This window comes from Strongylocentrotus purpuratus, unplaced genomic scaffold (genome assembly GCF_000002235.5).
Source record: "Strongylocentrotus purpuratus isolate Spur 01 unplaced genomic scaffold, Spur_5.0 spur5_scaffold_21, whole genome shotgun sequence".
Classification (NCBI taxonomy): domain Eukaryota; kingdom Metazoa; phylum Echinodermata; class Echinoidea; order Camarodonta; family Strongylocentrotidae; genus Strongylocentrotus; species Strongylocentrotus purpuratus.
Window position 1 is genome coordinate 3,425,226 of NW_022145607.1, and position 72,089 is coordinate 3,497,314.

General features: G+C 38.1%; 3 protein-coding genes across 7 annotated transcripts; 1 reads left to right on the plus strand and 2 right to left on the minus strand.

Moving 5' to 3' along the window:
- The first annotated feature begins 6,328 nt into the window (after positions 1-6,328).
- Positions 6,329-24,162, plus strand: LOC100892375 (tRNA wybutosine-synthesizing protein 5). Of its 5 annotated transcripts, none has more exons than XM_030995435.1 (12): positions 6,329-6,412; positions 10,172-10,370; positions 10,752-11,025; positions 11,425-11,488; positions 12,862-12,987; positions 13,905-14,047; positions 15,138-15,329; positions 16,311-16,389; positions 16,790-16,849; positions 19,728-19,799; positions 22,240-22,323; positions 23,025-24,162. In XM_030995435.1, the coding sequence occupies exons 1-12, from the start codon at positions 6,344-6,346 to the stop codon at positions 23,304-23,306; spliced, it is 1,644 nt and encodes a 547-aa protein (XP_030851295.1). In that variant the 5' UTR covers positions 6,329-6,343; the 3' UTR covers positions 23,307-24,162. The 5 variants fall into 5 exon arrangements, with proteins under 5 accessions (XP_030851295.1, XP_011681319.2, XP_030851296.1 ...); XM_011683017.2 differs by lacking the exon at positions 6,329-6,412 and adding an exon at positions 6,525-6,758; XM_030995436.1 differs by lacking the exon at positions 6,329-6,412 and adding an exon at positions 6,525-6,699.
- A 2,629-nt stretch (positions 24,163-26,791) lies between these two features.
- Positions 26,792-48,723, minus strand: LOC762529 (porimin-like). Its single transcript, XM_030995439.1, has 3 exons — positions 48,520-48,723; positions 35,416-35,469; positions 26,792-32,554 (listed from the first exon to the last, which is right to left on the minus strand). Exons 1-3 carry the CDS (start codon positions 48,566-48,568, stop codon positions 32,226-32,228), a joined length of 432 nt encoding a protein of 143 aa, XP_030851299.1. The 5' UTR covers positions 48,569-48,723; the 3' UTR covers positions 26,792-32,225.
- A 10,619-nt stretch (positions 48,724-59,342) lies between these two features.
- On the minus strand, positions 59,343-62,541 carry LOC105442876. Its single transcript, XM_030995207.1, has 3 exons — positions 62,447-62,541; positions 61,250-61,396; positions 59,343-60,540 (listed from the first exon to the last, which is right to left on the minus strand). The coding sequence occupies exons 1-3, from the start codon at positions 62,450-62,452 to the stop codon at positions 60,331-60,333; spliced, it is 363 nt and encodes a 120-aa protein (XP_030851067.1). The 5' UTR covers positions 62,453-62,541; the 3' UTR covers positions 59,343-60,330.
- Positions 62,542-72,089: the final 9,548 nt, after the last annotated feature.

Consider the following 72,089-nt stretch of genomic DNA (forward strand, 5'->3'; position numbering starts at 1 on the left):
GCGTTTAGTTTAAAACACGGTTGCGTCTTAGCTCACTTTTGTAGAATCACCGAAAAACGGCGATCACGATCGCCGATCGTAAACTCACAAAAAGATGCGTTTACAATTTGTAAACGCGTTTTAAATGGGGTCAACGCACTGACCTCTAGTGGGTCTACGTAGCATGCACAGTGAAGGTTTGCGAATCCAGCTGGAAGACCAATTAAGGCCACACACTGAGAATTGCCTGGGGGAGCCAGAGAAGTAAGCATGAACACTACATCGTGGAACTGCGATCACGATGAGCGTTTACGATGAGCGTTTCAGATCGCTCATTCTGCCTTCAAATTTAAGCATGAACGCAGCCTTGGTTAGTTTAGACCGCATATTGGAGAGAGAGAGAGAGGGGGGGGGGGGGGGGGGGGGGGGGGGAGGGAGAGAGAGAGAGAGAGAGGGGGAGAGAGGGAGAGAGAGCGTTGTGGCACACGCATACGCACGCGATCAAATGTCAATTCATTGAGCTCCAAATAGTTCCTATCCATAATATGTGTGGAACTATTTGGAGCTCCTTTGATCGCGTAAGTGTGCGCTTGTTACAACTATCTCTCTCAGAACGCTATGGTTATGACCCCCTTTATGTGTTATGCGTTATAGCTGGAAAGGATTGTGTTTACAAACTAATTGTTAAATACCCCAGTGGGTTACCCAAAAAATACTTTTAAACTTCACCTGCACATAATCACCATGATGACGACACTACGCAATCTAAAAGTCATAAGCTTCTAATTAAAAGCAATTATTGTATGGATATTATATATATATATATATGTGTGCAGGCGCGTACGCAGGGGGGGGGGGGGGGTATTTTTTTGTGTAAAACCCCCCCCCCCCTAAATTTCCCTAAACCCCCCCCCCCCCTTTTGGATTTTTATTTTTTTTATTTATTTTTTTATATTAAAAAAAAAAAAAAAATTCCCATGGCTGACCTCAAAAAGATGTCCTTACCCCCCCCCCCCCCAACAGAGCAAAATGTCAAATTTTCAAATTTCGATACCCCCCCCAAAAAAAGTGACCTCTTACCCCCCCCCCCCCCCCGCTTTATTCAGCGGCTGGCTGAGTCGATTTATAAATGTTAAACCCCCCCCCCCCCCTTGAAAAAATCCTGTGTACGCGCCTGTATATGTGTATGTTTTGTGTATGATTTTTGTGAAACCCCCCCCCCCCCCCTTTTGATTTTTTTTTTTTTTTGTAATAAAAAAAAAAAAAAAAATTTAAATTTAAAAAAATTATGCCAATGGCTGACCTAAAAAAGGTGACCTTACCCCCCCCCCCCCCCCCCCCAACGGAACAAAATGTCAAATTTTCAAATTTTGAGACCAAAAAAAAAAAAAGTGTCCTCTTACCCCCCGTTACATGTCCCGTTACTCGACGATACACATTCGACCAATATAGGGTATTGCTGATTATCTTTATATCATCATGTTATTATATTTAGTTGAATCGGGAGATATGGACACCACAGATGTCCTCGAGAATAACAAAATTTGTGCTGGGCTCATGGACATAATCGATCTAAGGACACCTTGCCTCCGCTGAGGGGAAAAAGTAAGATTTACCATGAATTACTTATAATGTATTACTCGCATTTTGAATTACTGTTAGCTCAACATTATTATATGTTACCATTTCTTAAGTTACTGGGTAGGGGTGGACGTGCCCCACTCATCTCACTGAGTAGTCAGAATGTAGACAAATCCAGAAAAGGCCAGAAAGGAGAGAAAATGAGAAGAGGAAAGGACGAGAAAATAAAAGGCATGGAGATGCGAAGGTCTAGGGTTCGAATCCCGACATGACACTAATATCCTTTGGCAAGATATTAACCTGCACTTGCTACTCTCCACCCAGGTGTCAAATGGTTACCCGGTAGGATGCGGCCGTCATTTTTGGTCAAACAGCTTGTGAGCGTAAAGTGACGCCCGGCTGGAATGCTCTCCAGGGAGTGTAGACTGTGCACACAGTGTGTGCGGGAAAGCATGAATCCAATGACCGGGGTAATAGTATATTTGTAAAGCGCTTAGAGACATAATAAGCGCTATATAAAAAATTAAATGTTATTATTATTATTACTAGGCCTACTATCTTCCGCACCATACCCATATCAGTAGGCTCGTAAAGCTACCACACAAAACAAAAAACGATACTGAAAAAAAAAAAAATGATGACGACTAACGAGAAAAAAATAAAGATACAATTGTTTTCATAAATGTATTATTATCATGTGTAACGAACGGTGGCCCTCAACGTAATTTCATGAATATTATCGCCCTCCTGAGGCTGAGCCTAATTAAGAATCTTTAGCTGACCAGTTGGGAACTCTCCTAGGATTATCTTTCCCATGTTCATGCACGCTGTATCATAAGTATTGCTATATTGTATTTATATTTCAAGCGCAGACCCCCACGTTTCATGTAACAGTGAACTATACGTCGTTTTCATTTGTGTTATTTTTACAATTTTATTACAAGGCATCGGCGGAGTAATTGGTAACGTCTAGTGAAACTTGTGGAACAACACATCGTCATCGTACAATCAACGTTTCTCATTTCATCCATGACACGGAAGCTCATCGAAACTGTGACAGCCGCCAACCTCCCTACCCCCGAAAAATATAAATTAAAGGTAAACACCAGTTTTGGAAACATCCCCCCCCCCTCTCACAAAGTGAAATGGAAGCTCTTATTACCCATCATGTGAAAGATGTGTTTTGACTAATAATAATAATAAATATTAAATAATAGTGAACATTTATAATGCGCCATGTCTGTCAAAACTGGCACTTCAGGCGCAGTTGTGTGGAGATTGTATAATTGTGGGCATACGACGTACACCTTCAAGCAATTCAAGAGAGAAAGTAAAATACACATAAGTTAAAGTTTAACATACTTCAGGACATAATTTGCAATAATAGAATAATACAAACCAAAGCATATTACAAAGCACACTATAGTTTGCAGCTGTCAGTATTTCGAAATATGTCCAATTCTTTTACTTTATGGTTGTTAAATTTGGCATGTGCGTGCATGTATGTATGCGTGTATAAATTTATGTACATGTGTTTGGGTATGTGTGTTTGTTTCATGTTCATGCGCGTGTGTGTGTGCGTGTGTTGTGTGTTGTGTGTTCGTGCGTGCGCGATCGCGCGTCATTGCGTAAATTAGTGTGGGCGTGTGCTCGTACTAGTATATGGCTATCGCCGATCATCCCCCCCCCACTCCTCGGTACGGATTTACGCCCCTGACCCTAATGCTAACCCTAAACTTTCCAATAGGCTCAACACGCACCTAACCCTAATCTGTGCCGCCGAAAAAAATAACGCTTCCCGGCATACTATTGGAAACATAATTAATGCTATTTAACTTTTAGGTGTAGGCCTATACCAAGTCAAAGTAATAACCGTACAATTAATCAACCCAACCCGGCTCTTCTATGGCTCCAGCGCCCCCTTTAGGTCAACGTGTTGCCCAAATCAGCGTACCACTGCAGTATAGTTTTAGGACAAGTAGCAGTAGATAATTCATTGCTCGGCAATCTTGACTGTATTTGAAACAGAACATCCAATATACCTGCTATCTACACTGTCAATGAAAACAAACAAAATAATGGACCTCTTTACCCAAATGTGTAGGTTTTTGTTGAGCACATAATGATTCTGCTCGGGTATACAGGCGAGGTGTATAAGCCCATATTAGGCCACATCAAATAAAATAAAAACATGTTTAGCGTCCTGCCTTTTTGAAGCAAAAAAAAAGAAGGAGAAGGTCTTTTTTTGTTTTATGTTTTCAAAATGGCAGCTCGGTACATTTTCTTTCAGAATTTTTTGTATTTGGCCTCAGAAGGTCTTTTATTTTTCAGGCCGGGGGGGGGGGGTGCTTTGTACAGATTTGAATGTGAAAGACCTTTGTATCACCTCGTGCAAGTTTAGGGCGTACAACTCTGTAGTAAGTAAAACTCTGTCCATCATTGCTTTCATGTTGCAAAGTTGTTTACAAACTGTATTGAATGGGACTGTAGAAAGTGAATAACACTTTTAAAACAGCTAGCTGACTGCGCCAGTCGTCAACTAGCTGCGCCAGGCTCCCCCCCCCCTAATCATGAAAGGCCCTTTTGAGGAACGACCACTCCAAATCCCCCCCCCCCCCACAATAGGTCCCTATTTTCTTCTTTGGAAAAAATGACTATTTTTTAATTTTTGGCTTTCCCGGCAAAATATTTGAATTAATTCTCTCTTATGTAGATTGAGATGCTAAGAATTTATTTGATTAATGGGGTGCAAAACGGATCGAGCTTTTTCCTAAAGGGGGGGGGGGGGGTAAGACCCAGTAGCTGATCCAGGATTTTCCAAGAGGTGTGGGGTACCGATATTTGAAATCGCGCCGAACAATATTTCACTCGGTGAATGTTTTACTCTTTTTGTTGTTCTTTGATGTTGGTCATCCCAAGAGAGGGGGGGGGGGGGGGGTTTAAATCCCTTAACCCCCCCGTAGATCCGCCCCTGGGGTGTTTCGGATTTTCTTCCCTTGTCTCTTTCTGACTCTCTCTCTCTCTCCCTCATTCGGACTGTTAAAAGTATTGACTGTAATTATGTTTGGTGGGTAAAACAGAATATTGCCGCCCGTACTTTGTATAATACTTTACTTTGTTTATAAGTTCATTGTAAGCTTATTGTATCGATCAATTAAACGAATAGCAATACATATGTACTTTGAGTGAGATAAAGATGGATTTAACATCTTTTTTCAAAGGTTAAAACAACTAATGCACTAGCTGGGTATCGAACCCGATCGCTTATCCACGAGACACTAGTCAGTATACACTGCTAATCTCCATGTATTTTTTTTTTTTTTACATTGATACGTATTGTAATTTGTCGTAGATGTAGCAAAAGACGTATTCTACCTAATTCAGAGAGTCGGTTGTTAAAGAAAGAGTATAACATGTCAATAAAAAAAGAAATGGACAAGTCAATATCATGGGGTGAAGAATAAAAATGATACAAATAACATGGGGTAAAAAGGCGTATAGCTAGGAATCGAACCGAGTACATTTACAAATGAAGCGATCAGTCTTATCCACTAGACTACTTTGCCTCACTGCTATTAACTGGTTCTCTTCTAATGTTAGTGACTTGAGTATTATTTTTGTTTCTTTACCTCCTCAGCCGGAACTTTATTATCCCATTTAAAATACGTATAGACTATTTACAATACAAGTAAAACGAAACATATGAAATATATACAAGATCAAGATAATTTCTTTAAATGATCATTATAACATTTCTATTACTTTCTTAGCTTTTTCATTATCGAAGTATTTAATAATTCTGTTGTATTTAGAATAGGATTTCAATGATGAAATCAAATTATTTATATACCTCTTTGGATTGGTTGGTACTTCCCCACTGAGTTCCGCTTTACGTAATCTTTGTATATTACAAGTTGTGCATAATGAAATTAAATAAGGTAAATTTTCTGTTATGTATTTTATATCCAGTCAATACCATTTTCATATCAATTTCAATTTTTATTTTAAAGTTGTAATATTGAATTCTTGTGATAATTTTCCAGAAACTTCTCAACTTCTTGCAAAGAAAAATAAATGACTTGGAGTATTATAAATATAATAATTATTTTGCTTTGACTATACTTTACTGTTTATGCTCCCATATTTTCAAAACAAAATAATCAAATAGCAAAACAAAACTAAGAGGAAAAAGCAGAAAGACGGAAGAAGAAGAAGAAGAAGAAGAAGAAGAAGAAGAAGAAGAAGAAGAAGAAGAAAAGGAGGAGGAGGAGGAGGGGGGAGGGGGAGGGGAGGAGGGGGAGGAGGGGGAGGAGGGGGAGGAGGGGCCGGGCCGAGGAGGGGGAGGAGGGGGAGGAGGGAGGAGGGGGAGGAGGGGGAGGAGGGGGAGGAGGGGGAGGGGGGGGGGGGGGGGGGGGGAGGGGGAGGAGGAGGAGGAGGAGGAGGAGGAGGAGGAGGAGGAGGAGGAGGAGATGTCAACACGATCACCATCATCACTCGACTCCTGATCGTGCAATGACGATTCCATGACATTTGCTCCGGCGACAATTGCTCCGCTGTAAATTTCATACACTAATCGAATGGCTAACTTCAACCCTGGATTCAACACTATACCCTACCCTAAACCTAACCCTAAACCTAACATAAAACCCTATTGAAACCCTAACCCTAACCCTACATCTTAGACGAAATAAAGCCCGGAGCAATTGTCGCAGGAGCAAATGTCGTGTCACCTGCAATGACAGCTGTTTGGGGATTTCCCCTAATACTGTACACTATATGGTACATGCGGCTAAAGTCATACTGGTTACGTTTTCCTCGTCTGCTGCATGTATGTGTGTACGTCGATGAATCGGTAAGTTTTTACTTCCTGTCATGAAATAATGTCCTTTCATACGCATAGACAGGATGAAGAATTACAGCTAAACACGACCTTGTATAATTCTGCCGTATTATGCTTATAGTTATAGTACGGTTCAGGGAGTGCAGACTATTTGCCTTATCCGGCATCCTACACGCATGCCAACGCAATGTTTTGTGTGTAGGTCTAGACCTAGACCTATGTGTAAAGTTTCTATTGGTGAGCTGAGCTGTACTAATTGCCTGTAAACGTTGCCTGTATCAGCCTGTAGCCCAGTGTTTGTAAGTCCTATTTGATATTGTTGTGGCCTTGTGTTTGCATTGTAGTACTTGAGCACTAGGTAGGTGAATATAGTTCTGTGATTTTCTTTTACCTGAGTGATTGTCGGTAAGTTGATGCCACAGTAACTAACAACAGTTGACCTGCATGGCTTAGTACATGCAGAGCCTATAAGTAGTGCTGTAGTCAAAGTTTAACCATCCGGTATCCGACCGCCCATGGCGGATTCCGTTTTCAATTTGACGGTTTCGTTTTCCCGTTTTTTTTTTTTTTTTTTTTTAATATAGATCTAGGGTCTAGACTAGATCTAGACCCTAGATATTTTTTTTTTTTTTTTTTTTAAGTTTCGATTTATGCCCCTCCACCTGGCACTATGCCTGGCAATGTCTCCCAGCTCAGTAATCGGTGTGATGACTTACCACTTGGAAACTAGAACAACACTCCAATTTGTCTGTCATCTTGGTTTGAAAGTAATCTTTGCAATAGAACTCAATATAGGTCTATATTCATCCAAGTTTAACACATGGTGTACCACAAGGTTCTATCCTAGGTCCTCAACTGTTTTTAATTTACTTTAATGATCTTACATGTCTGCAAAATTAGCTACCTGTTATTTTTGTAATTAACTTTGAGTACGTGTCTGCAAAATTAGTGTAAGGTTTTAATTTTACTGATGCAAGTGGTATACTTGTTTATTTTACACTGTACATTTAGCTTTCCACTCCGTTATGCTTCAGTGCACTTCTGACCTACATTCATTTTCTCATGTCTGCTAGCTCTTGGCTTCTATTGTTCTGTCCCTATTCATTCATCGTCATTCACATTACCTGCCATAGCACCACACACACACACACACTCTTCCTCTCTATTGCCTATTCTATTCTAGTGCCTATTCAAGTCATCAAACATGTCAGACCACTTTTGTCTTGTGTGGGTCCTTACAACTGGTGCCAGCGTAGACCGAAAGCTTCAGTCTCTATAATCGTCGGTTGTTCCACTGAGACTACGTCTGGCTCCACTAGACCTCCGGTATAGAGACTGAAGCTTTCGGTCTAGTGCCAGCGGTGGTTTTTCTGCACTTAACTGTAATTGCAGCCTTCCTTCATATGTAGAAATTCTTGCAGTGTTTTTGGTGGTAAGTTGCAAAGTGAGATTCTCCCTCCATCTGTATGTGAATGTGAATGTTTTTTGGGGGAAGAGCCCCCGTGGACAAAAAATTAATTTGAGCCCTGTACTGCATACTCTAGTATTGGTCGTATGTACACAGAGTATATGAACACGAGATCCTCCGGTTTGACACCAAACTTGTTGAGTTTACATAGAATGAAGAGGCGACGTGATGCATTTCCAACCATGCGTTTCACCTGCTCTTTCCATTTTAGATCATCCTGAACGATAACACCAAGAAGTTTAAAAGAAAGCTTTACAAAAGTCGATGGCACAGACATTGGCGACAAAGCCTGGCCGGTCAAGGCCTTTGTGAATATGGTCAAGCATTCCAACAAGTGTGGGAGGAGGGGGTTAAACCCCTAACCCCCCCCCCCCCCCCCCCCCGTAGATCTGCCCATGTTACCATATCATTCCACGACATCTTGGTCTTCCTCTTCTTCTCAATACGAACTTTTAGATTTGCGTGGACGTGGACGTGTTACGTCCTTTTAAGGCACTGGCAGTCACATGTGACGTCCTTTTAAGCACTGGCACTGCCTTAAAAGGAGGTCACACGTTTCAGTCCACGTTCCCATCGTGCAAATCTAAAAGTCCCTAATATTGATTTACTGGTCGAGGTTCATTATTTGCTAGTCATTTGAAATCACCAGATTTCAGCGGGTTAACGCTTTCACAACGAAAAACTTCTCCATGACCATGTTTCTGCCCTTGCGCGATCGCTTCCAGCTCCAGCAGACATAGCGCGGCAGCGTGCACACGTACCGCTACTAAGGGCGCAGTAGGCCTATAACCACTGCTGACGGCGGCACTGCACTGTGAGCTGAATCTGTAATAATAGGCCTACTCATAAAACAAGAAATTTTGCACGCTAATCTAAGTTCCATTTCATTTGAAAATTGAAACTCAATATTGTGTTAAAGTTATAACAGAAAAGATAATCTTTATTTTATAATTTCACGGGGGCGATTTTTATATTTTGCAATCACCCCCGTGAGCAACCTGACGGGGGCGATTATGTAGCTCACGGGGGCGAATCGCCCACCGCCCCCGTGTATTTTGAGCGCTGATGCAGTACCTGTTTGGGGAACAAGTTTAACCCTGCGCCAGTCTGCTGAAATTGAACGAGTACAGAAGAGAGCTCTTCGCATGATTTGTTACCCGACTGACTCTCACTATGATGACCTTCTTCACCAATTTGACATTTCATCTCTTGATAGCAGACGTGTTGAGATCCTCACGCGATTTGCGAAATCAGTTCTGGGTTCTCAAAGACACCGCCATCTCCTGCCACAACCGCGCCATGTGAATACTTGCCGCAGTTTAAGAAACTCCGATCATTTGTCCCTTCCACGTTGCAGAACCCAGCGTTACAAACAATCGACAGTTCCCTCTCTTGTTCGTTTGCTAAATTCGATCAACTGAAATCTTGTTAGATCTGTTTTATGTATTGTCATTTTTTTAACTCTCTCCCTCTCTCCGTCTCTCTCTCTCTCTCTCTCTCTCTTCCTCCCTTTCTCTAGCTCTTTCTCTCTCCTTCTCCTTTCCCTCCTCCTCTCTCCCACTGTTTCTCTATTTCTGTCTTGTATTTCCTCTTCTCAATTTTCTGACAATGTGATAATTACTCATTAATAATGTTCACCAACATGTATAGGTCATTGATATTCACCAATTTTAAACAGTATAATAACAATTCCATAATGGCATTCGTATTAATGTATCATTTGACATTTCCGTATTATGTGTATTTTACTTTTACAATGCTTCATTAAGCTGAATCAACTCAATTCTCGTTCATTTGCTTACATTTTTTTGTCATGAATTGAACTCTTTTTTCTCTCGTTATCCTTTCCCTCTCCCTCTCTTCCACTTTTCACTCTTCATTTCTTCTCTCTTCTCAATTCACTGACAAACTGATTATCACCATTTTATAACTTACAATCTTTTTCTTTTTTTTTCCTTCATACTTTAAGTTATTACTGAATTTTTAATTCAACTGTTTTTAATGCATTTTTTATATGATACAATGTGAGCAATGTAATTTAACTTATTACTGAATTTTTAAATCTACTGTTTTTAATGCATTTTTATATAATACATTGTAAGCCAATTATTGTTAGTCTTTGGACTTTTTATTTGGTATATTTGTAATAAAACCAAAATTGAATTGAATTGAATTGAATTGAAATGTTCCCCTGGACCCCTTTGAAGACTATCTGTTTAGATGGCCGGATGCAACCGCCCACTGAAATGTATACAAAGTGAAAACTAAAATACCATTTTCTGTGTTCTTCAATTTTTGTTTAGGTGAACTACTTCTCAGCGATGATCCTCCAACGTGTTTTCTATTCACTTGCCCTGGTTGGGATATTCAAGGTGGTCACAGGAGGGCGTTCTTCCACCGGGGGCAGCAAAGTAGATCCATCTGATGGGGCTGTACCGTGGCCTGGACACCTAGAACCATTAGGAGCAAAGGCTGTCAAAAAAACAGTTCCTGTTTTAGAAAGTATGTTTAATCAGAGGTGTCTCGATCTGTGAGTAGTGTAAGCATTAGTTTAGAGATGTGAAGTTTTCAAATCCTGTCATGACACTTGTATAGATCTACAGGTGACTTCTGTGTTACTTCTCTTGTGTACCAAACCTACAGGCTATAAAGAAGGGGTGAAATCCAATTTCGGAACCTTTATGGCATTGTGGAATTACTTCCAGTATTTAGTCAATAATCTTCAGTTCAGATTAAGTCATGGGGTGTTTCACCCTTCCTGTAAACAAATTGTTTATAGGAGGAAAAAATAATCACAATAATGACTGTTATTGGTGTATTTTTATGCAATATTTGGTTGACATGAATTTTGCAAAATTTCCCTTAATGTGATTCCTCTTTAAGGCTTCCCTTCTCCTAAGACATTCTACGTGGATTACATCTTGGCGTCATTACCAGTGGTCTTCCAGAATGGGGCCAAACTGTCCCCAGCCTTCAAGACCTGGTCTGACAGGGATCTTGGACTTAGACCAGAGGCAGAGACAACACTCATCGATGTTGAAACCAGGAAGAAAGAAGATCGCAAGCAGCCTACGCAGAGGATGAAGTTTACTGAGTTTCTGGAGCGATATGAGACAGAAGATGAATACATGGTAGATTCATTGCCAGAATTTCTCAGGTGAGTGTTTTATAGCAGGGTGCTATTCTTTTCAAATTGCCTCAATTTCTAAAGCATCTATCAATTCATTGTACATGTACATTGTTTACAAAGAGGAATATAAGAGGACATTCACAGACGGAAACAAATTCTTATGTGATTTAAAAAAAAATATTTAGTATGATGATGCTACAGCACAATACAGAGAGGATGATTTTTATACAAATGAACAATCAAGATATCAAAAGTTGTGTGAGATTCAAACTAGGTAAGCAGTTAAAACAATGTTTGATTACTGGGAACAGTCGACTTGTCTTAGTTCAGTTGATTAGAGTCTTGGTCTAGATTGTCCATATACTGATAAAAGTGATAAACAGATTGTTGTCTTGAGTTAAAATTGTTTTCTGTGTCCTTTTACAGGGGAGATGTTATTGTACCTCCGCCGTTGGTCTGTGATGAAATACTACAAAGAATAGCTGATGTGGTGAGCTTATTTCTTTACTTTCTGAATTCTCCATATATTTGAATGCCCAATTTATATGTCTTCTGTATAGGTGTGGGGGTGTGGGAGGCCATGTTGTATACACTCTTCAAATACAAAAAAATAAGTCACATTTGTTAGTGAATTTTTGACAATAGAGAAATACATGTAGTTCCAATACTGTATAATACTAGTAATATTTAATTGTTGCAGTTGAAACGTCGGGAAAGAAAACTAAAGATATTTCCAGTCTCCTCTCTCTATGAATCATAATAAACTAAATTGTATATTCAGGGGTTATGCAGGATTTATACCTACTGTATTTGCCGGTGTAAAGGCCGCAGTATTTTTGGAAGAGAAAATATCAAAAAGCCTGGTGCTGCCTTTGCGGCGAAAAAGTAAAAAAAAAAAAAAACTTATGTCAAAACCAGCACGAATTCGCACATATGGGACTACGAGTGGTACAATAACTATACCACTATGGTACAGGACATTTCAACACATCTTACCAACAATTTTATCTTGCATTGTTGACATGAAGACGAAAATAAACTTCCTAAAACAACATTTGCAATAGATCTTGATCTAAGTTCGTGCCAATGCATTGCAAAGGTAAAGGAAGGGACCGTTTAACGGAGCTGTCGTGAAGCATCCATTCAAAGTCGCCATTTTGTTTTCCATTTCATGCACTTTCCCATTACTCCATACATTGTGGTAGGGGTATATATCGGACACCAAATCTGCCTGCGATCACTTTTTTCGTTAAACTTCCGGTAAATTATAAGAATATTGATGAATTTGGTATCAGTTTGTAAAAAAAAAATAGTGTTTTACAAGAAAATTACGGTCATTTTGTTTTGGCCGTTTTTTTTGTTGTTTTGTTGTTTTTTTTTTGTTTTTTTTTCCCTCTTTGAAAAGTCAAAGTTGGGTTGCGGCCTATGCGGCGCTGCGGCCCTATCGCCGGCAAATACGGTAACCAAATAATTGTATCCTATTTGATATTATAGCACTTTTTTCACTGGATACAATACAGCTTTGACTATAAGTGATGTTCTGTACTGCATGCTTTGTTGATTAAAATAGTTGATTCATGTTTTATGAATATCGAATTCTGTATGATTTGTTGATTAGTATAAAATGTGAAGAAGAAAAAAACGGCCTAAATACCCTCCATTCGGCAGGCGAAGGGCGATGAGTTGTCAAAAAAAAAAGAAGAAGGTAAGTGTCACTATCTTCTTCAGTGGCCAGATGTGACAGATGTTTAAACAAAAAATTAATCTGTTTCTGATGCAGACATACATAAGGGGGTCTGCAACTAGCCACTATATTATCCCATTTATTTACAGTTTAAATCAATCTTATCTCCCTCCTCGCAGGTTATGTGGTTCAGCAGTGGGGGTACCAAGTCACTCCTTCATAATGATGATACAGATAATATCAACTGCCTCTTTAGTGGACAGAAAGAAATCCTTTTTCTCAACTACACACAGTATAGACATCAGGTAGGTCTACAAATTATTTTTATTTTACCTTTTCTCCAGATACTTTTGTCTATTGTTCTTGATCTAGTGCATCTAAGCTGGCTCGGTCGGTAAAGCGTCTGCCTGTCGAACCAAAGATCGTGGGTTTAATCCCACCCAGGTGGATGACTGAAGCCTGCGTTGTGTGTGAACGTGCCCCTCCCCTTGTTTCATAGACGCAGGCTAAGTTAAGTGGAAAGCACTCCGTCCCTCGGATAGGACGTTAAATGGAGGCCCCGCGTAGAGAAGAGTCACCACCTTTGCATGTTAAGAACCCACTGCACTATTCATATAAGAAGAGGGGGAAACCCCGGTGTAGTGGTCCACCTGCACACTCCCAATCAGTTATACTGGGAGGAGAGACCCAAGGGTTACAGTGATTCAGTGCGCTTTTCGCCTCCCAGGCACAGGTCATGCCAAATACTTGATAATAAATTAATTAAAAAAAAGTAGAGAGAACATTGATGATTTATGAGTTTATCTTTTTCTTGTTGAGACTTTTAACATTACCTTCCTTTTATTTTCTTCTTTCTCACGTTGGTATTATATATTCATGTATTTTCCACTTACAGCCCATTGTTGTTCCCTCCAAACCCCCCCCCCCCCACTACCCCCCAAAAAAACAAAACAAAGTTTCCCTTTTTTTTTGGGTAAAATTTGTATTATAGTTATTAACTTGATCATCCTAAAGATATTTTATATTGGTCATTCTGTATAAGCTGCTTTGATTCTGCTGTACACTTTATCGATATGATGGACCTATTCTCACTTACGATTTGTATCTTTCTGAAAAGTTATATTGTACACTCTTAGAAGGAGATGTTGATAGTATGGACCTATTCCATACCTGCCAACCCTTACAAAAAAATCACTTGTAAAACTCTTATATTTCTGAACAGTTTCATCTTGATCACCCAGAAGGGAGCTATTCCAGTGTTGATGTGGACAAGGTAGATATGATCAAATATCCTGGCTTGAGGAATGTTGAGTTCTACAAGGCGAAACTATTTCCTGGTGATTGTATTTATATTCCATATAAATGGTAAGTGTCCCAAGTAATTTTTAATTCCTTTAAGAAATAAACCACTGTTTATTTAAGGGAAATCCAACCCAAATTGACAACTACTAAAAAAGAAAGCAGAAAAATAAGAGAAGCAAACTGAAGTAAGTTTCAATTAAGTCTGACTAAGTATAAGAAAGTTGTGATTTTTTAAAGTTGTAATCAATATACGTATGGGCACTTCCAATTGGATGAAGCGGTAATGTCCATGTGATAATAATAATAATAATAATAATAGTGGCTACTTGTATAGCGCACAGGTCAACCTTTCGGTGCTCATGGCGCTTAGAAAAGAGTACATGTAACAGGCATAAGAAAGAAAAGTGCCGGACTACTTTCCCATCTGTTCCAACATATAAAATTAACAAAATTTAAATTATTCTAAAACTCATGGCTCAGGAGGGTCTACCCTATTCTTTTTAGAGGACCTATAATAATATGATATATATAATATATTTTGAGTAGTGCCCCAAGAGAGAAGGAGCTTATGAGAAAAACAGAAATTAATGATATTTTTTACTCAGCAAATGGGAGAGTTCAAGTTATCCATGCCCTACGTCACAATCCACTGACCAAACTACTAATTTGAGATTCGCATATACACTTAGTGATCTCATATTTCAAACATTCATAACTTCCTTACAGTTGGTCCAAATTTATTTCAAACTTTTGCCATTCTGTTTTTCTTATTTTTTCTGCTTTCATTCAAATCAACTTATTACAAGGGTTGGATTGCCCTTTAATCAATGAATTAAACCTTGTTTCCACAAAATGATAGATTTAGACAAAACTACATTTTTTTCATGTTTAGTCCAAATTAACAGTGAAGTGTGAGCTCAATACGGTGAGACCCGTTTTGACCGGAAGTTCATGTGACTAAAAAATTGCGACAAATTCACAAGTAGAAAAAAAGCGCCACTTACGTCGGCTTATTCTCAGCCATATGCGGTAGGGAGAAATGGTCCTGCAAAATCATAGAACCAGTATTCACCGCTATTCAACATGATGAATTCTGAATAGTCCTTGAGTTTCCTTGTAAACCTTGACCCTTAATCCTTTACCCCACCTCCAGGATGCACCAGGTGAACTCTATCGGTCGTAATATTGCGGTTAATGTTTGGTTTGACCATTCCTGCGAGCATGTACCGACTCCAGAGATTTGTGGTGCTACCGATAGGAAGCTGTCCATAGCTGATGTTCAGCTGGGCATGGAGAAACCACTGGGATTTGTAGAAGACTTTGAAGAGGACGCACCCCCATTAGAGTAAGATATGGTAGAAGAACCGCAGAAAACTACACCCCACCAGTAACCGTAACCCAAATCCAGACCCAAACTCTGACCCTGACCCCAGGGGTTTCCCCACTCCTTCCCCACCTGTCACACACCCCTTTCCTTCACTTTCCCACACTGTTTCCTACAAACCCTTCCTGACCCCTTCCCCACCCCACTCCCACCCCACTCCCACCGACCGTTCCCCCATCCATTGCCCACTCCTTTGTCACATATATCATTAGATTGTTGGAGCATGTCAGCCTGCTGCTTGTATACATGTTGTCAGCCCATGTATGTGTATATATCAGCCATAGACAACAAAAATTCATGCATGGCTGATTGTCAATGAAACGGAGTTGAGCCTTTTTTGTCAATTCTGTTTGTTGCTATGGCAGGCAGCCAGTGAAAACGAATTTGTTTAATCAAATTATGAAAATGCAAGCACTACTTTAGACAAACAGAACTTTGTTATTCCTTGCTCATTTTTCCTGATTGAGGTGTCATATGAAAGGGCAGACACTGAACTTTCTAGAAATGTGATTTTCTCTTTAAAATTCAGATACCGGCCACCAAAAGGCTTTCCTCTCTTCAAATTAATTTTAATCACTCATGCCTGAAGTATGCATCATATGAGTTGCATCAAATAAAAGAAGAGGATCTAAGCTTTACAGATATGTGTCATTTGTCAATTATAATTATGACTAAGTTATGATAGAACATAGATAATTCTCAGTTTCGTCTTTTCTGGGACGCACAGTAAATGCTGCCCCAAACATAGAAATGCTTGTTAGATTACTAGAGAATCGTATGCCATTTTTTCGAACTCTTTTTAAAAATGACTAACATGTTAAAAGATTCAGGAATTAGTCCAGAAATGTACCAGTATTATCTTTTCCTTAAGTACCATATTGTGTGGCTGTGTACATGTATTTTGTGTGATAATTCTCTTGTGTTCTCTCTCTCTCTCTTTAGTAAAGAGTTAGTCAAAACTCTGAGAAATGAAAAATTATCACATTTTTCTCAACAAGACTTCACTGTTGTATTGCAAAAAGTAAGTATTAATGTTCAACGTGATATTACATGTACATGTATTTTGAATTTACGATTAGAACAGGTGACAGTATATGTCATAGTGTCTTCATTTTGTATTTATATATGGGCATGTGTTTGGGGGGGGGGGGGGTGCTTGACTCCCTAGAACCATTAGTTTGTAATACTTGTATGTCCTTAGACTTTGGATCAGAGTTAGCATTAGGGTTACCTGTGTGATGGGGTATTTGTCAGTTGTTTCATCTGATGTTTTCACTTCAGAAAAAGAAGATTTCTGCAATGACAACTGAGTTGATCGGAACTAGGTTACCCTCTAGGAATTCACTGAATTATGATAAATTTGATTGTGATGATGACGATATGTTTTTTCTCTCCCCCCCCCCTCCAACATTTCTTTACAGAGGTTCCCAATGTTGAATGGCCTGATATGGACTGACGAGTGCGATGAACTCTCTCAAGAAGTAAGTTCATAATTTAGGAAAATTCAGGCTATATTTCCCATGTGATACTGTAGGGTGGCCTATATGGCTAAGGCATGGCGAAGGCACGGCAGGTCTCTAACTTGCAGAGCACAACAAACCCACACATCATCACTTCATGCTTGCATGTGGGGAACTGCCTGGGATAATGCATGCTTGCATGTTTAGTAAAACGAGCATTGAGGGGATCTATCTAATTTCAGGGTACTGATTATTAATTAACCGGTAAACATACACCAATTTCTCACTCTAATCAATCTTTGAACATTCACTAGAATTTAGAAAGCTGCATTTATCACCTCTCAATCTCAAGTTATACTAATTAAGTCAAGTTCAACCATACAAGATAATCTTTCATTACACTACAAAAGAATACAAAAATGTAAAGTTTCACTGAAATTTATAACTGATATTTAATCAATAGACACAAAATCTGTGTACTCAAACATCAACTCGAAAATAACAGGACACACTTCCTGTAGGGCTGTGGTATAAAATCAACAACAATCAAACAACTTGTCGCTAAAAAGGAAAAAACCAAATATTCTATTTACCTGAAAGTAAAAGGCTAAAACTGTCCTTTAAAATATGGCTGTTTATAAATACAATAGTCAGTGACTACTATTACCTTGATGCTGCACTTTCTTAATGCTAGAAAATATTAATGGTATCAGGTTGGTAAAAGAAAAGATGCAAACATACAAGGTATACTGTCTAGGACAATGCTAATGTACTAATGTACTATAACACAAAATTAGTACTTGGAAGCGTTATATAACAAAATCAACCTTGGTTGAGTCTGATACCAGCCTATAATAATGGCCGAATGTTAATGCCTTAAAATAAATTAATGGACACAAACGAATTGTGAACTATACTAGATCTTGATCTAGAAAGAATCAAGACCTCTAGTTGTCATGCCAAGATTCACACAGTGAACGTACAATTACAAGGGTACGAGATAAGTTCTTCTTGACATGAATGATGGTGATTATTACATAAAATTATCTAGATGTTCTAAACTAGAATTCAACGTGATTGTTGGTATAAAAATATGCACAAGAACAAAATCAAAGGTAGTCTATACAAAATAGACCCAGGTTAGATTAGCAGTTGTCAACTTCAATGCTTCACTGTGTAACCATGGTAACTACTTCACATGAAGCTGTAGATCTGGTAGGAGTTTGTGAATCACTCAATGTTATGTTTTTGAATACTAACCAGCAAACGGTGGTCGAAGACGAAGTAACCTGGCTGGCTTGATTGTTCTCGCTAAGTAGAATACTGTAAAGATGTGTCGATCGCGTGTAGTCCCACGAGTTGCTGCTAGCGTAGTGAACGTGAAGTATTCAAGCTCTCTGGGCGAACGCTACACTGGAAGACAATCCGATGAAGAAAATCCGATGAAGAAAAACACTAATTGATCTTTACTCTGGTCGTTGAAAGTGGAGGTTCCATGAAATTCGCGTAGATCTAGCTACAATCTGCACAAACTAATTGCTGAATGGGAAACTTCCCAGGATGAAGTTCACGTATGTAGCTACAATGCAGTCCACACACAAAGTGACTGTTGAACGGGATCGGGAACCACTTCACCTAGGACTGACAAGAAGCTAATAAGGCCCTATAACCTATAGGCTATGCGAAGGCGAAGTCAGATCTTGGTTGAAATCGTTATGACGAAAAGTTGCGTTGAAAAACACGAAGATCAAATGTCCAACTGAATAAATCTCGTATCAGGCCCAAGCAAGAGTTGCTATGCACCTCACTGAAGTAGTAAACTGAAATTTGGGCACTGATAAGTTGAAAAAGTCATCAAAAGTAGACCTAGTCAAGTATGACCAAGAGCACAAAACATTAGGGCTCTCAACTTTAGGCGAGAGATGGACGGTGTCAAAAACATGCACAAAAACGCATTGAATCTAAAAACGTGGTTATTGTTTACATTCTATACGCACTATCAATACTAATTAGAAAATAGGTAAACAAAAACATAAATCAAATACTCATTAATGCCTTAACATAGTATATTCTAATAAATGGTGATTCAGAGTATAATTTTGTTGATAATACTCTGTATCAAAAATGTATACATGTAAACAGAAATATTATACTTAAACAAATATTAGCACCTCTTAATCAAAACATGAATATTCATTAAAAATGACATCAGTTAACGGCAGTGCTACACATGCATTATATTAGCATGTAACATAGCATGTAACATATGTCACCTCTCGCTATAACGAGATATCGTCAGGTGTTTCCCAGTCAGTAAGTTTAGTGAGATTTAAACTGGTGATCTATCACAATCATGACCTTAAAAATGTGTTCAGACTAGTACCTGGCATTTCACTATATTTAGTGACTACATTGAGTCTTCCACAAGTGCAAAAGAAAGTTAAAGAAACAAGAAAATAAACAAAACCAAAACTGCCATAATCTCCAGAGTATATATCTCCCTTTTGTCAGTTCATAAATGCTATATGTATGTATAGGTACTTGTAACAATTACTGATGGCAAAGAAACTTACATTTCCTTCCATTCTGTGAAGTGATTACTCCCATTAATGTATTAATGATTATTATTTTTTTAAAAGATCAACTACCCTCAATATCGCAGTAAAGATACAGTTGGTTTGATGGCAATTCCCAGCGGTCCATAGCATCATAGACATATTGACAAAGAGACATAAGGAACAAGTTTTGTTCTCGAGTAGTTATTTCTAATAAAAAGTAATTGATACTAATTTGCATAGAATGCTGTGCAACCACGCCTACAATGTTGTAAGGTAGCCCGTAACCAAAATTACATCAAAATCCACTTTCCCACACTATTATTTTGTTTTTCTCAATGCAGGCATTTGGATTGATGGACTTGACTAAAGATGGTATACTGGACAAAGAGGATTTTACAAGACTTAAAGATATGGTAAGGAACCATCGCCTGTTGAGAGCCAGAAGGACGTTCATCGTGTTAAAGTGTATGAGTCAGGCGCGTACACAGGGGGGGTGTTTGGTATTTTTATGATTCCATGACATTTGCTCCGGCGACAATTGCTCCGCTGTAAATTTCATACACTAATCGAATGGCTAACTTCAACCCTGGATTCAACACTATACCCTACCCTAAACCTAACCCTAAACCTAACATAAAACCCTATTGAAACCCTAACCCTAACCCTACATCTTAGACGAAATAAAGCCCGGAGCAATTGTCGCAGGAGCAAATGTCGTGTCACCATTTTTATGTGTGTAAACCCCCCCCCCCCCATCACCCCCCTAAACCGCCCCCCCCCCCCCCCTTTGGTTTTTTTTTTTTTTTAATGTTTTTTTTTTAATTATATCAACAACAACAGAAAAAAAAAAAAAAATTCCCATGGCTGACCTAAAAAGGTGACCTTACCCCCCCCCCCCTCCCCCAGTGGAGCGAAATTTTCAAATTTCGAGACCCCCCAAAAAAAGAAAAAAAGTGTCCTCTTACACCCCCCCGCTTTATTCAGCGGCTGGCTGAGTCGTTGCGAAATTTACGGCCCGGTTTATAAATGTTAAAACCCCCCCCCCCCCCTTGAAAAAATCCTGCGTACGTGCCTGGTATGAGTTAATAGCCTCCTGACTCCTAGCAGCAGGCCCGATAAAAACCTGATTTAAATCGGTTTACCGATTTTTTGTTATTTTTCCCAATTTTTTTTCTCTTCCCGATTAAAAAAAAAAAAAAAAAAAAAATCCAGATTTTTTTTTTTTTTTTTTTTTTTTTTTTTTTTACCAGATTTTTGTTTTCTTCCCTATTTTAACCTGATTTTCCCGATTTCTCCCTTATTATTTCTATTCTTCCCTATTTTTCCTCCTATTTTTTCCCAATTTTCTTACTCGAAAGGAGGGAATGTTGTTAAATACCATTTTTTACCCGCGAATCCTCTTCTTTTTTTTTTACTCAAGGGGGGGGGGGGGGGGGGGGGGGCGTGGTTGAGGGGAAAACGAAAAACCTATTTTTTTTTTAGTGCTCACTATCACCCTGTAGCAGATATATATTTACATACAGATGACCATCATCCTTTTGATATGATATTTATGTGTTGTAGATTTCTTCCTTTCATTGTTACTTGTTAAATCCTTGTAGCATACTGATGCAAGGTGAGCAGAGACTATTTTTGCAGATTAATTATACTTTATTCTCCTTCCTCCATTCAGTTTTACTGAAGAGATAAAAAAAAATAAAAAAAATTCATAATGGTACAATGTATGACAAGATACGACAAATCTCTTTTATTCGAACCTATAGACTCACTACAGGGACTAGCTGCGTGGTTACCATAGATAATGGGTTAAATGGAACACATGAATTTATGTTCTTAAAGGTACTATGTCCCATTTGCAGGCCCAAAAAAAATGAAAAGGTTAAATTCCAACGGCATTTGAAAGATAATACTAATTTAGAACTTCCCTAAAAAATGTGGGGCTTGAAAATGTCTTCAAGTGGAAAAATAACGACTTTTAGTTGTCAAATCGACTAAGGAGCTATAGAGCCAATAAGTAATAGTCTTGAATCTCAGACCATTGTACCGAATGGTCATACGTTTTATGCTGCGCAAAGATTCAATCAATTTAATGATGGCCATCACAAGAAGTGGGTTATTGAGGTAGAAAAATGCTCATGTACATGTACCCTTTACAGCTCATTTTATGTATGTTATTACCAAAGAAGAAGAAAAAGCCAGTCAGTCACTCAATACTGACAATAGTGTCTGACAGTGAAGTCTAGCAAGTAAAGGGGTTTCCTTGCATAATTTGAATATAAGGACACTGCTAACGTTTAAATTTCACAGATAGGACATACATGACATATTCATAATTCCTGCAAAGTTCTACAATATTTGAGGTTGGCTGCAAAAGGGACATACCGGTAGTACCTTTAAAGCATGTGTTAGAATATTAGTTTTGGGTTTGTTACCTGACTACTTTAAAGAAAGCATTTGTATGATTGTAAGTATGCAACCCCGGGACCAGCAGCTTTGATTTCTCTCTAAGTGACTTGGTAATGAGCATTAATGTCTTACCATAAGACACTAGCATATCAATTTGTTTTCGAACCCGGGATCTCCCGGTTACAAAACCACTGCTTAACCACTGAGCCATCATGCCAAAGGTTTATGGGTAAAAAAGATTGTAATATTATGTTGTCATATTGTTATGTTATTATCAAGTTCCGTGCACGGTGTGAGCCACTTATCCACAATATATGCGTACTCTAAATAACACTGAGTGGGGGGGGGGGGCCGGGCACTTATCCCTATTATGCCCAGTTTATTTTACTTCAAATTCTGCTTAATCGATTTGTACCATATTTCTTCTTTTCTTCTTTCCATTTTTAGGATGACATATTCCGTTTCCAACTAGATTCCAAACTATTAATGCTCTCTGACATAGGGCATGAGCAGCAGGTACAGGAGAGACTGGTAAGCTTGCATTATTGTATATTATAATCTCTAAAAAAAATATTTAAAAAAAATTAGTAAGGTGTATATGAAGAGGAAATAAAAAGTCAAAACAGGATCCCAACTTGTATAGCTAGTATTTCACTTTTCACATTATATATACAATGAAACCTGTCTATAAAGTCCTCCGAAGGGAGACAAGAAAAGTGGTCTTTATAGGCAGGTGGTCTTTATGTCCAGGTTCCTTTAGTACCTTTTTCAATGAGATACCATTTTCAAGGGAAACAAAAAATATGGTCTTTGTAGACAGGTGGTCTTTTTATACAGGTGGTTGTTGAAACAGGTTTGACTGTATATTTTTAACAAACCCAATCAAGCAATGACTATAAGATGAATAGCTTTTTATTTACTGATTTTTTTATCATTTTTATATTTCAAAAATGAAACCAGGAAATGAATGAATGAATAAATACGGAGATGAAAATTAGAAAGGTGTGTGAAATTAATTTAACAAGTGGGTATGCCACTAAACTAAATAAAAACCGATTCTTCCATAATCTGCCAATGTCATTAAACTCAAGGATTAGTATTTTACCACATTTTGTTTACAGTCTGATGCAATGTAACTTTCTGATCACTTCTATTCTATAGATTGGATTCCTTAATGACATGTTGTCTTTTTAAAACTTGTAAACCAAAAATGTTGTTTTGTTTTTTTCCAGCGACTTTACGAGATGGACATGAAGAAGAAGCCAGCAGCATATGAGGATCCAAATGTTCAAATTCACCATGTAGAGCCTCTCAATCTAGATGATATTGACTGGGGAGATGATGAGAAGAAAGATGTTAAAAAAACAGATGGCGAGAAGAAAAAGGATGGTGTGAAAAAGGAAGAAAAGAAAGTGGAGGATAGCCAAAAGGAGGAGAAGAAGTCGGCTGATGAAGAAATCAAACATCCTGAAGAAGATGGTGATTCAGGTGTGGATCTGAGAGTTGAACTGTAGATGCTGATTTTATACAACCTATTCATGCAAATAAGTTTGTTATACCAAGCTATCAGCTTAAAATCAACCTGTGTGCATCTATCATATTCAATCTAATGGTTCCTTTATAATAGGTGCACACAGACTCATCAAGAAGTATAGATCTTACAACCAGCGAATGAAGACATGTTTAATTTGCTCTATACATTCAGTCTACTAGATCTTTCATCTTTGTTATCTTTTTTAAAGGATACTGTAGCGAATATACAAGTAACAACTAAATTATGCATACCCTTACCAAGTTTCATAATTTGTTCAATTATGTTAAAACTTGATTTGTCCCAAATTATGTTTCTTGAGAATGAGACATAATAAAGCTTACATCTAAAACTATTCAACAAAGGCACTAATTCAATAAGTTCACCTTCCATTTCTGAGTTACATCAAATGTACTAATAGCTTGTAATTTAGTTGTCAACTCTCTCAAGGTCAGTAGGTCCACATGTAGTATAACTGCATCTACTTCTACACACATATTGCATGCTGTATCTTTACCAGATGTTAGCACTTACCAACTCTGTGAACTACCTTTAAGTCCTTATTACTTGGTTAGGTTCTATAACTGGTCTGTTTCATAATCGTAATGGACAGCTGCATGCTTAGTTCTGAATGCATTCACCTGTACAGGATGAGTATGTTAAATATAAGCTTTTTCTTATCATTTTACTTTAAAGATAAGTGGACCTTACTTGGAGGTATTTCCAAAAAAAAAATCACTGTGAATTGGTGGTTAGAAAATGAGTGCCTTCCTTATAACAAGATGGTGCTGTAATAATGATGAGTGCATGCTTTATATGAATAAATTATCAATCACTTATATGGGCTTTCAAGGAGAGCATTTTTTTTTAAACGTGAAAACGTCTTTTTCATAATGTGCATGTGTTAAGTGATGTAAATGATATATTATACAAATAATGAATGGTTATGAGTTCAATAGTGCGAATATTTTCATGAGTTGAAAGATTAACATTCTATTCAACGAGGCGTCAGCCGAGTTGAATAGAATTAACGTTAATCTTTCAACGAATGAAAATATTGGCACTATTGAACGAATGAAAAACATTCATTATTTGTTTTATACAACATCGAAGAAGATCTAATAGAACGTTAATCAACAAATTATGCTTAATTAATTAAAGTTGGAGTCAAGCCTTCTCGATTACATTGAGATTGCCTTCGCGTCAGCTCAGATACACGCAGGGATACGCGCGCGCACGACTGAGAGGTACGCAGTCTGCATATAACCAAAAATGCACGGCGCATATAACCAAAAATGCACGACCGTGCAATATACCATCTATTGAATATCATGTGACCAACAATCCTCCAATCAAATGACAAGGATCTACGTAGGTGTTGTATAAACCATTATAATCTATATAATCATACTTTTTTTTATCTTCTTCATATGGGCCAAATATTATTTATGCAATAACCTTGTCTTTCCATAGAAATACATTTGTTTCCTTTGCTATTTATTTGGGGTAGAATAAGTTCTTATGCAATTTTTGATTTATAAAAAGTTTAAAATTAATCTGGTATTTTGTGTGTGGTTCTTGTTTAAATCATGACTTTTCCCCATACCAGTTGGTGTAAATGCTTGGAGTGTATATTTGAATGTTGGATTAATTAGGGCAGGAAACAAAGGAACCCTGTTTTTTCATTTCATTTTTGCATGGCTTGCACAATGCAGAATGTTGTCATTGTTCTATTATATATGTATGTATACATGTATTACATGTACATCTATATTGAATAAGGGGAAGATGTAGTCCAGAATCTAGCCAATAAGATTTGTTAACAATCTCCACCAACATAATGGAAGCTTCCTCTACTTGCTGCATGCCAAAGATTTTGCGTGATCCCAGAAATGTTAAAACCCAGCGACAAAGGCTGAGCATACCATTGTGGTGTACGGGTGCGTGGATTACGCAATCTTCGGTTTGCAGCAGGTATGTAAGGGATGGGAGAGATTGCAAAATAGAATATTACTGTCCAGATTCTGAACTAGGGACCCTGCAGTAGGTAGTTACAGTATGCTCTAATAGGGGTACCAATGACCAGTGTTTTTTTCTTGAGCACCAGATTGCCATTATCTCCATATTATTATATTGCTCTCAAAGATGATTTTATCGTCTCAAAGTTTCCCTTTCTCATTGAACTACCACTGGTAATTGTCAATAATTTGAGTGTATTATATTTGATCTTGTTTTTCACATAGTCTTGTCAATTAATGTCATAAATAAGAGTCGTATCTGGAAGAAAAAAAAGAGGAAAAATACAGTCCATTCTGTATTAGAAAAAGAGAATATGGAACTCAAGTGCTTGAAATGTATGTAATCCAGACCTTGATTACTGGCTTTTTATTTGAATGGCTTGTACTGTGGACCTTTCTCTTGCCATAATCATGGATTATTAATTTTTTATCACTACCTGTTTATATTCAATTTGTATTCAGTTGTGTATTCATCGGCTACTATTAGAATGCTGTATCATTAATGTTACTAGTTGGAAACATACACTTACAGCAATCAATCATTTGACTCTGGAATTTCCAGAAAAATAAAGAAACATTGGATAAGGTATATTGTGTCACAATGATTATTCAGTTGTCGTATATCTGTTTCAGTGTCATATGTATTATCTTTAAATAAATGATACCAATTTTCAATTTCAATTTCATTTATTTCCACAGATTCATAAAAGACAGTGTAAATTACAATCAAATATAAAAGCATTACAACAAAAGATGAACCTGCAGAGGGGGTGATCAAAAACCACAGAGGTTGATCGGGGGATCATCCCCTGCTTAAAATTACAATATCAAAATACAATAGTTTTTTTTTAATTAAACAATAACACATACAAAAAAACATATATAGATATTACATGCAAATCTATGTGTGGGGTGAGTAGTAGTGGGTTGGTGGTACCAATATTTACAATATATAGAGGAAATGAATGATATACAGGACAGATATAGTGAGAAAAATAGAAAGAATGATAGAATACCCCGTATCTGAACAGCTCATAATACACACGTCTACGTTCGTTCCTCATTTGATGCTTTAAAAAAAAATGCTTTTGTTCCGATTCTTCTCTCACTCACTCCCTCCCACTGTCTCTCTCTCTCTCTCTCCCCCTTATCTATCGTTTGCTCTCTTTCTCTTTCTACCTCGTAGTGCAGCTGTAGACATGTATATACTATATATTTTTTAAAGGAACAAGTGAGAGAGTGAGTGAAAGCTGCGTTGTTCACATTAATGCCAATTGGCCAATGGCCCTGCAGTCTTTAATTTAAGACCTACCGGTAACTAGTCTGACTTACAAACTACACATAACTTTAAAAGCAGTTTCATGTATATGCTACTAGTATAAAGTTCTAAAAATCCCTTATCATAACTAGATATCTGTGGTATGAAATGAAAAACGAATCGGTACATTTCTTTTTTTTTGTAATTGTGACTTTATTTGTCAGCAAATATAATCCAACTCTAAATATCTAATCTTGTATACATAGAAGGAATGAAAACGTGAGACAATAAATATTGCAAAATGTTTCAACAGCACGGAGTAAATTTACTATTATCAAAATATAAGACCAAAACAAATCTACCGGTACCAACATATATAAATAAACGAGAACACTAAACACTATGCATGTAAGAACGATTGTAAGTACATGAAATGTGATAGACTTTATCACAAATCGTAGAGCGAAATAATGACAGATATTTACTAAGAGTTTTAGGATCAGAATTGAAAAAGACTTTTGTCCATTGTCAACAGAATGCCTTAAATTTTATAACGATATTGAAAGCCAGAGAATAGTCATAATGAAAACAAGAATAATTTGTTTAACCTGTTAAGAGCTACAAATACTTCTCAATGTTCAGAGGTAAGAGGTCTTATCGTTCATATAACAAATTTCATCATCAAATGTCAAATGAAACTTAATAATTTTACAAAAACAATGTTAAGAAGAAAACTGTTCATAGCATATATATGATTGCCACTAGTGAATTTTATTTTGAGATACATTCACATGAATGTTCAATACATACAGTATGACTTCAAACGCAATATTGTACTTTTGTTTAAATAATGTGTTTTCCAGCAGCAGCAAAATCTTTTAGTATGAGCTGAACAATACATTCACTATTCTCTGGCTTTTCTATTTCTTGATTGTGCAGTACATGTGTGGTTTAAAATAGCTGATAACCCATAAGATTAAATATCTTAAAAACTAGAAATGCTTTAGATTAATCCTATTACGATATAAATACATTGTATATTCAGTGTGTTTATAATGGAATTAATTTAAGGCAATTTGGAAGAGGTGATAAAATCTTAAAAAGCCTAATAAATCTCTTTTATTACTGGTAACATCACTCACTGGTACATAAATCAATGAACTAGATAGACATATTTATTACACTTGAGCCTGTTTTACAGCTACCTTGAATTATCAACATTCAATAGTTTGATTTGAAATATGGCACATTTTAAAATCCTCAGACTGGAAAAAAGGAGAAAATGGACATAAAAAGTGAATGAGTAAAGGAAGGGACAGGCGATGAAGAGAGAGAGAGAGAGAGAGAGGGGGGGGGGGAGGGGTAGAGATGAGAGAGATAGAGATAGAGAGGAAGAGATACAGAAAGGGAGAGAGGGAGGAGGGAGAATGAAAGAATGGAAATGAACTAGAAGAAAGAGCAAGATGTTCAGAAGATAAACATCATTTCATCAAGTGATTACTATGAGAAATAACATGTAATATAAACTATAAATCATGCTGAAATGGCAATTATATTACTTGTTTTTCGTCATAGCACATTTGTGGACAAAAATCCTTTTGCAAGATTTGGACAATCATGTTACCAAATATTAAATTGCTTATTAACTCAACTACCCCAATTGCACTAAAAAGATAAAAAGACTGACACATAATGTTCTATAAAACTGCCAACAACACATGAACAGTTTAAATACTATATATAATATATTTTTTTTACAAAATCTGAGTCATTAATACTTTGGTTTTTTGAGCACTGTGCATGCAGCTATGAATGCCTACTTCCGAAATCTACACACTTAACTTTACTCACTGAAAGCCAGGAGTAAAAGTTCTCCCCTATTAAGCAGTTGATGAACAAATTTCTCACTTTAAATGTTAAAAAATGAATTATGCCAAGCCCCCAATTTTTTTCTAATCATCTCTAATTACAATTTTTTGAAAATAAAGAAAATAAATTAGAGGATACTATTCTCTGCTAGTTGATATAATTTGGATTTGAATTCTAGCTAGAGTATGATTCATGACATGGAAGCTCCCCGGCACTTTGACGGAACTACCACTATTTTTTTCGGAGAGTGAAATAACCCCAAAAGCTGATGAGAAACTATCAATCTGAACTATTTTCCAACACTTGACTACCCTAACAAATCAATTCCACTGCTTTAAAAAACTGTTAAAAGACAAGAAAACACAATAAAAATACCAAACATGTAGTTTGCTCTCTCTCTAATATCTGAATTATAAAATGATAGAAACTAAATATACATATAAATCCAACTGCTAAGCCTAACAATTTGTTTTCTTTTAAACATATTAACACAATGTTGTACATTCATATCAATTTAGTCTGTTGGGAGCCAGATCATACAATATTTTGCTCTCTATGTTAAGGGTTCACGTCTATTAATCTATGTTATCTGAAACAGCGCCATCTACATGTATGTCGAACCCGTACAACAAAAAGACATTTGCAGCTACGCTGTTGCTAGTGTATTCAGTTGTATTGGCCTTTAGAAAGCTTTTGTCTCTATTACAGTATCACTTTCATACTTAAATACATAGACAGTCATACTAAATAAGAGCCTAACAAAGTATGTTTGATCTATATTATCCTCTCAAAAGTACAACATAAATTTGCTTTCCTAAGCAATCTGGAATACACACTGAGACTAGCCAATCATTATTGCTTTAGATGAAATCTGTTGTACATGGTATATAAGTACACATAAAGGCATTGGTTTGAAACATGCTGTAGGACTTACAACATCTTTAGGAGATTTTCACACAGATAAGGGACTCTATAAAGAAGAGTTGAAACTAACCGCCCCAAATCTGTCAACTATTTGGCATTCATCGTTATCGAACATCTGTCTACAAAAAAACCTCTTCTGTGATTGTGATACAATAGATTTATTTGTACACAGCTGTTACAGAAGCTGGTTGGAGCGTGTAAAAGGCACAATTAAAAAAATCTACTGTACCATCTGTACAGCCATTACCTATATTCCTTTCTTTAAAAATGGTAAGTATATTTACGTATTTTGAATTTAGAAATGCCATTGCAACAGCCACCGATACAGTTCTTCATAGATGTCTTCTCTACAATGGAAAAAGATTCACCTCACGCACTATGCAACAAAACTCAACAATTTGTTTTTGAAGGACTACTGTATATGGATCACAATCATTTTGTCAATGAAACAGACACAAAACATACAATGTGATTAATTAATCAGTATTAAATTATGTACTGATGTAAAAAGTTAGAACTGCTTCAGCCGTGGAAAAAGAAAACGGTGAAAACAACTTGATCCAACCACTGTCTCCCTTTAACTTCAAAATTAAACGTGATTTTAACTAGTGTCAGTGCCAACAATCAGGAATCTGGGAATCTTTCAATATACTCTAGGACAGATCCTTTCTAATATCTTAAGTCCTACATAAGGCATAGGATATCAGAGGAAAGGGTAATGGATACTTTGATACAGGATATAAATAGCAGACTGTAATTATGAGAACAATATAGGATGAGTACTACTAGTTTCAATCCACTAAGAACTTAATTCTATTCAAATGGATTGATAAGTCCTCAATTCTTTCATATTAGAATTAAGTACAAAATAATTTATATATACCGGTAAGTACAATATCTTTAAGTGATTTTTTTTTCCAGTTACATGTAGATACATTCTTAATCAATTACATTTCAATTGAAATATACATGTACATATATTTAAAAATAAATAATTACTTTTTTATTTCAAATACTATTTCTTCTTCCAAATGGAAGTCTTCATGTCCCCTTTAACTACCGTACATGCATTTCAATTTCATGAAATTAGGGTTACACTGTGAATGGTTCATATATATTGAGAAATCATGAAAAATGGAAAGTACATATACTTATATTCGTCTGTGATTGCTCTCTTTAACAAGTACCATATGGCCCATAACATGATATACAAGTGATATATATATACCATTCATATTACTCCATAAAAATGAATAAAAAGTGATAAAAATATACTGAGCCTACTTTTAAATATTGATTTGAACTAAAATACATAACCCACTTTTACACTTTCTCCACAAATTAGATCATCCTTCTACAGCCAGATATCACTAACTATCACATAATCAGCAGAAACAAAGATTTTACTTCAAATCAATGAAATTATTCTATTGAATTGAATCACTTTGTGCTATCTAGTGGTAGGAGAGCGGACATCTGTTGATGGTAAAGACTGCAAAACATATTTGTTCTACTGTGTGCTGAAAAGCAGACGTGCGATGATTTGATTGATTTCCAATTGTTTGTTTTTTGAGAGGGACACCTTTCAATTACAAAATGAGGCCATCTGAAGGTTCTATCATACATATACATGTATACTGATAGCTATACATGTACTTGTACAAGCCTCATATTGTCAAGCATTTATGTTATACATAGCATGTTTCTTTCCTTACTTTAATGGTTTGTCTGTCTGTTTGTTTGTTTGTTATAATTATGTATGTAATGTTAATGTTGGGGTTAACATACTATACAGTATCTGCATGTTTTTGTTAAACCTTCAATTCTCATCATTTGTTTTGTCTAACTGCTCTGCAATGTTTTCTCATGATGATGCTCAGTTGTTTATATATTTCATCTATGTTGTTTATTATTGGAAATGAAAATACAGACTGAACTGACCTGATTTAGTAAGTACAGTCAAACCTGCTTAAGTAACCACCTCTCTACAAGGACCACATTTTGTGTTTCCCTTGAAAATGGTTTCTCATTGAAACATGTACTAAAAGAACCTGTCTACAAAGACCACTTTTTGTGTTTCCCTTGGGCGGTTGCTGCAGACAGGTTTGACTGTACATGTAGGTGGTATAAAAACGGACAGGTACTGGAGGAAATATATAAAATTCCAGCACTTTGAAGGATCCATGTATTATTACAATCCATTAGAATCATGTATAGACTGACCTGATGGGTTATTACTCCAAGATAGTGGGCTGGAGTCCATGGTGAATCCCTGTTATACTTAATCAGATTGTATCCAACGGATTAAGGTTTAAAAAATAGAGGGAAACGGTTTCTATCATTAACTATTCCAGCATGTGAATTAAAGCTAACCTCATACATGTACATCTTCTTTCCTACTTTCAACATGTCCCTAAAAGTCCACTGTAACCTACAACATCAAAAAGAAACATCACTATTTTTCTTTTCTAGTGGCCATTAATTTCTATATCGTTATGTAAACAATATTTTAGATGTGATGTGATTCATCAAATCCAGTTTTAAATTGTTAACACTAAAATTATGAAAAGGCAATCATCATCAAACAATCAGTGGACAAACGATATATGAACTTGACCACAAAATGCCATCAAAAATATCTTTCTGAGTATCTGATTCACAAAATCACAAACTTTGATATAAAGAGTTTTAACCAACAATAAATCAATAATGAATATAACATACCCAAACAAATAACACATTATCACCCCCCCCCCACCCCCACCCAGTTGTTACAAATTACAAAATATCTAAAGAAATTAATGAGATAAGACAAAGGTAGATTTTGTTTTTTCTATAGTGTTTGGTAATTCTTATCTTGCCTTGACTGGTAAAATTTGAATCCACAAAATCCAATACCAAGAACGGCTACAGCCAGGATGATACCGCCAAAGAAACTACCGGCACTGAAACCTTTGCTGTTACCACCATCCGCTGCCTTCTCAGTGGTACCAACAGCAGGACTCTCTGTCATTTTCTTCGTCGTGGGAGCATCAGTAACAGGTGTCTTGGTAGATAGTGCTTTGGTAGGTGCTTCGGTACTGGGTGCTTTGGTGGTGGTGTTGTTGGCAGCATTGGTGTCAGGTTCCATGACTGTCGTCGTCATGACATCGGTAGCAATTTCTGTGTAAGGTAGACAGAGATATTGGTATGGGTCAGGGATAAGTGACATACATGTAGATATTGGTTTGGGTCAGGAATAAGTGACAGAGATATTGGTTTGGGTCAGGGATAAGTGACAGAGATATTGGTATGGGTCAGGGATAAGTGACAGAGATATTGGTATGGGTCAGGGATAAGTGACAGAGATATTGGTATGGGTCAGGGATAAGTGACAGAGATATTGGTTTGGGTCAGGGATAAGTGACAGAGATATTGGTTTGGGTCAGGGATAAGTGACAGAGATATTGGTATGGGTCAGGGATAAGTGACAGAGATATTGGTATGGGTCAGGGATAAGTGACAGAGATATTGGTATGGGTCAGGGATAAGTGACAGAGATATTGGTATGGGTCAGGGATAAGTGACAGAGATATCGGTATGGGTCAGGGATAAGTGACAGAGATATTGGTATGGGTCAGGGATAAGTGACAGAGGTATTGGTATGGGTCAGGGATAAGTGACAGAGATATTGGTATGGGTCAGGGATAAGTGACAGAGATATTGGTATGGGTCAGGGATAAGTGACAGAGATATCGGTATGGGTCAGGGATAAGTGACAGAGATATTGGTATGGGTCAGGGATAAGTGACAGAGGTATTGGTATGGGTCAGGGATAAGTGACAGAGGTATTGGTATGGGTCAGGGATAAGTGACAGAGATATTGGTATGGGTCAGGGATAAGTGACAGAGATATTGGTATGGGTCAGGGATAAGTGACAGAGATATTGGTATGGGTCAGGGATAAGTGACAGAGATATTGGTTTGGGTCAGGGATAAGTGACAGAGATATTGGTTTGGGTCAGGGATAAGTGACAGAGATATCGGTATGGGTCAGGGATAAGTGACAGAGATATCGGTATGGGTCAGGGATAAGTGACAGAGATATTGGTATGGGTCAGGGATAAGTGACAGAGGTATTGGTATGGGTCAGGGATAAGTGACAGAGGTATTGGTATGGGTCAGGGATAAGTGACAGAGATATTGGTATGGGTCAGGGATAAGTGACAGAGATATCGGTATGGGTCAGGGATAAGTGACAGAGATATTGGTATGGGTCAGGGATAAGTGACAGAGGTATTGGTATGGGTCAGGGATAAGTGACAGAGATATTGGTATGGGTCAGGGATAAGTGACAGAGATATTGGTATGGGTCAGGGATAAGTGACAGAGATATCGGTATGGGTCAGGGATAAGTGACAGAGATATCGGTATGGGTCAGGGATAAGTGACAGAGATATCGGTATGGGTCAGGGATAAGTGACAGAGATATCGGTATGGGTCAGGGATAAGTGACAGAGATATTGGTATGGGTCAGGGATAAGTGACAGAGGTATTGGTATGGGTCAGGGATAAGTGACAGAGGTATTGGTATGGGTCAGGGATAAGTGACAGAGATATTGGTATGGGTCAGGGATAAGTGACAGAGATATTGGTATGGGTCAGGGATAAGTGACAGAGATATTGGTATGGGTCAGGGATAAGTGACAGAGGTATTGGTATGGGTCAGGGATAAGTGACAGAGATATTGGTATGGGTCAGGGATAAGTGACAGAGATATCGGTATGGGTCAGGGATAAGTGACAGAGATATTGGTATGGGTCAGGGATAAGTGACAGAGGTATTGGTATGGGTCAGGGATAAGTGACAGAGATATTGGTATGGGTCAGAGTATGGGTCAGGGATAAGTGACATAGATATTGGTATGGGTCAGGGATAAGTGACAGAGGTATTGGTATGGGTCAGGGATAAGTGACAGAGGTATTGGTATGGGTCAGGGATAAGTGACAGAGATATTGGTATGGGTCAGGGATAAGTGACAGAGATATTGGTATGGGTCAGGGATAAGTGACAGAGATATTGGTATGGGTCAGGAATAAGTGACAGAGGTATTGGTATGGGTCAGGGATAAGTGACAGAGATATTGGTATGGGTCAGGGATAAGTGACAGAGATATCGGTATGGGTCAGGGATAAGTGACAGAGATATTGGTATGGGTCAGGGATAAGTGACAGAGGTATTGGTATGGGTCAGGGATAAGTGACAGAGATATTGGTATGGGTCAGAGTATGGGTCAGGGATAAGTGACATAGATATTGGTATGGGTCAGGGATAAGTGACAGAGGTATTGGTATGGGTCAGGGATAAGTGACAGAGGTATTGGTTTGGGTCAGGGATAAGTGACAGAGATATTGGTATGGGTCAGGGATAAGTGACAGAGATATCGGTATGGGTCAGGGATAAGTGACAGAGATATTGGTATGGGTCAGGGATAAGTGACAGAGATATTGGTTTGGGTCAGGGATAAGTGAGTTTGAGTTTGAAGTTTAATGAATGACAATATATAACAAACTCTTGCTTCATGTATGTAGCTAGCACTGATGAAGTCACTAACACAGGTGAGTGTAAGTACTGTATGTACAGATACATGTACATGTAGCTTACTGTGCACCAACATGAGAAAAGTGGGGGCAAGTGTACGGCACTATATAGTTAAACCCATCTACAGTACAAGAAGTACGGTTACTCCCTCCCTCTGCCTATTATCATACAGAAAGTTCAAAGGATTATCATTACAATACATTTCATACTGTACAGTGGAATATCAAGAAATATGTTTATAGATTGGGGGAGGGGGAGAGAAGCCCACAAGGGAAATTCTATGCATGCAGTGTGCCCCATTCGATGTGTCTTTTTGTCCATGTATTTTAAGGACACATTACAAGGCATCACCCACAAACACAACACCTATATATATTCAGGACGATGGGATTCTGCTTGTAGTAATGAGAGGATAGATAATAATAAAACTTGAGATCTCATACCTGTACCAGGAGGTCCAGTTGTACCAGTTATACCAGTCTGGGCTGAACATGTCACTGAAAGAACAAGAAAAGAGAAAGGAAAAAAAAGTCACTCACTGACCATCAAAAGGCATCATATTATAACATTGGCTTGCAGACTCTCATACATGTACGTGTATATATTACTGTGCTTGATGTTGCATCACAATATTTAAATTGTAAAATACTAGTGGTTGGATGTGCAACGTCATCTACATTACTATTATCGACATACATGAATAAAACTCCACATTTTTCTCGTCATATAATGTACAGTATGAAAGATTACAAGTTTCTGATTGAGCACATACATGTACATGTACTGCAGGCATAAAACTGACTACGGTAGATTGACTGCTAATGTGCTACATGTATCTCATCACAGGGCAATATAGAACTGGCTAACGACTGCTATCTCATCACAGGGCAATAGTCAAAATAATGCCCAGTCAATAGCTCTTTGCAAAGCAAAGGGAGAATATAATGAATGCACATAAAAATCAACAATAGATATGTATACACACTTAAAGTTGATCAGCATAATAAAGCTTTTAGACAATGTTGTACAGTATATTCCCTTGATATTAAGGACCCACACAAGGAAAGCAGTATTATAATAGTTGCTCATTGTGTAGCCAGTAACAACATTGTAGCCCTTCAATAATCTTCAGATTATATTATGCCCATTTACTTTGTCGTATGGTTTACGCATACATTTTGTAGTTTCGCACACTAATACATTTGTTTCATCTTCTTATATTCTTTCACTTTCATTTTTTTTACTTTTCATCACCCCCAATTTTAAAATTTGATTTATTTCCTTATTTATTTATGTTTGTATTTATCCCTTTTTGTGTAGAGGGGAGGGGGGGGGGGGGGAGGGAGGTTGGCACCCACTTACCCAAACATGCACGCATCCATTTGAACATTTGAATCATCTATAGACCACATACAGCTAACTAAAGAATGAAAGCTGGACTAGTGGAATGTTGTAAATTGTCTCATGTAATTATTCTTACAATTGCTTGTCTCATGCTCAAGTAACATCAACCAGGACAAACCAATCTTCCCCCAAACAAAGTTTTAAAGACCCACTGCACTAGTTTGGCGAGGAGGGATTAGACCACCCAGGAAGGTCACTGACAGCTGGCTATCTCATCAACTCAGCTCTCAATGAACATAAGAAAAAGTGGATCATGGGGGACCAATGGTCACCGATTAGACATTGTTTTCTATAGAGGGAGCAAGTAGCTACAAGTAGTACGGTGGGCCTTTAAAACAATCAAACCTTGGTAAGGTATGAATAATTATGTTGTTAACTGTTGTACATGTTCATGTGCAAGAGCACACTGTATCATCTCCATCTCAGGGCATGCATGGAAGCCAATGGAAACCCATCTCATCCAGCATTCAGCCAGCCTACATGTATCTAAAGCCCTGTTCAGACATGACAACGTAAACTGCTTCCATAATCCACTATGGAGGTTTAAAACCCCTCCAAACCCCTCCACATGTACACAAAAATCACTCCTTCCTGTAATCAACATGTGTGTATGTATGTTACAGAAATTGATACAGATACAGAAAATATGAAGTGTTTTTAAGATGATCTTATTTAATTTTGCTACGTTGGTACTTCATCCGAGTCATTTATTCTCTCAAGTCTGAATGAACCCTTGAAACAAGAGAGCCACATGATACCCCCATTACGTATCAAGTACATGAGTCAGTACATATCAGAGGGTAATAAGAGCACAGGGTAGGCCATGTTTACAGGATGAAGCAAAGGTGATTGACATATCTCAAAGTACCATCCAGGAAATTATAATGGCTACTTGGCAAAATAATGGATATAGATTGAGGGATTAGGGGTGCATATTTGTATTCAGAAATATTATAATAAGTAGAAGTAGATTTTTCATGCGCAAACCAGTACTGGTAGATGTGAGATGCTTCATATGTACGTGTATGAGCATGAATTCTATTTATGTATCTAAGTTTTTATTTATTTCAATTAGTTATATTAATTGAAAAGTTTAAAATATAAATTGGTCGTAATATTGCAAATCGGTTAAATGTCACTGTATGTTTTAGTGATTTTGATCTATTAGTATTATCTCATACCTCAGAAAAATGACATGCATGTTTTCAATAAGAAATACTTTTAAAAAAGGAGAATGATACTGTTCATGTGCACACCATATGCAACTGTGCTCTATTATCAATGAACACTTGATAATATTGCTGGCATTTTTAAATGTTCATGTGACTATAAAGTGGACAGAATACGTTGGGGTAATATGAGTTCTTCTTTCAGAATTGCTGATTACTATGCGTATGCGTGCAAGATCTATCATTCAAATTATATTTAACCCATTACCTCCTGAAACCATGCTGGTCCTGTATTAAACCCATGTGATTTATCCAGTACCGTAGTCTAAAGGTTAAGTGTACCAGTACAAGTATTCAATTATTTAGAATGCTCGTATACCCAAGCCCCATACCCATGAAGACTGACCTTTTTAGATAAGTAATTACAGCCCCTCTCAGATCCATTACCGCAAATTGCAGTATTTGATACTAAGAGCATTAAGGGAGCAACGAAATGGAAACCAGACACCAACAGTGATTTCCTCTGCATATCAATGGCGTTTTATTCTGACACCTTACCTAGGATGCTGGCCACCAGGGCAGCGTTCCACAAAGCGTTTTAAGTAAACTTACGTCCACAACCCGTTGAAACGTGTGGATTCAATAAATTTACAACTGTAACACGCTTTTCAAAAGAATGTCGTTCACGTTGTACTTATGACGGTTACAATGTACATGTATGTAAAACGATGCACAGGGCTCCGAACCAACCTCTTTTCACTGGGGGTCGGGACTGACATGTTGAAGGTCTGTGTTCATGAGCCCCCCCCCCCACCCTCCCTCCCGCCCCATCTGTAAGTCTTTTGGGATAAAAGTTCAAATTTATGAGCCCATTTGAAGTTGTACGACACATATACTGTATGTACATTGTAGGCCAGTGACAATTGCCCCTCGACCAATGTCCTACACAAACAGAAGTCTAAACTTCAACCCTGGGACAAACACTATACCAAACCCTAAAAAAAAAAAAAATTGCAAGTTTACAACCCTAACCATAAATACGTGCAACAAGAATTTGTTGCCAGAAGTATATGTACAGCACCCCCACGTGCATAGAGTACCTGTTAGTGTTGAGCCATGCATGACATGCATAGAAGTTAAGTAAGGATATTTTAGATAAGGCTCATTTCTCTGAAGGTTCATTATTCTGAACATTTGTCTATCCCATGCTTCATATATATTATATAGGCTCATTTATCGAGCCAAACTTTAATTAGTCTGTAGAGGTTGGTAAATTCGGAATAGGGTTTGTAATTTGAAATAAAACCTATGGCTTATTACTTCAAGAGTGAATATGGCTAATAATTCTGACAAATAAATAAGGTTTCTCCTTCTGAAAATGAAAACAAAGAACCTAATCTTCTAGTCTGGCTTCAATACTACATTTAATCAATTTATGCCTTCTTTAAAATAGTCTGATTTTTTAAAACATAGTCTGGCTAAGAGACTATTAAATCGAAAAAATGATTTGATATTTGAGAATGAGTACTGAGTGAGAAAAGGAAAATGGAATCCTTCTTGAGCACAGCTTTAAAATCCATGTGAAAATCACATTAAAATGACATCTTAAAATCTGATCTTGTTCATGTGGCTGCATACATGTGGTCTTAGATGGATAGCTCTATTATCAAATGACATGCTTGACGTGATAAAGCACATCTACAGTGATTTCCCTGAAGAGATAGTCCTTAATTGGATGCGTTCACATCCCTGGCATGCGGGCAGCTAAGGCAGATTCATGAAATCTGTTTTCAATGGAAGCTAGGAGAGCTGTTTTAAAGATAAACTTGAGTTCTGTCAAAAAAAAGAGAAAATTAATTCCCACAGAATCAAACAAAACTTACACTGAATGTTCAAGATTACAAATAAATGTCATTTGCCAAACGATTTTGGTAGAAAATGTTTACTGGCTGAGTAATGAGCATAGAAAGATAAGGAAATCAAGGTACATGTGTAAGTAGGCCTGGCACTGTTTGTGCAGTCCCATATACATCTGTCTGTGTACAGTGCTTGTTACTTTAACAAGACTGGGCCAAATTTATTATTATTTTGACGACTCCAGAACCTTGCAGTACACACCAATACTTACATGCTACATGATTAACTTTCTCTGATCCATTCCACACCTTTTCTTTCACAATTAAATCGCATTACCAGAACTCAACTTTATCTTTAAGCCATTGAAATCAATTTGAATAAACACACTCCCTCTCTTTAAATATTTCCTTTTCTTTCATACAAACATATATCTACACCACTTTCACAGAAGAACTACATTCATCATCAATCTATGGTAATTATTGACTTCATTTAAGGTAAAATCATTCAGACTAAGAATAACATGTGTGCATCCAATATTGGGATCTACTGGAGATGTGAAAATGGTATGGATTTGATTGCGTCATGACTATCCATGTTCTCATTATTCTCGGAGACGAAAAGAGAGCAGGTCTGGAGAATGGAGACTATCCTTTCCAATTGGTAGCAATGAGAAGTAATCATATGTACACGTACATGTAAACGTCTCATTGAGAGAGAGAGAGAGAGAGAGAGAGAGAGAGGCAGAGTGAAAACTTGCTCCTGGAGACCAGACTACATGTACAGTATGATCAGAGCACTCCCATGAAATATGCATTCTCTCTGGATAGTAGAAAGCAGCCATCCAGACATTTCTAGTCCTGTTCTCATTAGACCAAGTTTTCAAAATAACCTCCACATTCTGATCCCAAGAAATTAGCATCATTACGCACAGAAAACAACGCTACCTCTAGTGATTTAGCAATGAAGATACATGGTGTAGCTGGCTAAATCATGCTTATTAAAGTATGCTTCGGATAATAGCTCCAGCTATTAAATTCCAAGCACAATAGGCGTTGCTCATGAAATAGCCAGTCATTTGGCCAATCAGCAGGATAATTTTCTGATGAAGATGTCCTTAGGACTATTGTATGCAAGTATTGATTGCTCGGGCGAATGGAAACAATGAACTTATAAATTGAACGTTTACCTCAAGAAGGTTTGGTTGGTCTAATTTCTTGGGCTAATGGAGAGGCATCTCTCATGTCGGTATGTTTCCTCAGAGCTCCCTAATCCATTCATCTTTCAGCCGAGAATCCGATCAATACCAGAATGTTCAAATTGCAGACACTATGCCCCCGCCATAGCCTTGCATTAACGAACTGCCAGGAAATTCAGTCTATGTTTTCAGGACCACATGCACTTTTTATTTCTGGATGTTTATCAAGATTGCTACTGCGCAGAGACTGATTCTATAATCTATAATTTTCCTCTCTTCTCAGTTAAATACATGTACTAGCATTTGAATACTCTGTATCCTCACCACAACAAAATTGTAAAAACAAGTACAATGTCACTACATGGATGTGATTTCTGAACTGCACAAAGTGCACAAACCACTTTACTATCGTGCACATTCCCCCTAAAAAAGGTTAATCCAAAGAGGCTTATAAAAAGAGCTTTATTACATTTGAATAGTGCATCAAAATATAAATGCAAAGTAGTAAAGAAGTGATGGGGGTGAACGAATCACAAAAATTGCCCTAGCATACATGTCACATTTTCTTCTATCTCTAAACTGAATAAGCTGTGTGTTTTCAAGAGCCTCCAAAGTTTACAGTATCGGTTTTTTACTAAATACATTGTACCTGTAGGCTGTATCTACATGTTCATGTATATGCTAACATAATAGTGATAGTGATGGTTATTTTACCTGACAGCTGAGAAAGCAATAAATACTTCTTAGTAAGCAACCAGAAGACCAACGGCTTAAGGTCCTCTCTGAGGGACCTGGTAATGAGGATTAATGCCTTACTAAAGGGCACTAGCGCAACGACTTGGTTTTGAACCCAGGTCACCGGATAACGAGATCACTGCTCTACCGACTGAGCTATCGCGCCTAATCCTACTTCATGGTCTACTCATGGAACATTATGGAAGACAACATCTTCAAAATTTATGGTTACGGTACATCTACGGTAGTATTTATGTTAATATACCTTAAAGGTTAACACAGACATGAGAGGGGATAAACCGCTTTACAAAAACACTCACCGCATAATGAGAGAAGATTATTGAGCTTCTCCTTTCAAGGAGAGTAAACCCATGGGGATAATTTGGAATATAGGCCAATCTTTTTTCCCTTTTTACTTCTATAGCCCCTGAATTATTGCTACTTGCTTTTTTAAGTTGTAACACAAATTTTGTAGCAGCATTTCTAGAGGCTGATTACTATGTCATGCCTAAATAGGGCTAACCAGGTGGAGTGGTGTTGTGGTGACGCTGAGACTATACTATATTATTTAGTTCTATCTCCAATCCAATATGTTTTTTCCTTGCTGTAACAAAGTGCTGCCCACAAATTGCTCGTTTGAGCCACTTAAAGAGAAGGTTGAGTTCTGGGAAGAGGTGAAAAATAATTTTTGAGCATTATCATTCTTATTATGCAAGTGTGGAAGAACATCAGATAAGACATTCCCTGAAAAGCATGGCTCTTCAAATGCCTTCATATTCTAAATATGTCATGTACATCGTAAAACTCGGGGGGGGGGGGGGGGGGGGGGGTTGGTTTTTTACGCCACGTGTTCGTGTAGTCCCATATGTACTTTCAAAACGTGGGCTATGCACCATGCATTTGTATTAATGGCTTCCCACCTATTTTTGGTACCTACAGGTACAACATGTATACTATACCATCCAACCTCCTAAACTTGGACCTGTACCCATACCCCTTTCCCGTAATTTTCAAGCAGAGAGCCTCCCTCCCCCACCCCTTCAACTTTAGAAGATACATAACTGCATACAAGTTTATCCCTGTTTATAGCACCACCCCTCCCAGTGCAGTGCGGTGCAGTGCAGGTGTATGGTACAGAAAGCAAGAGATCTAATTTCCTGTTGATTGAACAGTCTTCATCTTGGACTGTTCTGCATCAACTGACTCATTCTCCTTTACATGTTAGAAGGCAAGGCCAAAAATGCCCTGTAGGCCTGTACATATCCACAATATTATTCATAAAGTATCCAGTAGAGATTTATTATTAGTCTCAAGGTGTTTTACTGTGATGAATTTAGCTCACTCATTTGTTTATGGGCAAATTTCAACCCAACTGAGTTACTGAAACCATGGGTGTGTATATCGCATGCATGCATGTTGATTCAGGATAACCCGGCCCTTTTGACTCTATATGTACGTCTAGTACATCTTGTTTACACTTCCTAACCCAAGAGACTACCCCACTCCTTTCCAGAAAAAGAAATGAATATGATATTCTATGTTGGTCAAACAGTTTTTGAGCGTCAAGTAACGCCTGGCTAGAATGCTCCCCAGGGAGTGGAGATTGTGCACACATTGTGAGAGGGCAAGTAATGAATTCAACGACCAGGGTAATAGTATATCTGTAAAGTGCTTTATTGAGACATTGTATTAAGCGCTATATAAAAGTGGAATATTATTATTATTATTATTATTATTATTCCAGATGCAATATCACCCATAAAATTTATCTCTTGATGAATACAGTCTTTTCAACTTTTCCAATTGTTTTCCCATTAAATAAACCAGCACTTTGCATTATTTGTATGCAGTACATTTTATTTTATGATGTAGATTCTACAACTATATTTTTATGTACAAGAAACTGAGCCGGCCCGAAGCACCATGCTGCAGGAGAGTATATCTGTTCATTCTCAAATAGGTAAACCCCAGTAACCGCTATCATGTAGGCTAAAGGCTATTAATAGAAATGACCCATTGATTATGTACAAGACGTGCCCCTCAAAGTGGTTGACATAAATATGAAACCCCAAAATAACTGTTTGCATGGACAATTTTTAGACTCTGATCATAAATACATTGAGTGAATTATGTAAGATTTCTCCTATACTTTCAGTGAAACAAACTACACATGTACATGTACATTAACATGCACATGTAAATGTATGGTAGTGATCTGGTGATGAAGGTTATAATAATAATGATTAATTCATCATAATAATAATAATAATAATAATGAAGATCATGATGATGATGATGACTACATGTACCATAATATAAACTAAGAACAATAATAATTCTCGCTATCAGTATAATAGTACGCCTAAACGATTAAAAGCATTAGGGAGAAATATTGTAATCTTTCCTCTTTCCCTTTCTCTCCCCCTTCTCTGTCTATCCCTAGGTCCATGGTCTGTCTGCCTCTCGCTCTCTCTCTCTCTCTCTCTCTCTCTGAGTCTCTCTCTCCCTCTGAGTCTCTCTCTCTCTCTCCCTCTGAGTCTCTCTCTCTCTCTCCCTCTGAGTCTCTCTCTCTCTCTCTCTCTCTCTCTCTTATCTTCCCCTCCCCCATCCTCTCCCCCTCCCCTATCCTCTCCACCCTTCATCCCCTCAGCTCAACCTTTACCCTGGTATCACTACCAGTTCATTCATTCATTGAAGGGGTTTCACTTTCTGAAATGGCTCAACAACAACTCAAGTGTTTGCACTCCTTCTCTTCATTTCTAAATGCCAAACCACAAGCCCTATATCACATCCAGGGATAATAACACACAGTGTATACACTGTATAGCATCATTCTAGGCTGATAATCCAATATTGGCTCTTTGGCTTTATTGGTAAAAGCCTGAATGGGACTATGCCCAGGGAGGATGGAATGATGCAAGAAAATGGAAAGTAATATGTTTGGAAAGTAAATAATGTCCGAGATTGTCTTCCACAGAAATTTGTACATCCAATTTCATCCAAATTTTACTGCAATTGGGTGTGTACCGGTACATGTACAATGTATACTGCCATTATCCCTACATATACATATACTGTATGCACATGTACATTATTGCAATTTGAGAACCTCTCATGCAGGTCAAAATACATGTGTCCTACATGTACACGTGTACCTCACTAAAGCCTTCAAATGAGACAAGGCTTATTAGTACACATACATTCTACAACAAAGATTTAAAGAAATCAAATTCCATATCTCTTTTTATTATGGTTTCAGGCTAAAATATAAGCTTTCAAAATTTGGTTTAACTATTCATTCCTCTTTGAAGTCTTGGGCATAGTTGTTGTACCTTCAATGACGTTACTTTGAAAATGTACATTCAATATATTCTTTTCCTTCACAAAAGATGACATCAGTACCATTCAAAGTACATAGAAAGGTTGTGAGGTGGTAATGAATTTAATTAAAAATAGAAGATACTTAAAATTAACATGTGCAAGAGCACTGTACATGCAGTGCTTGTGAATGCCTACAGTATGATATTTAATTTAGCTCAGAAAGAAGACAGAATAAGATGATTGGACCAACTTTAGGAGCTTTCGATCAAGGATTAATGTATTTGAATGTCACATTACTCACATACTCTGAATGTCATAATCTCACATACAAAGGTAACTATACACTGGGAATTCACAGAGAAACACTGGAAGCACATGTACACTGTATGTGCCTAGAGTTACATGTACATGTAGCAACATGCAATAAGGCATGAAGTTAACTTTGGATGGACTGTATACGTGTACCGGTATACTGATTTATTGATGTACATATAAATGTAGGAGAGACATGCAAAGCTTTACATTTAAAAGAATATCAATTAGCATTTATCAATAATTGGATGAATTTCCATATATTTTGGTTGTTCTTTTATAAAAACAAACTTATCAAAATATCCTAATACTTCATACTACAATCTATATGTACAGTGTACATGGATGCATTGCATGCATGGACCTAATGCAGTAACAAGTACGTCTACATCTACAGTAGATCTATCAAAACATTCTGGGCAATATTAGACTAACATTAGTAGGCAAGCACATGTACATGTACATGTAGAAGCCTAAACTAAATGTTATAACAACTCCCAACCAATGAAAGTTTTGTATTTCTAGGTCATCATTTTATTTTGTCATCAGAGGAAACCAAGACGTACAAAGCCCCAATACCAACATCGTCCTGGCATGAAGCCGATTTACTAGGAACTGATAGATACCACCCAAGAGATAAATAATAATAATAATAATAATAGTGGGTTCTTGTATAGCCCTCATGTCAGTCAGATGAAACCCTCCTGGCGCTCCCGATTATTATCATTTCCGATCATCATCATTTCCCACGGCCGCCCTCTGGCTCTAGTACTACAACCATGCATTGTAAGTGCAGTTCAGCTGAAGCTTGCTACTTCTGTGAGTTGGCTGAGGGAAGCTCTCTAAGACACGTCAGGCATTGGCAAACATGTACAAGATGTAATGTGGAAAGATGTGAATTGTGAAGTGGACATGATTTACATTCTTTAGAATATGGACCATCACATTAACTGCTCATTTTACATTTGCATTTAAATATTTGCCTCCCCACAATGCAAAGCACCTACATTCTACAATAAAACTATATTAGGCCATTAAAACAAAAACATGTTAAGCATCCTGCCTTTTTGAAAAAGGGATTGGAAGGAGGAGGCTCGTTTTTTGTTCTTTTCTTCAAAATGGCCACTCGATACATTCTCCCTGACATTCTGGCCATTTTCCATAATTAATGTTTAATTCCTTTTTTTAACTCTGAAAAAGATCATTTAAGCAGTACGTTTTTTCATGTTTTTACTTTAAAAAAAAAAGAAGCAGGCGATCCTCAAAAAAGGAAGCGGTAGGGGACACTAAAAATGATTTTTTTTTTTTTTTTAATTTACTGGCCTTACAGCTAGAGGAGGGACATCAAGGCTTGTCTGGCAGTGATTTAGCCCAACCTGAAGTAACAAATAAATTGACACCAGTCCTGTTCTTACAGCTTGTAAGAACTCGGGGGAATGAACACCTAAATAAAGACGGGTAAAAACAAACTTGACTCGCTACATAAAGAAGTTCGTAAAACTATCATCTGTGTTATAGATCATTTTTTTAAAGGGACACACACCCATTAAACACGTCAAACCTCCAACATCTATTTACATGCACATACAAACACTAACACAAAAACATAAGGCACCAATTAAAGGGAAGGTCCATTCTGATATTACAATTGTTTTATAATGGAAGCAGAGAATACATATACGTAGTTGTAAGATATAAGTAAGAAGTAAAAGTAAGAAGTTATGAATAAATTTTGCAATAAACCAAACAAAGTTGGCAACTTTGTGACTGTACATGTATATGTACATGTACATCTTTTGGTTTGATGGTCCTTTATATGCATTTTCTCTGCACCTTAAAGGTACTATGTCCATTTTGCAGCCAACCTCAAATTATGTAGAACTTAGCAGGAATTATGAATATGTCATGTACTGTATGTCCTATCTGTGAAATTTGTTAACGTTAGCAGTGTCCTAACATTCCAATTATGCAAGGAAACCCGTTTACTTGCTAGACTTGACTGTCTGACACTATTGAGTGATTGACTGGCTTTTCTTCTTCTTTGGTAATAACATACATGTACATAAAATGAGCTGTAAAGGGTACATGAGCATTGTCTACATCAATAACCCACTTCTTGTGATGGCCAAAATTAAACTGATTGAATCTTCGCGCAGCATAAAAGGTATGACCATTCGGTACAATGGTCTGAAAATCAAGACTATTACTTATTGGCTCTATAGCTCCTAAGTCAATTTGACAACTAATAGTCGTTATTTTCCCACTTGAAGACATTTTTAAGCACCACCTTTTTTAGGGAAGTTCTTAATTAGTATTATCTTTCAAATGCCGTTGGAATTTAACCTTTTCATTTTTTTTGGCCTGCAAATGGGACATAACTAGACCCTAGTACCTTTAAAAAAACACCCAAAACCCACACAACCAAAAATAGCTCTGTTTTCTATAAGATATAGAATTTCAATTACTACACTGAATAATGTTTGCACATATTTAATCCCTTTGTGATTTTTTTTTCTTTCCTAGGGTCTAAATATATAATAACCACAAAACTTGAAATTTCAGTTTCGAGAGGAAATTGGAGAAGACCTTGAATTTTGAAAGATGTTTTAATGCAGTAAAGAGGGGCACATAAGCTGAAGCTTCAAGCCTCGACACCAAAGTAAACCAAAGTAAGTAAGTAATTATTACACAGTTGCAAACTTGCAATTCATGTTTTATAATTATAGATCACACTGTACAACTAATTACAACAACCACATTCATAACTTTCTTTAAGTTTAACAAGATTAGTTTGCTGATGACATACACCATGTAGATGCAAAATTGCAAATAACACCATATCATAACAATCAAATAATATCAAAATTTAAAGAGCCAGGCAAGAGATTGGGGTAATGGAATATTATTAAGAGGCTTTTCCATGAAAGTTGACTATTTGCCCCATCGATTCTTGCATGTTGTTTCATCAAGAATCGTTGGGGTAGGACGAGGAATCACCCCCTTTTTCCATCGAAGACTTTTTCAAATTATAATTTCAAGTTGATGGGTAGATGCCCAGAGGAGTCGAGCAACCTAGTAAGTCAAAAATTGTAATTACTCCCTTTGCATATATTTAGATAATGTCGCCCAACCCGCTGTTAGAATGTTTTTTAAAGCACCACCCGAAGCTCCAACGCCTTTGGCATCGGCGTCGGAGCTTCCCGGAGTTAACTCACAAACAGCTCAGTCACAAATAATAGGGTAGGCCTAAGGTTTTCGATTTTCATGCTAAAATACACTGGCTTAAACTCAAAGAACAACATCAATATCTGGTTCTGCAATGCTGCAAAATATAATATAGATCTGCATCGTACCGCTCGTCTCAGCTTAGCTCCGAGACGCACTGTCAATTTGAGCTGAGCTGAGCTGAGACTAGGTCCAAGTGAGAGTGAGACTTTCCTCGGGTCATGCAATGTCAACAGTCATGTCAACAACGACATTCCCCGGCGTTCACTACAGGCGATGCGACACTAGTACGAGTGACAAGTTAAAGAAAAAAGGGTTATACTTACCCAAGACAAGCATCAGAGAAGAAGCAAAATATAAAAATCGCAAATCCATCTTGTCAGATTTCAATAGGTATTCTGTAGAAAAAGAAGAAGGAGCGTATAGAATCAAATCGCACGTAAAGAAAGGTCCTTATTAGCTGTGTCCTGCCTCTTCAAAATGTTGTGCTAAATGCAAAATTTTTAACTGAGCTAAATAGCAGCTGAAGGTAGCATGCACATCAAAGGAACAGGTTCACCAATAATGTGTGAAATTGCCAATTTGATGAGTGTACAGATCGCATTTTAAATACGACCGCTCTTGTGTATCTGTTCTGTAAGCCTTTTCTATGAACTATGTTTTAACCATAGAGATATATATCTCTATGGTTTTAACGAAAATGGCTGATAGAGGTATTCCTAAGTACCTGATTAGGATACTCGTGTTTTGGTATGCCCATCAAACAATGATGGCTAGATGGGGAAGTAGTGTCTCTGAACCATTCCATGTCAGTAATGGTGTTAGACAAGGTGGTATTCTTTCTCCCTTTCTCTTTAACCTGTACATGGATGGTCTATCTGACAATCTGAATGCTTGTAAAAAAGGCTGTGTAGTTGGTGGTATGGTAGTCAATCATTTAATGTATGCAGATGATCTCGTTATTATTAGCCCGTTAACTGCTGGGTTGCAGAGTCTGCTCAAGATTTGTTCTCATTATGGATATGATAATGATGTGAAATATAATGCAAAAAAGAGTCATGTTATGATAATTAGATGTAAGGAACACCATAGATTGGTATTCCCGGATTTTTATTTGTGTGGAGCTAAACTCAATGTCTGTACAGAGGCCATGTATCTTGGTCATTTCTTTACTGAGGATCTCAGTGATGATAAAGATATTAGTAGACAGTGTCGTAAATTATATGCTCAAGGTAATATGCTTGTTAGGAAATTTCATATGTGTTCTCCGGATGTGAAGGTGGCTTTATTTAGGGCATACTGTACACCTCTATACACTGCGCATCTGTGGTGTAATTTTAAGAAGAGCAGTTTGTACAGGCTTACTGTTGCCTATAATGATGCCATGAGAATGCTTCTTAGGGTACCTAGATACTTTAGTGCTAGTCAAATGTTTGCTGAGTTGAATGTTCCAGCCTGTTCGGCTGTATTACGAAATCTTATGTATAAGTTCATCCAGAGAGTGGATGTGTCTGAGAATGGTATTTTAAAGATGTTAGTGAACCCCTCGTATAGTTGTCTTAGGTACACATCGGGCCTCTGGAGATTTTGGCTGAATAGCCTGCTGACACATGGCAATTGACCATTATGTTCCTGTTACCAAGGATTCCAGTATCCTTGTTTGTTTGTTTTTTATAATAGTTATTTATTATAAGTTTATCGTTCTGGTTAGTTGAACAGAGACAGATTGTTACAAGATACAACTTCAATAGATTGTTATTGATTGTTATACATGTACTTATTTTAATCTTACAGTTACAGGTACAGCTAAGAGTTAGTTTATTATGTTTTTTTTTTTTTTTTTTTTTTTTTTTTTTTTTTTTTTTTTATCAACCTTGCAGGTTACATGTTACTCTTAGAGTTTAGATTGTTTGTACGTACTGTAGACCTAGTATAGTTTAGTTATACTTTTTGTATAGTTTTGTTGTTATTATACTCATCATGTTTATACTCCCTATATATTTATGTAACATATGTTTTATGGACCTCTGCCTTGTGTAGTTGAGTCTGAAATAAAGTTCTGAATTGAATTGAATTGAACTAAGATTAAGAAATCATGAATCCTACTCAGCTAATCTTCTTTTTAATTGCATCACCAAATCCCCTCACCAAGTCATATATACATTTTCTATGGGAAATGTGGTATACTTAGGACGCACTGTACTGTAATAGTTTTATTTCTTTTATGATGTAAGTTGAAATTATTAAAAAGTTTACATTGTTTGTGAATGTTTACATATCGTAACATAAACAGTTGTACATGCCTCCCATATATTTAAAGGAAAATAAAACCCAACAAACATCTGATGATTGTCAAAAACTGCCAGCCTGCCTAAAGCTTGAAATTATTCCTTTTTATTTTTATTTTATTTGGCAAATAAAATTGATCCTAATTGATTACTTAAAACAATTTTGATGAAATTATCAATGTCAGAGCTAGAGTAATACATTATATCAATTGAACCGTGCACTACATGGATTTAGTATTGCATAATGACCGGCTATTCACTATATATTGTGCAACCAGAGCCATCCAATGCAAAACTGCAGCCAGGCGCGTACGCAGGATTTTTTCCAAGGGGGCCGGGGGCCGGGTTAATATTTATAAATCAGGCCGAAAATTTCGACTCAGCCAGCCGCTGAATAAGCAAGGGGGGGGGGGGGGGGGGGGGTAATAGGACATTTTTTTTTATCCCAAAAAAATCGCAACGACTCAGCCGACCGCTGAATAAGCGGGTGGGGGGGGGGGGGGGGTAAGAGGACATTTTTTTTTTTTGGTCTCGAAATTTGAACATTTGACATTTGGCTCCGTTGGGGGGGGGGGGGGGGGGGTAAGGTCACCTTTTTAGGTCAGCCATCTTATACCCCTACATCTCAAAATGGTGACTTATAATGTGAGCAGTTCTACGCAGGCGCGGATCCAGGATTTCTGAGGGGGGGGGGTGGCCAAATTTGAAATCATGCGAACCAAATATTGGTACGTAATTCTTTAAAGCAGCAGCTTAGGGGTTTTAGGCATTTAATCACGGTCAGATGAGCATATTTATTTTGTGCCACTGGCAGGTCACTATTCTTTTTTTCTTTAATTCTCTTTTTCTTTCTCTCTTTCTTTCTATTTATCTTTAATACAAAATTTCGGGGGGGGGGGGGGACTCGAGCCACCCTAGAGCCAGGTGGAATCCAGGGGATAGTACTCCGGAAGCTCAGGGGTTTCTAGGCATTTAATCACGGTCAGATGAGCTTATTTTGATACCTCTTTATTTTGTGTCACTGGCAGGTCACTATTCTTTCTTTTTTCTTTTTTTTTCTATTTCTCTTCAATATACTTTTTCTGGGGGGAGCTCGAGCCCCCGAGCCCCGCCGTTTCGCGGGCCCTGACATGACTTGTAGGCTTCTAAATAAGCATATTTCTTGCCTGACTGTAAATTTGGGAATTTGTCATCTTCCAACAAACGCATAAAAAAGTGAGAAAAATTCCCGAAAATTATGTAATTTCAGCAACATTTGTAAATTACTGGTATCGAATTAGAAATAAACCAAGTTTGAATATAATGTTTTACTCGGTAATGAATATGGTTATAGTTTCTGTGTCCCTCGAAACCCGCCCTAAACACTGAGTTTTGTGAATCCTTAAGAGTTCATTATTCCTCGGCGATCATTATCAACTAGTAATGTATCTGAGATGGCCAGATTATCCAGATACTATCAATCAATATCCATTTTCAATAGGATCAGCTTAAATATGTTATGTGTGAAAACAAGTCATTGTCGTACGTGATATAATAAAGATGTCAGGGTCGGTATTAAGATCCAATATTCAATATAATATGATTACAGGTTGTGTTTTACACCCTTCAGAACCAGAGTGAAAAGATTGGTTGTTTACTAGATCACTTTAACATATTTAAATACGTAGCAGGTTCTTTGGACAAACATGCCAAGAAAGACAATATGTACTTTTTGTACGACTAAAGGCGTATACTTTACCCTCTCCATCCCCTTTTCCCCTTTCCTTCCTTCTTTATTTATTTTTTGATGGCGGAGGAGGGGGTGGGGGAGGGGAAGGCAACAGCCTGGGAGGCAACAAGCTTAGCCCTTTCGCCTCCCCCCCCCCCGATCCCGATCTCCTTCTTTCCCCTTTTCTTTTCTTCTTCTTCTTCCTCTTCTTTCTTTCTTTTTCTATCCTCTTTCCCTTTCCCTTCTTTTCCTTCTCTCTCTCTCTCTCTCTCTCTCTCTCTCTCTCTCTTTTTTATTTATTTATTTTTTTGTGGGGGGGGGGGGGGGGGGGGGGGGGGGGGGCGGGGGGGGGGGGCAAGGCCTCCTCGCCCCTGGATCCGCACCTGATTGCATGTATACATGGACTTGAATAACTATTACATGTATTTTCTGTGTTTGCTTTGAATTTATCATGTCTCGAATTAATTAGGCCTAATGTTTTTACTTGTTCTGAACCGGCATGCATATTTATGTTTATATTTCGTAATTTTCCTGTGTTTTTTCTGTATTTTTCATTAGATCCTGCCCCCTTTTAGCTACGAGGGCTAAATACCCTACCGCAAAATTTAAAAAATAACAAGTTTCTCACGGCTTTTATTTTGTTGCACTAAGTAGACCTTATAAAGACCTCCTTACCCATCACCATCACCATCACTCTCACCCCCCCCCCCCCCAAAAAAAAAAATGTTTGGTTCATATTGGAATTGCATTACCTCTTTGTGCGCTACTTGACGCGAAAACCTTCAAGGTCCGAAATTCTTCAAGCCCCCTATCCCCCAAACAAAACACATTCTAAAGTGCCCCCCCCCCCTCCCCTCACCCCTCTCTGGGCAGTAACTAGGCTCATGGTCCGGTCCAACCCCGCTATATAATTTGTAGGTCCATAAGTCCTACTAAAAGCTACTTTCTACAAAAACATTATTGTCGTATAAACAATTACTAGTTTTTGAAAAAGCAAACCGAAGAACTATGATAATGGGCCTGCTTGGTCTACTTAATGTCTTAGTGGCGTAGCCTGGATAATATCAGTCGTGGGTAAAGTGGTGGGGCAAGATTTCCAACAAGGAAGACAAATCACGATTGGATTATGTTATGTTTTACTTCTTTTTGATGCCCTGTTATAGAATTCGTAGCATATACTGAATTGAATAGATCCGTGTTCTATTCATTATGCTATGTCAGGGCAGTGGCCTATTGTCATATCACTTGAAGTTTAAGTGTAAGTCAGCAGTTTGCAAAATAAATGAAAATAACATAAAACCTCACTATTATATTAGTAATATCAGTAACTGAAAGAAGAAAATTACGGGCGATCTTGACATCATCAGACTACAAAAATAATAATAATAATAATGCATCCCGAAAGCTTAAAATCACTAAATCAGCATATTTTGTAAAGTGATTAACATGCAGAAAGTGTTAAACACCAAGAAGCGAACCAATTATTAGAAGTGAGGCAAAGTGGTCTTATGGATAAGACCGAACGCTTCACAATGCAATGTACTAGGTTCGACTCCCAGCTTCTCCTTTATGCCCCATGTTATTTGTTATCATTTTTTTCTTCACCCCATGATATTGACTTGTCCGCCTCTTTCTTTAAGGGGAACCCCCCTCCCTCCCCCGAACTCCTGTCATGCACAGAGAAGACGAAAGAGCCCTCAGATCCTCAGGGGTTTTAGGCATTAAATTTCCGTCAGATGAGCATCCAGGGGCCCTCCTTAGGTGGAATCCAGGGGGCAGAGCCCCTGGAAGGCTCAAAGGCATCTAATCACGGTCAGATGAGCATTTCAATACTTCATTATTTGTGACACTTGCAGGTTACTATTTTTTCTTTTTTTCTCTCTTTCATTCTATTTCTCTTTCGAATATTTTTTTCCTTCAAAATAAGTGTGTGTGTGTGGGGGGAGGGGCTCGAGGCCCTTGAGCCCCGCCGTTCCGCGGCCCCTGACATGTAGGCCTCTAAATAAGCACATTTCTTGCCCGACTGTAACATTAGGGCATTGTCATTTTTCAACGAACGCATACAAAGTATAATTTACTAAAAAGTGAGGAAAAATCTCCCCCACCCTTAGAAAAAAAAAGTTGTTGTTGTTGCTCAAAGGGGGGGGGGGGGGGGAGGGGGTGTTGATTTAAACAAAAATGGTGCTCCATACCCCGCCTCCCCCCCCCCGCATATTTACCGACTGATTCGCCGCTAATAAGTGCTCATTACCCTTCTCAGGCTTAGTAGCTTCGCTCCTTGGCAATGTCTAACTCTCACCTCTTATCTGGCTCAAAGTTGGCAACTCTAAGAACCCCCCCCCCCCCCACCCCTTAAAAAAAAGCTTGTACGGGCTTTTTTTAATAATCTGATGTTGTCAAGATTGCCCGCAAAAACTTTCTTTTTTCCCCATACTACGAGACATTATAGAAAAAAACTGAGCTGGCGTACAACCGTCTAAGATGAGAATTCTGAACAAAAACAAAAAAGCAAAACAAAGAAGGAAAAACACAATACAAAAAGTGTAAGAGTACATTTTCGCAATTGCTTGTACGAGTGCCGATTGCTTGAAAAGCAGGGGAAGAAAAACATTTATAAAATATGTCTGTGCATGATTAATTCGGTTGATCATAATATAGTTGTAGTGATATCTAAAAATTGCAATATCTATGGTATCGGCGATACTGCATAAAAATTGGGTAATTTTTTTTCCGTACAAAAGTCAGTGGATGTGACCGGTGTCAAATCGGTACCCACGTTTGGTCATTGCACTGTACTGATCTGTACGGAAAACATAGAGATAGATTATATATATATATATATATATATATACTTATACATCCATACACATCCCTTATACAATATAAATACACACTCGCCAACCTAATTGGGTATAGGGCTAATACTTATGCACTGTAATTTAAAATGATATATTTTTAAAGCTTCCAAGAGAAGCTTAACAGAGATACAAATTTCCTCATAGGTTCAGGTAAACCGTTCCAAAGCTTAGGACCGGTAAAACGGATATTATTTTGAAAAATACGTTCATGGTGTTTAGGAATATAGATTTCTTCAGATGATCTGGAACAATACTTATGTATATCTGAAACACGTTGGAATTGGCCGCAGAAATGAGAAGGTAGTTGTGAGTTTACAGACATTTATATAATAATGTACATTGTTAAAGTTTATTTATATCTTCAAAACGAAGTAACTTAAGAGATTTAAATAAAGGATCGCTACTGAATCGTGGGTGAGAAACTGATATGAAACGTAAAACTTTATTTTGCTGTGCACAGAGCTTTTTTTTAGACTTGTTCGATATGTATTTGCCCATATAATATTACAATAGGATAGGGAAGGGAGAATCAAAGAACAATATAAAGTACGTAATATCGTTTTCGGTAAAAACATACTTAGGTGGTAAATAACACCTGTATTTTGAGCTATTTTGTTTTCAAGCGCATTTATATGATTTTTTCATGTTAATTTACTGTCTATGAAAATACCAAAAAATTTAGTGGAATCCACTCTTGGAAGAATATTATTATTTAATTTGATTTGTACAGAGCTAAAGTCAGGAGGTTTTGGAGAGATGTAAAATATCATGTAGTTACACTTTTTGAAGTTGATTGTTAATAGTAATAATAATAGAGAATATTTATGAAGCGTGCTACAGTCATGACAAATTTGAATATATAAACAACATTTATACAACAATAAATAACAAAGTAGATAAGCAAATGAAAAAAATATATTTATGGGAATGTCCAACTGAATGCACCTATAAATACACCTAAGTAAAACTATTTGACATTACATATAACAAATTCAACAAACATACACCCATTATGTAGAATCAACCTCCCAACCAGCAACGGACAAAGGAAAAAGGACAAAGGACAAAGGACCCTAGGAAACAAATAGGTTTTTAGGTCTCTTCCAAAGCTGTCAGTGCTCCCAACTCTAAGCTGGTAAGGAAGTTGGTTACACACAGTGGCGTACGTAGGATTTTTGCAAGGGGGGTAGGAGGGGGGGGGGGGGAGGGGGGGGGGGTTAACATTTTAAAATCGAGCCGATAATTTTTCGCAACGACTCAGCAAGCCGCTGAATGAGCGGGGGGGGGGGGGGTTAAGAACAGCATTTTTTTTTTGCTCCAACAAATTTCGCAACGCCTCGGCCAGCAGCTGAATAAGCGGGGGGGGGGGGGGGGGGGAAGGGGGGGGGGGGGACAACACTTTTGGGGGGGGGGGTGGTCCCAGAAATTTCAAAATTTTGCCGACCGATATTTTCAGTAGGGGGGGGGGGTCACTTTTTTGGGCACCCTTGTGCACAATATATATATATAAATATGTATTTGCTGAAACCCTCACCTTCACGAAGGAGCGCCCGACAAGGAGAAAGCAAAACCGGAAATGAAACATCATCTGGTTCAACCCTCCATTCAGCAAAAACGTCGCAACCAACATCGGCAGATCGTTCCTGAGGCTTGTTGATAAGCACTTCCCAAAGAAATCAAAATTCAACAAGATATTCAACAGAAACACGCTCAAAGTCAGCTACAGCTGCATGCCGGATTCGCCAGCATCATCAAGGCGCACAACAAGCACTTTCATCCACGGACGACCACACCAAGCCGAAAACCTGCAACTGCCGGAAAAAGAATGTGTGCCCCCTACAAGGAAACTGCCAGGCCGGCACTATCATCTACAGTGCCAAAGTCTCCGGCCCAGAAAGCCCTTAGCAATATATTGGACTCACCGAGCCCCCGTTCAAGCTGAGGTACGGCAACCATCTACAGTCCTTCCGACATGAGAAGCACAAAAACAGCACAGAACTCTCCAAACACATTTCAACTCAAACACCAAAGCACCCCATTCACCATCGAGTGGTCGATCTCCAGCAAGGCCCAGGCGTACTCCATCGAAACGAAAAAATGCAACCTGTGCCTAACTGAGAAGCTTGCCATCATCAACGCCGAGAAACAGACACTCCTGAACAAAAGACCAGAACTCATCTCCAAATGCCGCCATGAAAACAAATTCTACCTCTGCAACTTCAAAAGAGACTATACTTAATTAAATATATATATATACTAGCACATTGGTGGAGACTATTTTGCGATACCCCCTCCCATGTTTAAAATTCCATCGCAGTACCTGAGCAATTACAATAGCCCCTTCACCCATGAGTAAATCTTATTGTTTTGTATTGTATTGTATTAGTTAAGCCTTATTTTGAACGTATTGTAGATTGTAGAGTAATCATGATAACAGTTGCCTGATGATCGCTCGCAAGGCGTGAAACTCGGAGTTGCAACCATGTTCCATTAGTCTGCCTTATCCAATAAATATTTTGCTCTGCCCATAAGCATTGAGCACTGTACGGAGGAATAGACCAGATATAAGTTTAAATATATATATATATATATATATATTAATTTAAGGGGGAGGGGGTCCTCAAAAATAACCCCCCGCTGCGTACGCGCCGTATGTAAGAACATAATATGAAGAAGATGAGTCGGGGATTTAAGAATCATTACCTTGTGACACAACATCAGAACTTTATAAACAATTCTTTCTTTGACAGGTAACATCTCTCTCTCTCTCTCTCTCTCTCCCTTCTTTTCCTCTTGCTCTCTTTCTTTCCTTCTCTCTCACTTTCTGTCTCTGTCTCTAAACATAATTTTAAAGATGATAACATGGGTACTGGGATTTTTGTATAAATTGCTCCGATAGCTATCGATACTCTGTCTTTGCTCTAATTAAAGTAATCACACTAAGAGGCAAAAGTGTTTTGAATTGATGCAAAACTCATATCATTGCGAAGGGGAAGCCTTAATGATCAAATACAACAACTCTTCTCTTCAAAATATGTTTGGGGCCCGCAGTAATCAACTCTCAAAAATGTTAGTTTTGAGATCCAGATTTTCTGCCTTCAGCGGTCCTTTGTAGAGCGTCAATATTTGTGACGTCACACACGGGACACGGCTGGCTAGCTGCAGACTAATACACGCGCGACTCCGGTGTGCGGCCGGTACTGAGCTGTTTGTCCAGTGTGTGACGTCACAATTCAGAGCTCTCTACGCTCGTCTGTTTGGTTTACGTTCGGGGGCGCTTGGGGGTCTAAGAAGAGTCTTGAAAAATTGCATTTTACTCCTTTCCATGATATTTATATGATTTCTCAGCAGATTATTCGTGTTTTTCAAGAGAAAATCTTTCCATCCATATGTAAATTGTTCTAATAATCAGTTGTTAGTGAACTTTCTTTGTGTAGGTCCTGTAGGTATGGAAGCTAGACCTCCTCACTCGAAGGTCATTCTATTATTATATAGGCCTACAAACCAGTCCATAAGTTCTGAGCCATCATTTTTTTTTCTCATAACACGAGATGGCGCTATCTCGAATTATATTCTTTGGAAAGAGAGCCTCGTTAATTTTGTGTATGTAACCAGGGGTTACAGAGCCGACTGATGTTTGATTATGTCAAGAGTATTATTCCCTTTACCAAAACATTCTCTTATAACTTTCATCAAAGAACATTCATACTTTTCACAGCTGCATACATACCAGTCTATAAAACAACGAAATATCTGTGATTCCGATTAAAAATGTAATATTCGACATCAGCCTAAAATGCACTCATGTTTCTTTTCGTTGAAAGATTAACGTTAATTCTATTCAATTCGGCTGACGCCTCGTTGAATAGAATGTTAATCTTTCAACTCATGAAAATATTCGCACTATTGAACTCATAACCATTCATTATTTGTATACCATACACATATATCTAATCTGATGTTAAATATGACAAATTCTGGAGTACATCTAAAGACAAGTGTATAACAATGGCACTCCGACACAAAAGCGTTTGCTCTTTAAACATGTCGCCGCCTGTAATCTAATTTTACTGTATATTTTCGAACATAATGGAAGAGAGAGAATAAATATATTAATACTAATGCTAATACTAATATTATTATTATTACTCTTGATAATAATGATGAGAACACAATTACTAATGATAATAATAATAGCAACAACGAAAAAAAGGAAGAAAAGGGTAGGGGAATGGCACCTCTATCATCATCTTCATCACAAGTGTTAGGTTACACTAATAGCTATATAACAAGAATGATAATAATAATTACATTTATAGGGCGCTTCATACGGGCGTTTCTATTATTCAACATGCTCAACAGCTTAAAAGCAAAAAAATAAAAAAATAAAAATGTTACTAATACAACACAATTAAGTTAACTGAAATTAACTACTTGTGTGCGCCTCCAGTATAATTTAAGTGATAATCTTGCTGTAATTTCTTCTTCCATACCTCAATGTAAGTTTCAGAATTAGGCATTAACTATAATTTATACATGTAAAATGATATACGGAACATGGAGAGGTAAATCCATTTCGGGGGTGAGGATGGAGGTGAGGGTGGAGTGTGTTCCACAGTTCAGGGCCAGAACTTGAAAGCGATCGCCTTCACGGCCCAGGAGTGCCGTGAACTTGGGATGTAAATAACTTGGGTGTGAGCAGCTAGAGCGGAGTCGCCGTGGTGGGTCGTGCACTAGGTCTTGTATGTATGAGGGTGCAGTGCAATGAAGAACTTGCTAGACGAGAAGAATGACTTTGAAAATGATGCGTTGACGGACAGGAAGCCAGTACGGTACGTGCCTGAAGGATGGATGAGATGTGAGTGGCGCCTAATTTATGAGCGCTACATGTCTGACCTCTGAGTTCTGATGGAGTTTTTGGTGGCGTTGCAGCTGGTAGTCAGGAATATTGTATTAGAAGCGAATTTAAAAGCCTAATCGGGAAAAAAATAAGGGAATGAACAAGTCCAATGTTTCAGTAGCCTTACGCGTCTGGTCAGCAGGGAGGTGAGACAAAATCTTCGGGTGTGCGAAAGGTAGCAGAGTTGGAATCTAATGGCTATACATGTGTGGGATATATTATGATTTAGAGTTCGAATCGATGACAACACCAAGGTTCCTGCATTTATTTGCAGGCCAGGGCTGATCTGAGCATCACAAACTGTAATGAAGCTTTCTTGGATGTTGTTCAGCATGACCTTCGAGCCTATAAAATCATGAACTCAGACTTCCCTCCTTTGAGCTTTAGATTACAACCGAATATTCAGCTTCCTTCGAAGTTACGGCGTGTTTACCTGAGGCATCGTTCGCCATGTTTTCGTAGATATCCTCCGTTACCACGACGACTTGGTTGTCTCTGGTCTTCATGTTGACATACTCTGCCTGCAGCATGGTCCCTCTCTTCATTCGGGGCGTTAAATATTCATTCTCGATCTCGCCTTGCTGGTCGTAATTCTTAAAGATATAAAATGATTCAAGTAATAAGAACCTGATTAAAACAATTTATTTATATCACGGAAAGGGGGAGGAGGGGGGGGGGGGGGATGACCTTTTAAAAACAAAGACGATTTCTTTTTTGAGTTACTGATGAAAAGTGCGATGTCGTTCCACATATTATATGCAGCCACTATAAAACTTCTTTCAGTTGATGAGAGTCTGTGTTTGGGAATGATCAATTTAGTTCTGACAGTTGCAGAGCGACGATAATTATAATATTATGGAGGTTTTTATTGATGCCAAACAAGACAAGTTATTTAGAATTCTGAAGACATAGTACACCATACAAGCAGACATTACGCATAATGCATTGATAAACAGGTAACCCGTGGATTTTCTAATCGAAGATGAAGTATGAGTCCTGGGGGTTGTTTCAGAAAGCCTAAGATCGACTTTAAGTTGGACTTAACTATTTCTCTCACCATTTACTGGCATTGGTCTCTCAAGGGACGTACGTACAAATCATGGTCATAAACCTACATAATTTACATTGTTTTGATCTTTCATTATTGAAGGAAAAAATATTAGACCATAATTGAGAGCCAATGATGTGAGCAACCAGTGACATAGTTAATTCCAACTTAAAGTCGATCTTAGTCTTTGTGAAACACCCCCCTGGATTCCAGGTCAAATCTTATTTTTAGCGGCTCGATTCTGGACGTTTTACCTCCATGTTCATGCGCAAGGTGTCACTGCCAGAAGCTTCGGGGAAAGCCACAATCGTAGTCTCGTACCCAGGAGGTGCTGCTTCTCCACCTGCCATCTCCAGACCTCGAGACCGGAACCATAGTTTGGGTCTTGTTTCGGCTTGCACCTAGGAGAAAGGCAATGAGTAAAGGAGAAGAAACAATCTCTGTGAGACACCATGGTCGGGTAGGCTTATTTTCACTGACTGAATTATTTCACCAGTATACTGTTTGCAAAATAATGATAGACAGTTTGTTCTTTTTGTCAGAGAGTTTATCTGGCTGTATTTTCTTTTCTTCCCCAAAAGCTGTTGTACCTCGCTTTTCACATGTTGAACTATGATGTGACCTTTTTGAAAATGTACATAGTCTTGGTGAAGTTGGTGTTATACATGGTGTTGAACTTGCGCATGCGCTTAAGTTAGTGGATTCAAGCAAAATCATTGGATGACAGTTGTCGTATGATATGACGTCGTATCGTGCATGCGCATGCGCGAGCTAGCTGTCAAGAATCTCTTCAGGATATCGTGGTTATGGAATTTTTAGTCAAGGTCTGAATATCCTATTTCAGCAGCGCTATCAGGCCGTTAAGTGTGAAAATTTGTTCTGCAGACAGAAAAGTTCGAAAATTGTTAAATCCAACAGACATCGCAGGATTCTTTGAATGGAGTGTTAAATCATTGGTATTGATTTTAACAAACAAAATCAGGATTAAAATCTACACACCACCGGTGTTGAAAGAAATGGTGTTGGATTTTTGAACACCAAAACTAGAATCGAACTTTAACACCAAGTTGAAATGATGGTGTTAGATTTTAACACCAAAGGCGGAATTAATTCAATCGTTTAATTCCAAACCCTAGTGTTAAATAACACCAGCTGGTGTTTTCCGATATAGATAGCGGTAAAGTGCTAAAAGTAACACACATGGTGTTAAATTTAACACCCATGGTGTTAAATTTAACACCCTTATTTTTGCAGTGTAGGATGATCTTTTTGCACAAAAACTCATAACTGCCTATATGAAGCTTTTTGACGTTTGTTTGAAATATCTTAATTACTACAATACACTGATGATTGATTGAAATTTGAATTCACATCCGCTTATGAAGTCTATACTTGACATTAATCAAACATTTAAAGGACTATTTATAACCTTAGAATGTAACCATACTCACTTGCATCTATAAACGAGAATGATGATAATGATGCATACTACCACTACTGTTGCTGCAACTCCACCGCCTATAGCTGCATACTGAGATGCATATGGAGCTGTGTGTAAAAACAAGTATCTAGCATCGTTACCATTTACAAAAATATCCAAGCATATAATTATTAGGAGAACAGTAAATACATAATATAATTGAGTCCAGAGATGGAGGTAGAGCATGTCGAGAATATGGCACCGTAAATTCCGACTCTCCTTCTTCTTCTTTCACATCTATTTTTCCTTGCTCGCCTTGGAATTTAAGGTTTAAATAAACGGCAATATAAAAATCATCATCATTATTATAATGAATGGATGCTCAGTACATTTACCTTGCCTTACTTTATTATATGAAATACCCGGAGGTATCAATTATAACCCACTTAAAAACGTCTACTTGCGATAGTGTATATAACGTGATTAACAAACAATAATAATAATAATAATAATAATAATAGTTAGCTCTTATATAGCGCATTTAATTACCGAAGGTAATACCAATGCGCTTTACAAATGTAGAAGACAATAGAAATAAAGACAAAATATATAATCAGATATGTTTGCCACCCCTTTACGTTAAATGAAAGCTTATTTATTATTATTCTTATCATATTGTATTGCAAAAAAGGCCGCTGGCCAATGTAAGCTCCGAGAATAACGAAATTGATTTGACTTTAAGTGAGTGAAGAATCCTCCATCTTCTTTCTAGTCATGTGTAAGCAAAGCGAGGGAGAATAGTCAGATAAGTATATACTAATAACGAAAATGACATTTACATTCCAAGGAAGTGGTTGAATTACCTTTCGAGCTAGTAGGTGTGTGTGATTTGGACAGGAAGTTAGTGCTGGTTGATTCAGTTGACGATTATTTTGTTACAAGCGGATCTGTGTATTTTCAAAAGGAAGTACTTTGAATAAGATCGCAATGACTATTTAAAGAAATGAACCTAAGACGATTTTACTAAAAGCCCATCGCATATTATATGATCTGACTACGATCCCATATTTTATTAATTGCAGTAAAATTTCGTGCAAACATTCAAACACGTAAAATCAGAATGATCGAGTATCTAAATAGTCATATGAAAATAAAATGTAACTTCCGAGGGACTTAATGCTTCATCGGAGGAAAGGTGGCTAATCTTGTCTTTGTATTCTGTTTTGTTTTTCTCTAGAGCGCTTAGGGACATGTTTTAATACTATGTGTTATGCGCTATACAAGGACGGTTAATTATTATTGTTATTAAATCGGCTCACAGTCATAGTGACGTCACCAATATAGCGATTATATGTATTTGAAGCCGGATTGGCTGTGAATCTTAGTAGAAAAAAAAAATGCACTAACATTCCTGTTGTTAGTATTATTAATATTATTCACAAATTAGATCAGGAAAATGATGTATATAATTGTAATTTCCTAGAAAATCGATCGCAGGAGGATCGTGAAGTGTGCGATGGGCGTCATATAGACATGGTCGTGCAAACACGACATTGACATAATACGTAATCCGGACAGGGTTTCAAGAGGCAATACAAAATGATACTGACATTGCACTTTCTCGAAAGCATTTGCTACCGTGTTAGAATCACATCTCTATTACGATGTATTTAAATGGGGTTTTATTAATTCAGTCGTTCTTTAGATTCATAACAAGATGGATCTTCTGTAGATCGAATTGTATGGCATTACGTGCACCTTCTTCCATGGTAATGTCTTTTCAACTACTTACCTATATATGATGTTTCATATATTTGAATGTTGTCTACTGTGATTAGAGGAGCTACACTACCCCTACTTGCAATGAATGATATCTGCAATAAAAATGGATATAAAAACAGAGAACAATATGCCTTCTCTTTTAAGAAAACTCTTGTTAGGTAGTGCTAAGTGATCTTTAATAATATTCTCAAATCAGATTTTCAAACTAAATGTAAGAGATAAATCCAAAACTAATGCATGTATAATATTATTTAAAACCAGGTAAGCTATTCGAAAGCCTAACAATGATCAAAACGTTTTAAAACAGTTATAAAACTTGTTTTACTGCTTGTTTAGACCCATACAATCTATTAAAAAAAAAAAAAATGTTATGATATATTGTGCAATATAAATAATAATTCATGTGGATATGATTATGTTTAAATAGTATTTGGCCTTACAATTAAAAATAAAATAAAAGAGATCTATCTTGTGTCAGTATGCTTGAAACATGCTTGAAGGAATGTCAAAGAAAACTAGAAAATAAGTCCTTGTATTACAAACCTCAACATCCATTTTGCTTGCACATGAGTAAGGAACTACTTCAGTATTTTGCGTCGGAATTGCCACACCAGTAACTGTAAATGCAGGTTCACTTGCTTCCCTGCAGACCTTGACCGACATGGATGAATCAGAACCCGCAAAGACGTATTCAAAAGATAAATTTCCTCGCGGTGATGTAAAATTGTGCGGGATGGAGAATATGAACTTGTCACCTGTACTGCTTGTAAACCTGTCTGCCCTGAGACCCCCTGAATATAGTTTGTAGAAAAAGAGTTTAAATACAAATAGGCCCCTGTATCCATTCGACAGGAAAATGAATAATTTATTATTATTTGTTAACATCGCGATTTTGTTCAATGTAGTTAAACACAATAATATCAATTTGGTCCCATTTGATACTGATCTTATCGAGGTCCCTATAAATTATCATTGCCACGGCATTGTATTTATACCTTGGTAGAGAGGGACAAATGTATGCGAAACCCTAGGGTTTCGCATACATTTTGTCCAAGGATGTAAGCACTGAGCACTGACCGAACCAAGGACCTCTCGTATTATGAGAGTTTTATAGAGACAGCTGTCTTTCGCTCGTCACTCCAAGCCAAATTTTATTGCAATGGTAAACATTTATTGCAATGGTAACATTCAACAGATATACAGTATAATTATTTCGTATTTGGTCAACAGTAGATGTATTTCAGGAAGAGGTAAAGACGTTTCATGTCTACCACGTACCGCTGAAGATTATCCAATTCCCTTCCTCTTCAATGATTCCACATTTGTCCTCTTCAAAGTCACATGACCAATCTAAAAATATAAAATGGAGTCAGGAAAAAGATTAAAGCAATGATAGGTATTAACAACCAGAGATCCATGGTTAAACACACATGTACGCAATATGCTTAAACAAATATCGGAGAAGCATTAAAGGCACACGCACTTGTAAGGCCGATTTCAAACCAACAAATTCGGTTTTGCGGCTCTTCTCATAGTTTAGTTCACGGTTTATAAACCCTGCGGCACACATTACTGACAGCCAACGAGACCGACAATTTTGCTCTCGCGGGCATTTATGAAAATGTAATATTGCTTCACGAGACCGAAAGCCCATGAGATCGACAGCTCGAGGGAGTGGCATGTGGGCCTCGCAATCCTTTCAAGCTTTCATGAGATCTACAATATACACACTGGTGGTCTCGTGGACTGTCGGCCTAGTCGGCTGGTCGTTAATGAATGTTTCGATCGGTTAACATGAATAAACTGTAGCCATATTGATATCGAGATTGAAACAAACTGTAATTGTACTTACTATAAATCAAAGAGTGGGAGAGTTAAAGGCACAGGTTTAATTCTTTCTTTTTAGAATGCATTGGGGAATTAGTCATTACCGTTGAAAAAACACTGAATAGGTAAAAACATATATAGGTTCATCGGTTTCATTGAAAGACAAGGTTGAGTTATGATTTAGGTTAACAAACAACATTATGAATTATGTCTGAGCATCAACAGAGTGTAAATAAGTATTAGTGAAATAATTTACCTGGATCAACAGCCAAACAAACTCCTGTACATATTATCGCGAAGATAGCTATCCGTTTGTAAAGTTCCATGCTGTCCTGTTTTGGGCACACAAAATGATAGATAACGACGGACATACAAATGCACAGATCTTTGTTGTACAGCAGAGCACACAATCAATTATCTTCGCCTTCATAATCATATCGGACTGAATTTTGTAATATAGTGCAAATATTTACTCTTGCTTTTATGTAATTTGATTGTTTCATTTTCCATCGTTCTTCTGTCTGTTCGTGTTTGATTGCTTACTCCACCATGCATGGAATTGTAGTAGCCCCGTGGATGGTTTTGGTTTTTCCCTGAGTGGTTCCTAATAATTGACATTCAATCAACTGGACAGTGATTATCTTGTGTTTCTTGACATGCGATACCGAAATCTCCCTCCTATATATTATATTGGAATTCCTTAATGTCAGGTATATAATGATACTAAATGCACTTTTATGAAAGGTTACATTATGGATATAAGTATGATCCTTTTTGCTCTTTAGCTGGGAGCAGGCGCGCCGGAAGCAGTTTGGGATGGGGGGGGGGGGGGGGGTGCAAACATTCCAGGGGGCTCAACTTTCAGGGGCAGTGATGTAATAAGCAAACAATTTTTTTTTTTTGGGGGGGGGGGGGGAGAAGAAAAATCGGTATCACCACCAGTCTTACATGTTACATGCTGGCCCCGCGGAACGTTTTTCAAAGTGGAGCATTCACGATCAGGTAGAGTGTAGTGAGCGAAAAGAGTGGAGCATAAATTGGCGTGGGTCCAGGGGCGGAGCCCCCGTAAGATAAGGGGTTTTAGACTTTAAATAACAGTCAGATAAGCATATTTAGATACTTTACATGTATATGTGACACTGGCAGGTCAATAATTGGCGTGCGTTCCAGGCATTTAATTATGGTCAGATGAGCACTAAGGGTCCTGTCTTAGGGCCCCTGGTGGGGTCCAGGGGGTGGAGCCCCGAAAGCTCAGAGGTTTTAGGGATTTAATTACGGTCAAATGAGCATATTTTGATACCTTATTTGTGTCAATATTTTGAGGGGGGTCCAGGGGTCTGAGCCCCATGAGGCCATGAATCTCATGTTTTTAGGCATTAGATTACGGTCAGATGAGCAGCCACACTTAAAAAAATGTTAAATCACCATTTAAAAGGGCCGAGGAGTGACCACTCTTTCAAAATGGTAGATTAACATTTTGAACGTGCTGGGTCAAACACTATAAAGGTTGAATCCAGCAGGTTAAAAGAAACAATCTGACATTTTGAAAGAGTGGTCACTCCTCGGCCATTTTAAATTGACATTTAACATTTCAGTTTTTAGAGTGCAGGAGCCCGCTTTAGGGCCTTTGCTGGTGTCCAGGGGGTACAGCCCCCGAAAGCTTAGGGGTTTAAGGTATTTTATTAAGGTCAGATGAGCATTTCCTGGTGAAGAAAGAAAAATCTCATGCATATAACAATAAACCTCATCCCCTATTGCTCAATGCTAATCCACCACATGCACACCAAACAAACACCTTAAACAAACAAACATTACAATTGATATCTGGATGGAAAAAAACCATTACATATTAGAATGGTTGTTAAATTAAATGAAAACAATTCTTTTTTCTTTATTGGATACAGAAATTTAAGAGTTTGCACGGCTTTCTAAACGTGTAAAAACAAAATCCATACTTGCAGCCTAGGCTTTTAGACTCCTCCCTCTCTTTTTCATGCTTTCTCTTCTCCTATTTCTCCTATTTTTCATAATCCATGTACAGTTCCTTGTCTCCCATCTAACAGCTTTCAAACTAAACAAACATAGGTAGGAAAACTAAACAAACATAGGTAGGACCTTCACTATAATCAATCATAGTACGAACTAATGTTTCATAGTCCATGTACAGCTCCTTGTCTCTCTTTTAAAAAACTTTTTTTCTTTTCCTTCCGCTTTTTGAAAGAGCTAAAGCACGCACATGAAGTCTCGTCACGTTTCCTGTTCTTCATTTCAGAGCGGAGTCTCCTTTGTATTCGCTCCACAGGCACATAACTCAAGGACAAGGTGAGGTGAAAAAACCGCATCTTGAACAGATCTTTTGTTCAATTATTTTCATTTTCTCACGATAGGTTTCTCACAATGTCACAATCATGGCTTGCAACGAACACTCACGTATCACGTATCACGTGATCACGTGATCAAGTATCACGTATTGCGCCCTTTCGTGAAACAGGTCACCCAAATCTACGAAGTGTTGGGTTACGTGACCCAACAAATAGTTAATTTGCTATATGCAATCTACGAAAGCTCACGTAAATTGACGCTGGCGTTTAAAAAAATAATGCAAATTGTCATTGAGAAGAGACTAATAGCAAAACAGCTGCTTCAGGTCAGAATATGTTGTGTAACTCTGGCGCGGATCAAGGCCCCCCCCCCCCCAGAAAAAAAGGAAAAAGGAAAAAACAGAAAAAGAGAGAAGAGAGAGAGAGAGAGAGATTGAAAAGAAGGGAAAGAGGAGAGAAAGGGAAATGGAAGAAGAGAAAGAAACTGGGGGAAAAAAAGGAGATCGGGGGAGGGGGGGCCTTGCCTCCCAGTTGTTACCACCCCCCACCCCCACCCCCGCCCCCCCCCACATAAAAAAATAAGAGAGAAGGAAGGACAGTGAAAGAAAAAAGGAAAAAAGAGGAAGAAGAGAACAAAATAAGGGGGATATCGGTTACAAGTTTCCCGCCAACAAGTTGTAGTTCGGTGGGGGGGGGGGGGGGGCTCTTGCTCCCCGCCCCCCCCCCAAAATGGGGGAAGGAAAAGAAAAGGGTGAAAAGAGGGGGAGAACAGTTGCGATTAATCCCGCCAACAACCTGTGGATCGGGGGCCGAAAGGGCCTTGCCTCCCCCTTGCAAACTTGAAACGGAGAGAAGGAAGGGAAAGGAAAGGAAAAAAAGAGAGAAATGAAAGGAAAAGAGGAGATAAAGGGAAGGAAAAAAAGAGGAAGAAGAGAACAAAATAAGGGGGATATCAGTAACAAGTTTCCCGCCAACAAGTTGCAGTTCGGTGGGGGTGGGGAGGCTCTTGACTTGGGGGGGGGGGGGAGGATCCAGAGGCTGATCCAGGGGGGCCGGGGGCCCGCCCGCCCCCCCCCCCCTGGAAAAAAAAGAAGGGAAAAAAAGAAGGGGAAAAAAAAAAAAAAAAAGGGGGGAAAAAAAAGAAGGAAAAAAAAAGGAAGGAAAAAAAAAAAGAGAGAGAGAGAAGGAAAGGGAAAGAGGAGAGAAAGGGAAAAGAAAAGGGGGAAGAAGGAGATCGGGGGGCGTCCTAGGCTGTTGCCTTCCCCCCCCCCAAATCAAAAAAATAAGAGAGAAGGAAGGAAATGGAAAGAAAAAAGGAAAAGAGGAGATAAAGGGAAGGAAATTGGAGAAGTGGAAAAGAAAAGAAGGGGATTTAGTTGCAATTTTCCCGCCAACAAGTTGTGGATCGGGGTGGGGTGGGGAAAAAGGACCTTGCCTCCTCCCCCTCCCCCCTCCCCACTAAACTTAAAAGAAAGAGAAGGAAAAAAATAAGAGAGAAGGAAAGAAATGGAAAGAAAAAAGGAAAAGAGGAGATAAAGGGAAGGAAATTGGAGAAGAAGAAAAGAAAAGAAGGGAAATAGATCATTTTGCGGTTAATCCCGCCAACAATGTGTGTAAAAGGTTCGGGGCCGAAAGGACCTTGCCCCCCTCCCCCCTCCCCAGCAAACTTAAAAGAAAAAAAGAGAAAGAAGAAAGGTAGGGGAGATCAGTTGCGATTTTTCCGCCAACAAGAGGGGGGGGGGGGCTCGGGGGAAATAACATTTAATCGTGGTTTATTTCTAATTCCATAACGGTGGTTTACACATAATGCTGAAATGTCATAATTGTCCGAGATTTTTTCTCATTCTTTAGTAAATTATACTTTTTTATGCGTTTGTTGTAAAATGACAAATTCCTAAATTTACAGCCGGGCAAGAAATATGCCTCTTGAGATGCCTACATGTCAGAGCCCGCGGAACGGCGGGGATCGGGAGCTTCCAGCTCCCTCCCCCACCCCCGATTTTTTTGAAAAAGCATATTAAAGAGAAATAGATAGAAAGAAAGAGAGCAAAAAAGACAGAGTAGTTAAAGTAATTAAACGCCTAAAACGGGGGCTTTGCCCCGGGACCCAACTAAGGGCCCTAAGGTGGGCCCCTTGATACTCATCCGACCGTAATTTAGTGCCTAAAACCCTTGAGCTTGTGGGGGATCCGCCCGCCGGACCTCACTCAAATCAGTGTCTTGCCAGTGTCACAAATAAGGTATACACATATGTTCATCTGACCGTAATCAAATGCCTAAAACCTCAGAGTTTCCGGGGTTTCCACACCCTCGACCCCACCAGGGGCCCTAAGGCGGGACCCTGAATGCTTATCTGACCGTAATTTATTGCCTTACAAGGTATCAAAATATGTTCATCTGACAGCAGGCGCGTAGCTAGGGGGCGGTGGGGGCGCCACCCCCCCCCAAAAAAAAAAACCGGCCAAAAAAAAAAGAGAGGATAGTAAAGGAAGAGGACGTAGGAAGAAAAGGGAGCAGACAAAAAAACACTTTTGAAATTCAGACAAAGATTAAGAGTCGAAAACGGTACAACGATTGTCTTCTTTCTCTAATAATTTAATGAAATATCAAAGCCTTCGCGCAGGAGGGGGGACTGAACTGAGACAAGGATTACGAGACGAGAACGTTACAGCGAACCGTCTTCTTTCTTAAATAATTTTAATGAAACGTCAAAGCTTTTGCGCTTCGCGCGGGAGGGGGGGGGGGGGACTGAATTGAGACAAGGGATAAGAGTCGAGAATGGTAATACGAATCGTCTTCTTCTCTAATAATTTAATGAAACGTCAAAGCTATTTCGATCTTCGCGCAGGAGGGGGTGGACTGAATTCAGACAAGGATTAACACTTTAAGAGTCGAGAACGGTACAACGAATCGTCTTCGTTCTCTAATAATTAAATAAAACGTCAAAGCTTTCGCGCTTCACGCAGGAAGAGGGGGGGGGGGGGAACTGAATTGATCCAAGGATTCAGAGTCGAGAACGGTAAAGCGAATCGTCTTCTCAAACGTAAAAGCTTTCGATCTTCGCGCAGGAGGGATATATCAAGGGAGAGCTGAATTCAGACGAAGATTCGTCTTCTTTCTCTAATAATTTAATGAAACGTCAAAGCTTTCGCGCTTTGCGCAGAAGGGGGGTGGGGAATCTAAATTTAGACAAGGATTAAGAGTCGAGAACGGTACAACAAATCGTCTTCTTTCTCTAATAATTTAATGCAACGTCATAAGCTTTGCGGAGGATGGAGGGGGAAACTCGCCCCTCCCTGCACTACCCCCTATTACGTCACTGCTGGTCACCATTACGTACCAATATTTGGCTCGCATAATTTCAAATTAATACAGACCGATAGGAAAAATTATGCCTTACATGAGTAGGTTCATATGCTATTTTTTATCCCATAATGAGAGAGAGAGAGAGAGAGAGAGAGAGAGAAAGAGAGAGAGAGATGGAAGTGGATAAGGCTGAAGATTATAGAAATAAATAAATTGCAAGAAAAATTGAAATGAAAAGGAGCAAGATAATAGGCCTATTTCTTTCCTTTCTCTCTCTTTTTTTTCTTAAAGTTTATCTTTGGTTTCTTTCTCACATTTTTGTTTCCCTACTCATATGCCAGGCGCGGATCCAGGATTTTCCAATAGGGGGGGGGGGGGGGGGGGGGGGGGCGGAAATTCCAAAATTGCGCAGACCGTTTTTTTTTTATAGCCTCTTGC

Coding starts and splice junctions, on each gene's coding strand:
- LOC100892375 (XM_030995435.1), top strand. CDS start 6,344: ATGCGGCTAAAGTCATACTGGTTACGTTTTCCTCGTCTGCTGCATGTA. Junction 16,390..16,789: donor TCACTGTTGTATTGCAAAAA/GTAAGTATTAAT, acceptor ATTTCTTTACAG/AGGTTCCCAATGTTGAATGG. Junction 16,850..19,727: donor GCGATGAACTCTCTCAAGAA/GTAAGTTCATAA, acceptor TTCTCAATGCAG/GCATTTGGATTGATGGACTT.
- LOC762529 (XM_030995439.1), bottom strand. CDS start 48,568: ATGGATTTGCGATTTTTATATTTTGCTTCTTCTCTGATGCTTGTCTTG. Junction 35,470..48,519: donor TTCTCTGATGCTTGTCTTGG/GTAAGTATAACC, acceptor TTGTTCTTTCAG/TGACATGTTCAGCCCAGACT. Junction 32,555..35,415: donor AACTGGACCTCCTGGTACAG/GTATGAGATCTC, acceptor TACCTTACACAG/AAATTGCTACCGATGTCATG.
- LOC105442876 (XM_030995207.1), bottom strand. Junction 60,541..61,249: donor CCTTGCGCATGAACATGGAG/GTAAAACGTCCA, acceptor TATATCTTTAAG/AATTACGACCAGCAAGGCGA.